The following is a 72,089-nucleotide window of genomic DNA, read 5'->3' as shown; positions in this document are numbered from 1 at the left end:
GCTGCTATCTAACATGCTGGGAAATTAGTTTTAGAGGGTGGGACTTGCTTTGTAAAAATTAGGTTCATGTCTGAATGGATGTTTAACCATCTTGTTACTGTAAGCCTTGAAGAATTGTTAAAACTAATACCATTAAAATACATATTTGTGTAAACATCGGAAATTGTGTTCAGCCATTCTTCAAATTTCCCCACTCTCATCACACAGCACAGCCTAATAAGCAGAAAAAAAGTTACACCCTAATATAGTATCACGCAATGTTACTAAGCTTCATGTAGGCATTTAAATTGTTGCTGCATATTCGTATGTGGTAAGTAAAGATAAATAGCAAACCTTTTCCTTTCATTTCTAAAGGCCCTTTCACACTTTTCTTTTTCTTGAGTCAACACGTGTCACATAGGTTGTGTTAAGGCAACTGATTAATTTTAAATGGCTGCCAACACATAAGTACAGACAGGAAAAGGTTCAGCATTGTCTCTAATGCAGTGAAACACAACTCTAGGTAGTGCGTTACCATGTGTTTTGGTGTTCTGCAATGTTCCCCTCTCTGCAACGCACTGTAGAGCAAAAGTGTATTTCAGTCCTTAGAGTTTAGATACAGGGACACCAAACTATTACTAAATTTCAGTGAAAACTTAGCATTGTCAATCTGGGCAAAATGGTGGTGCAACCAGGGAGAAGTTTGCAGACATTAGTAAGTAGTAGATAGAGAGGCACTGTGTTATTGCTCAATTGTTTCCTATTAAAAAATTTGTAAGAAATTAGTCAACTTCTAAGCCTTGTGATGAATCTTGTGGCCCTTCGTCCACATAATGTTTCAAACTGCTAATGGTTTATCCATCACCTTTTCTTCTGAATACAGCCTAGCTCCCCTTCCACTTCCTCTTCGCTTTGCCTTGTGGCATGGCTGGGCTGCAATACTACTTCTGATCCTCAAAACTCAGTATTGGCCCAGTGTCTTTGGGGACAGGTATGGCTAATGCATCAAATAAAATCCAGTAGATCCTAAATGGCTCTAAGGCAGGTGTGTCAAACTCTGGCCCCCAATGCCCTTTTTTTGGCCCCCAAAGGAATTCTAAACAGCCCCGCTGCTACAATTCCTGGCACCACTTGCGTCTATAGACCAGCGGGCTCTCTGCCTATGCCTGGCCCTGCATTGGACTGTTTTATAGACGCAAATAATGCCGGGAATTTTAGTAGCGGCGCTATTTCAATGAAGAGGGAGTTTCAGCAGCGGGCCACTCATAAGATTTAGCATCTGGCATTTCCAGCAATAGTCTTTTATAAAAATCCAACCATTCAAGTCCATGCCTTGGAGTAGCAAGGAAAAGTACAGCTGAGACGGAGCAGCTGTACTTTTCCTTGCTACTCCAAGGCATGGACATGAATGGTTGTATTTTTATAGAATATGGTTAATATTATTGTTAGCCTGTGCAAAAAGGTTACCATTGAAATTTAATTTAGGCATAGGATTTTTCCTTAATAAAATTAAAAAAAAAGTAAAACCTCTTTGTTTCCATAAGAAAAGAGTTTTATATCTAATGAGAAGGAAAAATTTCAAATTTTTTTCAATAAATTTTAAGGTTGGCCTGCGACTTTGTCTAAGTTTTAATTTTGACCCTCTGTGTATTTGAGTTTGACACCCCTGCTCTGAGTCTATTCATCTTTAGACAAGATTTAAAAATTTTAGGGCAAATACACGTTTTTCCAGTTTTCACTTCCTTTTCAGTTTTGTTGTTGTGATTAGATAGGAGTGATAGTAATATCAATCAAAAGTGCATGATTTGTTTTATGTGTGTATCCAGTTGGAATCCATTCCTAATTATGATCACTTTTTCATACAAGAAAAAGCAATTGGAAGGGCAGGATTTCGTACACATATGTGCAGTGTAATGGGACTTCAAATCAATAACTGGCCAAATTATTGATTAGATTGTGAGCATAATTTGCTTTCATCTTCTATACATATTATATTACATTAAACTTTGATAAATCAATCTTTAATCAATGAGAAGCAATAATCTTACTGACGAAGCTCTGTATATGGTACATGTTATCTAGCTGTATAACTTACGTGTCTCAACTTGCAACTCTTTACAGGTAAGAAAAATGTGTTAAAGTTTAAATGGGTAAATGTCAAGGTTTACACATATATTGCTATTTGCTGAACTGACAGTAAGCAATAGGTGTGAAGACTGTAACCTTGAGTTGTAAACCGGGCTGTTCCCATTTGAAGAATGTCTTATACAGAAGATTACTTCAGCTGAAAAGAAAAGATAACATGCAATGATGAGACAATGCTGCACAGGTCCAGGGGTACAGGGGTGCCTCCATGATTGTCACCTTTATTCTTTATATGTGTGCTACATAGAACATACTAAACAAATTTGAGATATAGTAAGCTGGGCTCTGTGCCAATCAATATTTACCAGGATGACAAAGAACCTGGCTCAGCTGGAGGCTACAACCAGGAGTGAGTGATATGGGGTTGCATGGGTATAAAATGGCTTGGTCTTATAAATGGAAAAAACAGTATGGTGACTACATAGCTAGACAGGTAATAATGGGACTCAAGTTCAACCTATAAAATAAACATTTCTAACCTGTTCTAATTTCTGTACCCAACTTTAACAAAAATGCAAGAGATACGCTGGCTTTTGATTGATGGCTAGCTACATTCAGCAGCAACAGATAAAAGAAGTGACAGGCAGAGTATGATAACCTTCTCTTAATTTAAACTCACAAATGTCTCAGACTGGACAATACTAAGCCTGCCCATTGCCTTATCTCAGGAAATCCATATCCAAGTACTGAAGTTCCATTTCAATGCAGCTGGCTGGTAATGAATAATTAGCCACAACACTATTGGCTAATCATCTGCAGTGTATCATTAGAAAAAATGTGATCTTTAAAATTTAATAGCCTGACAACTATTGTTCCTGGTCTGACAATATCATACTGTGATACAATTATTCCTTTTTAATGTCACATATTATTTTAACACTGGTCAATATTTCCAAACTAATTGTAAGAAAATGATTTAATGAGAGTACAGGAAAGCTACTGCTTAATGAGTAAGTAGTAAGTGTAAAATATCTGCTATTGTCAGTTTAGAATAACACTAACAATTGAATAAATATTAACATTTGACAAATATTTTAATACAATAAAAAAATTGTACACTCACAGGATTTTATAACAGCAATATGTACCACAAGCTTTGGCAAAGCAAGCTTGAACAGCTTTCTTAAAGGGTTTAAAGCAACTCCACCTTCCTCTGTATACATTTTATGTGAAGAGTCCTCTTCCTATGGTGATGGACAAGTCCTGCTTTGGGTATTAGGGGTTGGGTACTAACCCTTACCTTACTACTAAGTTAAGGGTTAGGTTAGGGTTTAAGGGTGATGGGAGAGTTAAATGTTAGGGGTGCTTTAGTGTTAGATAAATTTTTCATTAGGAACACTGGGGTAAAGTTTGACTTTTAATTTCATAGTCATATTTGTATGCTTTTGTTTATAAATTACTTGTGATATTGCATAATATTGCTTTAATATTTTGTAACTCCATATTTACCAAAATACCAAATATACCAATATACCAAAATACCATTGTTGTTAGGAGATGCTTATTTGCCTGGCGATCCTGTTCTGTGCACCATTACAGTTTGTCTTCTGTTCAGCGTTTTTAATTGCAGCAGCAAGGAGAACTAAGAAATAGCAGCACCCCCTGCTTCCCTTTAGCTCTGCAGCCTGAGATGTACTGTATAGGCATCCCTAGCACACTCTGAGGCTGTGCACAGCTGAAGGGGATTTTGGAGGCAGATTATTTCCTGACTTAGTCCTGCTTCCATTGACTGCCAGGGCTTTAAAGCCTTTCTGCTCCCAGTCACCAGTGCCTGTTGTGGCCTTAAGCTAGGCTGACCTGCTGCTGGAGTGTAAATTCAAAAGATTTACTGTTGCTGACCATGTGAGTGTATGCTGCCTCAACTGACCCGACTCTGCTTTCGACTTGCCTTTGTGTACTTTGTCTGGTGGACGGATTATCTGTTTATGACCCCTTGCTTTGTATTCTGGACTTGTCTCTGTTGAAATCTTGGTACTGCTTTATCTGGGGTCTCTTGGTCCTCTGTCAGCACTTCCCTAGACGCCATCCCTGGCGCACAGAAGTCCTGGGGGCAACCATGTGCTGGGATGGAGCATCTAACCTCCCGAGGCTGAGCGGGGGCTTGCTATAGACAAAGAGTGTGGCAGTAGATTGGGGGACTGGTGTCTGGTGAGTACTGTTGCTGGACCAGAGCCTTACAAAATACTAATTGGAGCTGCAGTCCTGCCGACAGCTCTTAATGCAATGCTGACAGGAGGAATTGATACAAAATGTGAGTTACTAGGTAAATATCCTCAGAGCCTTTTTCGACTTTAGTTTAGATTTAGTGACTACGGGATCACATTGTAAATATATTATAAGTCACATACAAAGTGTACTGTGTCCAGTCCAATTTAGCAAACTGATTACCTTGTACTGTGGGACAAGAGCAGAGAAAACAATCAATGTGCGGTACCGCTAGTTAGGAAATGCAGCCTTCATGTAATGAGCCAATATAGCTGACCTATGTACATGAGTATTGCAATCTATGCAAACAAAGCAATTATTATATTGACACTTTGATAAAATTATTAGTATACTAATATATTTGCATGCATAGTAAGAAAATAATCATACAAACTACTATAGATCCCTTTTACCAATTTTATAAATATAACAGAAGACAACAAGGGGAATACATGTTTTTCTATATTGCTAAGGGGGTTTTATAAAGTACAAATTCTCTGTTGGTTGTAGCATGCAGTAAGCACTTGGTGGCACTATTATTTCTTTGTTCCAATATCTGAACATGTTGAAGTACCTATGCTGGAGTCAGTATTTATTAGTGTGTGAAGCATGACAGTGATAGCGCAAAGCATACATAGTAAGGCTGAAAAAAAGACCAATGAGTTCGTATGGATCTCAAATTAAAAATATTTACCTTGTTTCATTATGAAAGACGTCTACATTGTGCAAGAATAGTTTGTGTACACAATATTAATAATAATAATAATAATAATATTGCTGTGAATTAATAGTTTAGGATCGGTTTGCATCTTGGGGTTGTTAGACCATAAACAGTATGATTACAGGGTGTTCTTAATATTAGATAATTTACTGCCTGTTTCTCACTAAACATTTTTGTAGCTTTAAATAGAATAGGCAAGAATTGCTGGCAGCTTTATTTGTACAATTTTTCCCAGGCTACTTCAGGTCCTGTTCTAGTGACCCTATGTGAAATTAACTTAAAGCTCCCCAAAAGGGTCAAAGACCGCAATAAAAACCCAGCAACATTTTAACTCTTCCTCTCAAATGTAAAGGTTTTTAACTGTAACTTGGTTTAAAAAATATTTTCCTTTTTTGGGTAAAGAGGGACAGGGTTTGAACCTAACCTGACCTGACAGAGTGGGAAAACTTCCATAAACCTACTTTTTTTTGCACTTTCCATAGGAATATTTGATAAGTTTTTGGCCAGTAATATTCTCAATTTTTAGCAGACAACCTCCAATGTTCCAGGAGATGGCCTTGGCCAATGAGTGTTTTTGTATATGACCTTGTAGCATCTTATTCACAAACATCTACAGTGCCTAATTCCCTATACAGAATTGATACGTATATAAATCTAGTTTGCCTAGGTGCTATCTGCTATCTGGTATCTGTAAAAACTTTTAGTAATATTTTAGGTAATAAAATGTTCTACACACAGAGCTAGTAACAGAATTAGGGGTCTATTTATACTCACTTAGACTCACTCTGGTGGAGAATCAATTACTTTCATTGAAGTCACATGGACCTGGAAGATTCCCCACTACAGAATGTTTAGTAAATGTCAGATTTATTGCTCTATAGACCCCTTAGTTGTAGTACATATGAATGGGCTCTGAATTTTCAGAATCATTTGTAAGATGTTAGACAAACAGCACAAGCACAGAGATAGCAAATAAATTGCATCATGTCCATAGGATTTCTGTCTGTTTAGCAGTTTGCATATATAAATACCTTTTACATACTTAATACTTGTCTCTTCATCAGTATACAGTATGAAAAGTCCATACAGATTTATGATGCAATGCTCAGCAGTTCCTAGCAGAATGCTCACTATGTTTCATATGGTAAACTAATTACGGACTATAGGGTAAGTTAGTTTTCATGTTGCAAAAATCATTCTCCCAAATACCTACTTCACGTAATCTAAAGGTTCAATAAAGCAGCCAGGAAAGTGTTATTTTCAAAAGACGATCAGCAATTGCAGCCCCATATTTAAAGGAAAGGATTTATTTGAAATAACCTTGTCAGTATTCAAAATATCCCAAAGGGCAACTCCCTACAATACAAAAGTTATCATCACTAACCTATCTGGTGTCCAACGATGGTTATAGATAAAATAGGGGCCACTGTGGCAAAGTGGGGGCCACAAATGTGTAGCATTCCAGCTCCTTGCACCCTTACAATTCTGTCAGTTTGGGCCCTGAAGAATGCCACTACTCTCTGCTTTAGTGGTTGGAGCTTGGAGCCGAAGCACTCAATAGAAGACAAAGGCAACATCTCTCCGGGAAGCTCCAAATGCTAAACAGTCAGCAGGAGGCTGCAGTGTTGAAATTAGTGAAAATATGAGGCTAATCCTTTTTTTTATTGCTGAAATGTAATTGGGCTTTTTGAGCCTTTATAGGTCCTAATTAGAAATATATTTTAAAGCAATATTTTAAAGCAAGAAATCAGCAAAACCAATTTCAAATCTAAAAAATCTATAGCCACAATTGCTTTTACAGATGGCATGTCCAATATACTGTATATGCATACATACAGTAGTCCCCCGTTTATTGCAGGGGTTACATTCCAAAACCACCCGGGATAAACGAAAATCCGCTATACACAGATGCCACCCTCAAATGCTTTTTGTTTATTGTTTAAGCCATTAATTACCCCCCCTCCCCCCATACTGTTTTTAAACACACACAGAAAAAAATTGCAAGCATATAGCAAGATGAAATTTGGGTAAATGCGTAGAAATATCACATTTATAGTGAGTAATGTATGTACTGTACAATACCTGTACCGAGAAAATCCACCAAAAAAATTAGTTATGTTTTAAATAAAAATCTGCGATATACGAGGACCGCAATATATGAACCGGGATTTAGAGGGTGATTACTGTATATATATAGTATATAATCATAATTATAGTATGACTGTTAATGCTAGGTAATGCTCTGTTGGGAATTACTGAAATAAACAGAAATATAGTGTGTTTAATGTGTAATGTTTGAAGCGTAAATGTGACTGAAAAAAAAAAATTCCAAGCTCGCTAAAGTTATCTTGAATGATTAAACTGTCACAAGGGCAGACAGCATAAACTGTAAACAGCACTATCAGCTAATGAACATTCTCAGTTATTTATTGTTTTACAGCAGTATAAAGAAACCATCAACAGAAAATAAATAGAGTTTAGGCTAAATTTATAGATAATGCTTAAAGGAGCTGCTTACCTATTGACAGAAGGGACCCTTTTGCCTTCATTATTTTGTAGAGAATGACACCCCAGCTATCTGGTGTAACATGCATTTTTGAAAATTGTATTTATTATGACAATAGAGGAAGTGCAAACTGATGACACCCAAATGCTGTCCCACCAATGCCATCACTTTCCATTATCCACACAAGCCTGGGATTAAAGAGTATTGCAGGAAGCTTGCTTCAACCAAGATTAGTAAATCATAACTGAACATGAATTAGAATTTAAAGTAATCCTGTAACCACTAAATCATATTTGCCTGATAGATAATCTGTAGAAGAAGTGTAAATATATAATTACCTTTCTAAGGAAATATGTATAACACAGGAGACAGGAAAACAGCCAGGCACTAGCGTTATCATCACTGACAGCCCCCTTACAATTCAACCATTTTACAAGACTACAGTATGCATCCTGTCTTCAGTTTACATTTTGTTCGGGTTATATGTAGGACTGATTGATATATAAGGCACAATAAATTCACTAATCTCTTTTTTTTAAATAAACTTAATAGTGTACTTTACAAAAATTAGAGCAAAGACACTGCATATGGACATGTGGGAAGCTGAGTTGAACTTGAAAAAATGCCAAGAGCTCATGTGCATTGAAGACATGTTGCTTCTCCACTCCACAGCCACTGCAAATAATATATAGTTTAAGGTGTGTAAAATATTTGTTCCTTCCTGGACTGCAGTGGTTCCTCCTGCCAACTTCTATGTTAAAACAGGACATTAAAGCCTGCAGGAGGAACCACAGCGAGCCTACTGGGGAAGTATTCTGTTCATCTAACTATCTAATACTTGCAGGTACACTACAGCAGGTATGATAATGCACAAGGCTAGTAAATTGTAGCTCCTGATCCAAGGATTATGTTTTATGTATTTTTTATAATGACTACAAGTTGATCAGATAAGCTACATCTGTTCATGCCCACTTCAACTTCCCCCATGTCCACCTATACACCATGTCTTTGCTCTACTTCTTGAAAAATACAAGTCTGAGGAAAACAATAAATATGTTTCCCTTTGTTCTCCTTTGCTTGAAATTGCTTCATTTGGTATACTGAGGTTTTATACCACGCTAAATAATTTGCATTATAGAGTATAATAAACAGGCATTGATATAAACAGAAAGCAGGATGAATACTGTAGTCAATCTAGAATGTAAAAATAACACTAGCATGCTAATCAGGAAACTCTACAACTAAAAAATAGGTGCCATTCATTCCTGCAAAATGATAAAAGGATAGATAAATGATAAAACTAGTTATTTCTAGAGCAAGAGAACACAGATGGGAGAATTTATGACAATTTCATAGCCCAGATAAAGGTTGTCCTGTGAGGTCATGCAAAATAACTGACCCCTATTTTTTGTTTAATGGCCTGAAAATTCATTGCAAAGTCAGAAAATGTACCTGTTTCTTTTTAAAAATCAGTGATTTAAAGTAAGAAAGAAGCAATAAGGTCAGCATGGCAGCCAGGCAACTAGCAATCCAGAAATGGAGGCCTCCATTAGTAGTTGCGGACAGGGTATATGTGTTACGATTCATCTATATGGAAGGTGTGCTTTAATGCAGCAAGCACAAACACAATTTGAGTTTTTTTTTGTTAAAAAAAGCCACATTATAACTTTTACTCAATCTCTAAAAAACACATCTCTATTTCTGCCTAATATTGAAATTTCAATAGCTCTTTATTTAAATGTTTAACCTCTATCTTATTATAGCAGTGAACTGTATATCTGGACATACTGGAGGAGACCTGACCCCCCACCAATTCGCCTGTGACTGAAAAGAGTTAATAAGATCCATCGCATGGAGGACATAACTGGTAGGAAATTCTTTAACATGTACTTCTATTAGTCTCAGTTTATGGATTCAATGGAATACAGGCACCACCAGCACTTTTCCTGATTGGATAAGTCTAACCATGTAGTCCCTTTCGTATAGATCTAAAAATCATATATTAACACAATACAAATTTACCCTATACCTTGCCCCTAAACTAAGTGGTATACCCAATGCTTTTTTAAGTTTCAGAACACCAGGGTCCCCCACATGTTTTTTTGTCGATTGTTATACCCTGGTATGTTAATACATATTGTTGCATATCACCTGTTATTTCCTGCTGTTTTTCCCTCTCACCCTACGAGGGGAAATACAAAGATAGATCAGCAAATTAAAGCATGACTTAATGTCATGCTTTAATTTGCTGATCTATCTTTGTATTTCCCCTCCCCTATTTTGTTGTACCCACAAAATGTAAGTTTCTAAATAAAGAATGTTTTACAAAAAAAGCGTGTGGCCTCTTTTTCTATTAGGGTAGTGCCCTTTGATAACTTCTGATACTTTAAAAAATATTTTTTACAGCAGTTTTGTGAGTACACGTACTTTTGTGGCTGCAAATAGTTAATTATTGGCAAAGCAATATTTTGGTTGCACAGATTTTTTAATGAGAAATGCAAGTCAACACAGAAGACAAGTGGTAAACGGAATCGATCCAGCCTTCCAAGGATGAAGTATATTGTGGTGAATCAGCAGTAACTGTTGATGGGGTGACCAATCAGACAATTCACTTCATCAAAAAGGAAATAAAACTTATGTTTGCAATTCAGAGTTTGGCTTCCATCCAAACTCATCTGTTTTGGGTCTTATTAATTAAGGAAAGTGAATCTAGGCAACAGAACTTTTAGTAGAAATGATTGAAAATTAGATTTGTCTTGATTAGTTGTGGGCGAGTTAGATAATGTGAAATATCTAGAACAAGCAGAAATTACATAGACAGATCTATTCTTGTCTTTAGTCTGGTCATTGACTTTATTTTGTAGTTATTTTCAGTTATTCTATTTAAAATTTAGCTTGTACTGTCTTTGAGGCTTACTATAAATCAGTGGTATCCAACATTTTGGACCTACAGGCCACTAAATGCATGGGCTCCGGACCGTGCATGAGTGGGCAGAGCTGTGTGTCACTTAAAGGGGAAGAAACTTCCCCCAGAGTGACATCATGATGCCAGAATCCACCCACTCTTCCATCACAGGTCTAAGCCTGCAACAGGAGAGTGGGCAGGTAGCGGCCCAGAGGCTGCTATTCATATGGCAGACATGGTCCGTTGCTCGTAAATGCTCAGCAGAGCTAGCTAGGGTGCTCGGCACTAGTGGAGACACGTTGCACGAAAACTGAGAGCTGTGTCTTAGCCAGCTAAGTACCCAGGGATGATTAAGAGGCTATTTCCTGATTGGCCAGCGGGATGGGCGAAACTTGGTAAACTTGGAAGAGCAGGCGCTCCCAGGGTCAGAACTAGTATAAGAAAGTATAGGGGAGGTACTGTATGCTCCAGATAAAAAAGTTTGTAGCTCCTTACTAGGGAAATGTAGATTATACCAAAAAAGTGAAAAAACAGGTATTTTGCTTAACTTGTCTGTGGCATTTGCCCAAAAAGAAATAATAAAGTGTTTTTAGAACACAGAGACAAAAATTGAAGCATGAATTAAGGGATGTGCAGGTTGCTTAGTTTACATTGACAACCCAGTATTCAGAACTTTGTTGCTGTATTTGTGAAGAAAAGGCTAGGACTTAAGAACTGTACACCATGCGTGATCTGAGTGGTCCATCTTACTTCTGGAGTCCCACCTTTAAATCAAAACTCTCCCTTTATATAAGAGTCTTTAATTCACATTAGTAGCCCCCTTTTCATCAGAGCCCCTGCTGTCCATCAGAATGCTGCATCTATAAATATTTCCCCAACCCTCTGTTAACCCTAGACTCTCAGAAGTTTACCCAGTAATTTACCCTCACCAGTCACCTACTAAAGCTGGCAAAGGAGATTTTCTACTACTTTCTTTGCAAGGCAAATTACATAATCTAATCAGACCCAGGAACGAGAAACCAATACCAGAAGATCTCCTCTTCCTCTTCTTCAACGGTCATGAGAAAAGCTGGTAAAAGCCCTCTGGAACGAGGGGCCTGGTCAAAACCTTTGCAACCTTTGTTTCACTGTTCAAGTTCCCTTCTCTACCCTGTACCAGAGTTGTACATTTCCCAAGTATCACATGGCTTGGAGGAAAAATAAACCTGCTCTGCCAGGTCCTCTTTAAGACTCAAAGTTTTTTCTAGTTTCTGGTTGAAAAAGGGGTCATGGGTTGTGTAGAGTGTGCCATCCTGAATATTTCATTTTATTTGAATGCTTGCTGAAAAGTGAGGATGGGTTAGAGCCTCCTGACACTGACAGGAGCTGTCTAAGATGGGGCTGGTTACATTGCTAGCTGGTTACGATCCCCATCACTGCATCATCTTAAGAAAGGATTCAACTTACCTTTTTCACAAAGTATTTCTTAGAGTCATCTATTTAATTCGCAAAACGACATTTTAATTCAAGCTCCTGTGCATTGCCTTCAAATCCCTCCTTACATTTCTGACTTGGTAAAAAGTCTCCGCTCCTCCAATGACCTACTAATGTCTTCCTCACTCATAACCTCATCACACGCATGGATACAAGACTTTTCTAGAGCTGCCCCAACTCTCTGGAATGGTCTTCCTCATCCTATTTGGCTTGCTCCTACTTTCTGCTCATTTAAAAGAGAAATCAAAACCCATTTTTTCAAATTTGTCTACCCATCTTCTTCAGTCTTTTGAAACCATCACTACTTCCCACCACTACATATATCTCTCCTCCTATTGTGTGTAATTTCCCCCTCCTACTGGATTGTAAACTCTTCGGGGCAGGGTCATCTCCTCCTGTATGTATTCATCCTGTATGTATGCTTGTATTCGTCTGTCATTTGCAACCCTAATTTTTCATCTTAGCAATTTAATTTAATTTACAGCGCTAGGTAATATGTTGGCGACATATAAATCCTGTTTATTATTATTATTATTAATATTATTAATAATAATAATAATGTTCACAGGTAATAATAAGCACATTGCCATATTAATTTAGTCTAATAGTAGCAGGCTTCCTGTAATACCTGCCACTGGTATATCTTAACAGGAGTACTGGCTGCAGCCCTGACCAGTGTTAAGCAGTCTTTAATATGTATTGACAAGCTTAGGAAGACTACTAGCCTGAAATCTTCAGGGATTTACTAAATAATTGAAGCTTCCTAAATGTCTGCCGAAAATTATGCCCTTCAGAGTAGCGATTACAAACAAAGCTTATTGCAGAAAACTTAAGTGCTTTAATCAATGTCTAACACTTACTACAAGGGAAGATTAAACAATTCCCATGTGTAGCCTTATGACAATGGAAAGGGCCATGTAAAATTGTTAATTAAATCACCTTGGCCCTATAAAGATCAATTGCAGACAACCAAGTGAAACCATTCAAGGAACTACTAATGCAATGTAGCAAACACTGCTGAAAATATAGCTCACATTAAAACTTACAGCGTTTTTAACATATTTTAGGGTACTCTCCAAAATGTTTTTGTTAGAAAAAGAAAAATAATGTTAAATATGAAAGACCTAATAAAAAAAAGGTTAATTTGCTTCCCCCCAAATTGACCTCAGACTGTGTTAATGACACATTACTATGGTGGAGACATTAGATTGTGAGCCCCTTTGGGGGGCAGTTAGTGACATGACTACAGACTTTGTAATGTTCTAAAAGGAAAATAGACACAATTTTACACAGTAAAAACAAACTGTAATAACTGAGACAACAATGTCATAAAATACTACTAGGTTTATAAAACTGATGAGCAGATAGCCTTTGAGCCAAACAAAATGTGCCATAAAGTAGAATGAAAACACTGTGCTATACAAGTTCACATTAACGATAATGACATGATATGCAGCATTTTGAGATAAGAGGTTTTTCACTTCATACTTACACATTAAGTTACAGCCACTCAACAAAATAGGACGGTATGGTTTAGTTATGGCTGAACATTGACTTGTAACAGGTAACAGATGCTAAAAGTACAGGGGTACATTTGATACCTAAAAACCTTGCACCACTTATCCCACATCTCTCCTATCTATTCTACCTAGGTGGTCACTTAAGACAATGAAAGAAAATATTCTTAGATTTACTTCTAATAGTTAAATGGCTTTGTTTATTTTCATTACACTACAATACTTTTTGTACTGTCCATTCCTTTTCTCTATTTATTTATTTATTTTATCTATTTATTATATTTATTTTTTCCCTTAAACCTGATATAATTGATCATGCTGAGGGAGAAATCAGATTTTTTTAAATGATCTATTAAGAACACAAATTTGGAAGCATTGATTGTAAAGAAGATGTGAAGTGATTATCAGCAGTTTCATGTAATGTGTTTTCAGGCATTGACTGTCTTTTGAAACATATTTCCAGTCCTCCAACAACTCCTACAGCATGCTAACAGTCCTTGGTCATCCTTTTTTAAATTATCTGCAGTCTCCGGCATCTCTTGCAGCATTTATGTGCTCTTTTCCCATCTCCTCCTCCATCTAACATGTTTTGATCCTCTGACAGCTTTATGTAGTATTACTAAATATTATATTAAACCCTTTGCTGATGTCCAGGGTTGCCCCTGAGCTGGCAAAGTAGAAAAAATTCCCTTGCAGTGCCCTTCCCACACTTTTCCTGCACTGCAAACATTACCAGCCAGATATGTTGGGAAATTAGATTGGACAAAAAGTCGGCATGTGCACTTGAATACAATTCTCTCCATATATGAAATTATTGGCAGATTACAGAAGAGAGACTTGGGATCATTTTTTTTTTGCAGTAAATCAAAAATAAAATAATCAGTGTTGCTTTTTGTGGCTGTTTTTTAACAAGGATAGACTCATTGCATACTCATTACTTACATACATACATTCATCTCATTATTTTTTATCATCTCCTTGCTTCTTTGAATAGCACGCCATTCAAAACAATGGGAGACGGCAAGGGTTACTGAATCACAGTCACAACCATTTTTGGAATGCAAGCTGTCACTAGGGAAAGCCTGGATAAAGGTCACTAAGCCATCATTGCCTGGCAGCTCTACCTCTTCCTGTGATCTGTAAATGCTGTTTGATCATATTCTAGAAAGTGCTGCCAGCCCCACTGCCAGCCCCACAGAAAGGGAGAGAAATTTCTAAATTAGCAGCAAACAAAACAAAGTCCAGAAGTGTTTGATCCCTGAACTCGAAAATGACAAATTTTCCATTAAGTGGTGAGGGTGAAATGAAAAGAAAGATATGTTTGATTCTTTTACAAAAATGAAGCTTTAATAATGCAGTAATATAAACATATTACTATAAATAATCTTAGATTATTTTCTTATTTATGTAGCAGACCAGCATATTCACATCATGGTACAGAAAAAAAATGTACTACAGGTTGACAATCGAAAATCCGGCCATCGATAATCCGACTCCTTCAGTTTTCAGGCATGAATTTCGGAGCGCATTTTCAATACATGTACTGCATTACACTGTTTGGCCACTTATGTTTTGATGGCGCTGTTCTCCTGAAACAGCTGTTAGGTCTTGCTTGCTACACTAAATACACCTTAAGACATCCCTGCTGCCTGCTCAGGTCCAGACGTTGCCAGATTTTTGAATGTCAACCTGTATTTACATCCCTCTTTCTTCCACTTCGACTTTTAGGAGCTTGCAGCTCAAAGTCATAGGCCTCTTGGTAGTATCTCAGTGGCACTAAAATACCCCAAGAATATATCTATATATTTTATTTATAAATGTAATTACTATAGTTCATCCGTTACATAGCTTAGTGTGCGTTGGAGATGTTAGTTATACCTGATTCAGTTAACAGGTAGTTTGTAGGTGAAGTCAGCCTTTTTTCATCTTAGCTATTCTGTTTTGTTTTTTTTTCTGAACCCTTTCTATTATATCTTTTACTTTGATTATTTTTTGTGTGTGTGTGTTTTTAGGCTGCAAAACAACAAAATGTAAATAGTTTGAAGGTGTGTAATTTTCCTCTATACCTACTATATGGAGTGCTTACATCTTCCAAAGCACTTTGCAGCCCATTTTGTAGTTTACAATGTTATGTCATTAACATTGTCTTAGGCTAATTTGTTGGAAAGGCAATAAACCTACTAGTATTATTTGATTGGTAGAGGAAACACTATAGTAAACACTATGCAGATTTTATCCTATTTAAAATCCAAAGAACCCTAGTGCTGGCTCTTTGGCTAATTGTGCAGGTATTGTACTGAGCAGGTCTAATTATCAGCTACACGGAACCTGTGTGTAATTTATTTGTGTTTAGTTTTAAGTGGATGAGGCTGCAACCAAGGAATAACATACTTGCTGACAATTTATGGGAATTTACCCTAAAACTTCAATATTGAAAAAAAAATTAAATACACACTAAGGCTACGTACACACGTGCATGCATGAATGAGTGTTGTACATACATCACTGTTCTGCTTTATGGAGAGAGGAGAGGGTAGAAAGATGGAGAGGCACCCCTCTGCGCGCTCTCCCTTTACTTTCACTACAATCGCTCCTCATCCGTCATCTGTTGATCCGCCATGATGGTCGTTCTTACGTCGAGTGGTGTACACACGCCATATTCTCATCCAATATCAACCATTTATCGAACGAGAACCATCTGATGTGTGTACATAGCCTAAGGCACTATGCTGACTTTTCAGATTTAAAATGTTTTGTTTTCATAGATACATCAGCCAATAATAAGAATGTTAGTATTACATTTAGGTACGCAATTTATACACATCCAACATGTACAGACACATCCACTGCATCTCTATTGCAATTCAGTTACCCAGGCTCTTATCTTACAATGGAACAGGATTTGTAGCTAAAATGTGGACTAATATATATTTATTTTATTTCTTGGAACAGAGTCTAATATTAATACTATGTACACCGGTATGTTTACAGACATTTGCAGTTTACAATGGACTTGATTCCCATAAACAGCTACATAAAGGTTTTGGACAGTGGAGGGAGCAGTAAAACCATAAGAAATAATTACTCATAGCTGGAGGGATGCCCACCTCACACTTGGCACTGAGAGCTATCAGGTGATCAATACTGTTTTGTCATTTAGTTTATGTTGCACGAGGATAAGATTGGAATTTTTGTTCTGTACTGGTAATTAGCCACCAGTATGGACACAGTGCAAGTGGAATTTTCCATCTCTTTTCACCTCTCACCCTTACCTTTAGACTAAACGGATCACTGGTGTGCCCTGTTTGATAATCTGAGGCACAGTGGTTTCAGTGGACAATCTTTGAGCCTTTATAGTAATGATTGGTATTCAGGTGCTAGGCGTCATTGTATTGGCTGTAGAAATATTAATAAATTAATACATTACATAACATGTCTTTGGAAAAAAACAAATTGAGGTCAATCTTCTCCAACTATGAAATATGGTAATGTTTTAACTTTAATTTTATGTGGGTAATATTGGAAGTTTTGAGAGACAGAAAGAGGTTTGTGGCTCAAAATTGTGAAAAGTTATTTATGTAATTATATGTTTTTGATACATACATAATTATTCAATACATTTCAGTAGGTAATATCCCCAGCTCTGTTAATCTTCAGAGAGATGGGATAATATGATCTATACATGGATATACTAGTAATTGTAAAGCTGAGTGACCATAATTATTGTATACATTCCGACCCGTTTCACCACGGTAGGGCTTCTTCAGGGGTGCAATATTGTATACGAATTGTTGTGTTCTGTGCACATAGAGCAATACATATAAAATGGGATATTACCTATTGGAATGTACTGAATATTTATGTATGTATCAAAAACATAATAATACATAATTTTAAGCCTCAAACCTTTCTTCCTCTTCAAAACTTCCATTATGTAGTATTTTTTAGGAGGTTGGTTCTCTCAATTTCTGGATAGAGAAGTATCACCCAATATGTACAGATAAACACACACACACACATATATACACACACACCCACACACACACACACACATATATATATATATAGTTACTAATAATCCAAGACTTGTTGGACACAGCAGACAGCAAAGTACCTATACAAAAAAAATCTATTTTTATATCCTACCTAGCTGATTACCCAGCGTTGCCCAGGTGTTTATTTATTTCAATCTTATATTATACAGGAAAAATAATCAAATAAAGCTATAGTGTTAAATCAAAGAATTGTTTTTTTACAGGTTTTAACTGTATAAGTACAATATACAAATAAAATACAATTAAATTAGATAAACCTAAATGAATGGCATATTTTCCACGGCTATTTTAAATATTTTTATAAGAACATTGTGCTCATGAAACATCCTTTGTAATTTTAGGACAATCTGAAATTTTTTTCCTGAGATGTAGGTGCACCTCTGGTCAGTTTCTTTTAGTTCGTTTTCAATAAAATATAGTTGTAGAACTTTTGGTAGTTGATCGGGCAGCAGAAGTAACGATCCCGCTTTATGGTAAATTTGCCCTTGCACCATGAATGTGGATGGAAATCCAATCTGTTGAACAACTGATGTGGTGCCGAATAATGTCCTTTGCAAACATGAGTTGACTATTTGAAGTATTTGCTGATGTGTAATTCCAAAGTTCTTGTGGTGGTGTTTCCAGTTGTCAGAGTTTGACTTTCCCTTTTTGTGCAGCAAATACTAGGAGACTCAGATTTAAACTTCTTGGCCTGACAGCTGCGAGTAGTCTATGTGGATCATAGTGGAATCCTTCAAATGCTAAGCTAAAATGTTGTGCAGTCCATGATCGTCTGGCTCTTTCCTCCATTTCGTGTACTCGGGTCTCACGCTGTTGTACTGTCCTTGAAGCTCTAGATGAAGTCGCTCTATCTCTGTTATCCTGTAGTGGGGTCTCACACTGTTATCCCTGTCCCTGAAGCAAATACCAGGAGACTCAGTTTTAAACTTCTTGGCTTGACAGTAACTACAAACCATTTCCATTTTTCCGATGGTAACACTTGCATGCTGCTAGTAGTCTTTATGTGGATCATAGTGGAATCCTCCAATGCTAAGCTAAAATGTTGTGCAGTCCGTGATCGACTGGCTCTTTCTCTCATTTCGTGTACTGTCTCTGAAGCTTTAGATGTAGTAGCTCTTTCTCTTATGTCCTGTGCTCAGTTGTCATGCTGTTGTACTGTCTCTGAAGCTCTAGATGTAGAAGCTCTATCTCTGTTATCCTGTAGTCAGGTCTCACGCTGTTGTACTGTCTCTGAAGCTCTAAATGTAGTAGCTCTCTTGCGCAGTGTGACAAGTCTTCTTTTCCTGCCCTCAGGATTTTCTTGTCTATGGTGTTGTTTCATTTTTTTTTGTCTTTGATTGCACTTGGCCAATTTGCCTTACGTTTTCTCAAAGCCATTATTACAGGCCAGAAATTTGTAAAAGAGTCCAAAAACAAAGTTTGTAAGCAAAAGACACACTGTCACTGAGCAATACATACACACATGCATGAAAATATACTTCTGACCACAGCGCTGTACAAAGGTCGTTCACATGAGTCATATGTCTAGCAGTTTGGTTGAAATGTCTCCATGCGTTTCCTAGTGATCACATACACACATCTATATATATAACACATACATCTAAATATAGCTCTGACATATAGCATAGCACTGTACAAAAATCAGCGGTGCACTCACATGAGTCTGAGTCATATGTCTAACAAGTTTGGTTTTAAGTTCTAATGCCTTTCCGAGTGATAGTGGAACATAGCAAGTTTGGTTGAAATGTCTCTATGCGTTTCCTAGTAATCACCAAATATAGCTCCGACATAAAGCATAGCGCTGCACAAAGATCAGCAGTGCACTCACATTAGTCATATGTCTAGCAAGTTTGGTTGAAATGTGTCGATGTGTTTCCTAGTGATGGTGGAACATAGCAAGTTTGGTTGAAATGTCTCCATGCATTTCCTAGTGATGACATAGACACATAAATACATCCGAATATAGCTCTGACTTCTAGCACAATGCTGTACAAAGATTACTGGTGCACTAACATGAGTCTCAGTCATATGTATGGAAAGTTTGGTTGAAATGTCTCCATGCATTTTCAAGTGATGGTGGAACATACACACATACATCCAGTTTATATATATATATATATATATATATATATATATATATATATACTAGCTGATTACCTGGCGTTGCCCAGGTATTTATTTATTGCAATCTTATATTATAGTCCAAAAAAAGTATGTAAAAATATAAGCAAAAGGCACACTATGCTGAGCAATACATATACACATACATACATAGATGCAAATATACCTCTGACATATATCACAGCGCTGTACAAAGATTAGGGGTGCACTCACATGAGTCTCAGTCATATGTCTAGCAAGTTTGGTTGAAATGTCTCCATGCGACATCCAATAATACAAAGACTTATGTCATATAACTGTACAGAATAAGAAATCATTATAGCCAGCCAATTAATATGACCTAAACCATCATATGGAACCCTGGTGTATGGTAATGAAGAGGGTTCATATGTTAGAAAGGAGACATATTTCAGTGCATGTGTGATCAGTAACAAACAAGGAACCATTGGATGCTTTCCAGAGATGTACATAAATATGTATACTGTGTACATGGAAGCCTGTTACAACAAACAATGTAGGCTGACATTTCATTTATAGTAACATTTGTGCTTACTGACAATGTAATTAAATTGTTACATTGTTAATTTTAATATTCTCATTAGCCAGTTGTAAAACTGTCACTGTTATCAGTAAAATAGGAGCAACTGTCATTGGTTCTTAGTGCTTACAGAGCAGGGCCTCAGGTGCTAATTACAGAGCGAGCTCTGAAGGATATCCTGAGTTATTAAAATCCTAAGGGTATAAAGTCAATGGTTCACAAGTGGTTAGGATTGCTTAAAAAACTGTCCAGTAATCGTTTCCCAAAAGGCTTTCAAATGCAGATCTTTACTGACTCCTTTGACTTTTACAGCTTAAGTCAACACAGAAAACAATAAATCTGCTGATCCACAGTGTGAACTATAGGATACCGAGATCCCTGTATAGCTTAAAACAGAATTTCTCAACCAGATTTTTTCCAGATGAGTTCTTTGAGCAATGAGCAATTTGTGCACCCCAGGTTGGACTAAGTGACACTAATGATCCCTTTTGCCTATCTATAAGTGTGACATTTTCCCCTCAGCCAGCAATGTCAAAGGTATTCATCTCACTGACCACCATGCTAATAAACTGTGAGCTATAGATATATAGTAATATCCATAGCAGGGTTCCCTAAAAAAAGCCAAGAAAGGCTGACGGAGTAAAGTATGAGTAAAGTATGAATACATTTTGTATCATTATATTATTTACAGAAAAAGGCAGAGATGGTGGTAACATCTTTAAAATGGACCTTTTACTACACCAATCACTTACAAATACAGCAACACTTTAGGGGTCTATTTATAAATGTTTCACCCAAGATTCCCCCAACTTTTTCTCAAATTTCACACTTTTTCACATTGGATTTAATGAGAAAATGTAAGAATTGTAGGAAGAAGGGAGAAAGGGGAGACACACCTTCAAACGGGGTCTTGCCACACCTCACTCACTAAAGCTATGTACACACCTTCAATAATTGTTGTTTGAAAACCAACGATCAACGCTTATTAACAATATCTGTGAACGATTATGTACATGCAGATAACGATACGATTGTTCAAAGATAATGTACATATGCTAGATGTGATTGTTTGAACGATACAGAACGTGACGTGCACCATGTTTTGTCAGGGGGCTGGCTCTAAAAATCCTGGAAAAGAAAAAGGACTTACAATAGCATACAGGAAAAGATAGTGGCACAGAACCAAATTAGAGGAAGCAAAAAATAGCACAAAATTAATAGGACAGCGTGTTTTAATGGGCAGAGCTACAAATTGCTACCCCTCATTACTAAAGCACCATAGACCACCCTAGAAATTTGGCACCCTGCTCACACCTCATTACCTAAGTGACATTCAGTGCAAGAAGAAGGACCATCCTCCACCAGCCGTAACACCCTTATTGTGTGATATCTTAAAAAGTAGAATGTTCACTCATTCCACTAATGTTTTGTTCACATAGAATATACCCAATCCCTTACATGGAACTGAGAAGTAATAGGAATCACCCAGTACATTATACAATTACAAATAATTACAGCAGCCTTTTTTTTTATCCTACATGCCAAGAAGAATTCTTAGACAAATTTCTCTGATTACTTGAAGTAGAACATTTTTTTAAAAAAGTACATAATGGCTACTCAGAGGGGTCTCTGTGTAAACTGAACATTTATTAACTGCAAATCAATTCTAAGTAAAATAAATAAAACAATACAGTGGTCAGAGAGCAAGTTAATATATATCTTACAGTATGTCAAGAAGGTTTATTTAGCTAATTAAGCTTATGGAACTTTTAAGATTAATGATTCATCCACTAATTAAAAATAAAACTGTCAGGCAGTGGGATATAGGTTTAACGACCCGGGTAACCACAAACTTCAGTTATCCAGAAATATTTGACAGCAGTAATTTTCCATAATGATCTTGGAGTAGAAAAAAAAATCAGCACATGCACACACAGAGCTTGCATTATTCCCAGATGAAAGAAATGTTATTTATCCACTATCTTTATTACACAGCTAACGCTCTCTGAGATAACTGCAACTCGGATCTCTTTGAAATTGTTATAAAAATACTACAAGTTAATAAGGAAATATAGAAGTCACGCCATGTGGATTGTTTTTCCCCATTTTATTACCTTCTGACTAACCAAAAAAATCAAAATAATAAAGCAATAAGATCAGTATGTTAGTCATTTGTAGAAAGAAGTCATTATTGACAGCCTACTTATTAAGCTGCTGGGAAATTATAACCATTTATTTGTGTTGTTTTGTTTTCTTTTTTTGATGCTTTAAAGATACTTTTTAATTAATATCTTAGTTTTTACATTTATTCAAAAATAAATACATGACATAGGGTTCCCAAAACATTATAAGTCAATTAAAAATACAGCACAACAAACATGGCTTTTGTATGTTATGAGTGACTTTCTCAAAGCTCCAAGACTTTTCTAGAGCTGCTTCGACTCTCTGGAATGGTCTTCCTCGTCCAATTCAGCTTACTTCTACTTTTTGTTTATTTAAAAGAGCACTCAAAACCTATCTTTTTAAACTTGCCTACCTGTCTTCTTCTGTCTCTTAAAACCCTCACTACTATCCACCATTCAATATCCCCCTTACTACTGTGTGATACTTCCCCAACCTCCTAGATTGTAAGCTCTTCAGGGCAGGGTCCTCTCCTCCTCCTATGTCACTGTCTGTATCTGTGTCATTTGCAACCCCTATTTATTGTACAGCGCTGTGTAAGATGTTGGCACTATGAAATTACTGTTTAATATTAAATAATAATAATAACAATGTAGCATTGTTTGACTCATAGAAACCTAAGGCCTTAAACCTCTATCATGTATAGGATATTTAAAACTGTATGATATGAACATTTTAATGTTTGCCTATAAAATAATTAAATAAAATAAATACTATTGTACAATAGATATAAAAGTACAAAAAACTTTAAAATTCATTATAAAATATTTTTATTTTTATTGTTCATTATTATAGCATTTAAATAAGATTCTAGGGCACATGAATTGGGTTTCTAGGTTTGTTTGATATTATGTTTGTTTAATGTGTATAATGTTTTTATTAGTTGCTTTTGTTGTATTGTTTTCCAATATACTCCAGTATCCCAAATTGGGAACTCCCAGCTGTATGCATAACGAGTTCTTCTTCGGAGTGACCATCTGATGGTCAGTGGAAGTTATTTGTCAAGCAGATACTCAGTGACACCAGCAGGAGAAGCAGAATATGGCAGAAACCATACTAGTTAATAACTATTGAGTTGTCACAGTCACAAAAAGTAAAGGACACAACTGTTGTTGTCCATTCTATATTTTAGATTTAACAATTAGGAGGAACACAGGAGTGAAAGGAAGGGACAGTTGATGTGAAGTGGGTAGACGAAGCCCCAAGGTCTTTACCTTCAATTGTGGTAACACCATGTGTTTTACAAGATGTGTCCACCTCAGACACTTGAACAGCCTTCTCATCTTCATCTTTCTACCCCTCTGCCTCCTCCTCCTACTCATTCTCCTTTTTTTCTGGAAATTATTCCTCGACATTGCTCCACAGAGCATACTGCCAGCCCAGTGAAAAGGTAATATGTGTCCAAACTACTTTGCCTAGACAACCACAGCCAAACAAAGGGTGCTACAGGCCCAAGCTGACATATGAAAAAGTGGCTCTGAAAAAGCTCCGGTCAGGCTAGGTTGTAAATGATAACCGGCCCAACCTTTTGACAGTGGCCTTTTTGTCTTCTCTACCTCCACTTCAAAACTTCTGCCTCTTCGATGAGATCTAACTAATGTTTTAGAAATACCCACTCCAAGGCTTTCTTCCTTTGTTGTTGGACTTAGGTAATGTTTTAGTAAAACCTGTTCATGGTCTTCTTTATCTGCTCTGTGAAACCTGTTTAATGTTTTGTTAGGAAGACCCCCTCCAAGGGCCCTTTATATGTCCATGCTGATGTCCAAATATTGTCCCACGAACTAGCAAAGCTTTACCCATGTAAACCATGTTACCCATGCCTCATATGAAATCAATGTATGCCTCTTGCTTAATAACCCTCTTCCAAGCCATAAATTACCCTTTGTGATTCCGTTACACTTTGAACAGGATTTAGGCACCCTGAAAATATGTGATTGAATGTATTTTCATGTTTCCTATGTTGCCTTCCAAGTTCCATAAAATGGCCCCCACCACCTCTGGTGAACATTTCCCTATTTTAATTTTCATTTACACCATGTTCCTCATTTGGTTTTCTTTCCATGCCATTTCAGTTCATTTCATTTTTTACTATCTCATTACTATTTTTTATTGTCAGACAAAATAAGGAAAAAATAAATTTCTTACTGATATAATACAGTAATTTCTTTTATGCATTACTCATTCATTGAGGAGCCATATTGATGGATTGATGAGTCTATGGTCGATAGCTCCAGAGAAAAGAGGAGACTAGTATAGCAACAGGTGTTGCATTTTATTTTTAAGAAGTTGTAGAGGATTTATTTAGTCAACTTTAGCTCAAGCTGGGCTTGAATTTAGGTATTTATTTCAAGACTAATAGGCTCCATAAAACATGTTTCTTCATCATATCAGTGAACACCTACAGTTGACATTCTAAAATCCGGCATCCTCGGGACCTGAGGAGTGCAGCATTTCCAAAACTTCTGGATTTTTGAAAGTTATACTTACCTCCACTCACAGGCCAGCCTTCCTCTCGCAGCACCTGCGGACATCTGGCACAGTTCCAGAGAGCAGGCAGCGGGGACGTCAATGTGTATTTAGTGTAGCAAGCAAAACCTAACGTTTGTTTCTGCACAACAGCGCCATCAAAACATCAGGGGCCAAACAGTGTACTGCAGTCCCTGTATTGAAAATGCGATCTGAAATTCATGCCTGAAAACTGAAGGAAATGGATTATCGATGGCCAGATTTTCGATTGTCAACTCTACTTGTTAGGTTTTCCACCTTGATGACAGATTATTTTAGAAGGTAAATGTATAATTACAGGAAATGTGTTGAAACCACTGTATTTCGTGTCTAAGTGGTTAAAAACTAGCAAATGAAGTCTCTGCAATCAAATTAATGGGGGTTTATGTAAAGTGGTTTGCAGACGGTTAGAGCATTATTCACTGTGTTTGGAAGCAGTTTTTAGTTAAGTGAAAATTATTGATGCACTTAGCTGGCCAAGTTTGTGTAAAGAATATATTGACTAAAGCTTATCAAGCAACTTGATGCTAAAAGTGCAAATGGGCTACAACCTACGGCAAGCAAATATTTGCTTTTATTATGGCAATACTCCAGTTTTACAAAAACATTTGCTGAATAGACAGAAAAGATTGGCTTAGCAAATGTAACACTATACAAAAAAATATTCTAGTTTCATACAGTTTGAATAGGACTTTTGCCTACAACCTATGGTTTTATATATGCAAAGGTGGACTTCTGTATGGCAAAATTAAATAGCGCACAGAAGGTTTAAAATTAAACTATACGTCTGAAAAGAAACTGTGTAAATTAAACACAAAATCACATTTTATTTGTGTTAAAATGTATATATTCATCACACAATCTTTAGTAATAAACATCATCTTTGCTTTTACTTGTCTTCCAGGAAAGACTTTGGGCCTGATTTGGCTCTTCAAAGTTGTAGAGATTACACTTTTCATCAGTGAAGCTGAATTTCTTCAAAGTCATTAGCTATTTGCAAGGAAATGTTTTGAATCTTGGACTAGATGCATTACAAGTTTGCTGGATCACCCAGCTTCTCTGATGAAAGTGTATCTTCTATTCACCTTGCAGAGCTTTAATAAATCAGGCCCTATATGTCTATGCTGATGCATATGAGAGCAAGTTGTTAGGTTTAACCTGAATGCTCTACGAGAAACTTAGAATTCTCTTACTGTCTGTGGGAGGGAAAACAATGCTTCACATGTGTGTACGAAATACTGGTGCACGTGAGAGAATAAGTTAAAATCCATTAATCAAGGAATTTTTTGCAATGACTTAATTTACTTTGCTTCAGGGTGCTCTTCTGCCCATGTGATTCAATAAAATACACATAGTAATTTATTTCCTTGTAACCTCTCATTTACAGCAGCTCTCAACCTGTTGGAACTCTGTGTTGTACCAGGACACTACACGTGAAATGCAGTTTCTATGTATTTATGGAACTTATCTGTGAAAACATGAATTGTTGGTTTTGTAATGAAATTGTAATGGATTCTAAACTTTCCCATGCTTTAAGGAGAACCTATTGGCCATTTTAGACTTTGTCGTTTTATAGAAGCATCACAAATGCCTACTTTTACTTCCATTAACCAGAAAATACTTTTTTGTGTACCTCTATGAAACTATTTTTAACTTTTCCTGACTTTAAGATGAAGGCCTGCCAAATGCTATTTCTTTATCCTGGAAGAATGCTGTAATTGGTCATTGATGTGCTCTTGACTTCTAAACATGGGCTGTATTTATAAAGCAGGGAATCTGACATTTCTTCAAACATTCCCTGGTGGGAATTTTCCAGGTCCATGTCTTTGAAAGTCAGTAATTAATTACCACCAGGGAAAGTCCCTGATATTTAAATAGAGCTCTAAGATAATCTTACCAATGACACGGGTCAACATGTCATTGTTATCAGATTTGATAACAATTTGATGTAGATTTCAAATCTGTGTTCAGTTTTTCTCTAGCACATCTAGTTTTTGTGATGCAGCTAATTATATATTGTGTGAAATTTGTTATAAATAGCCTTAACAAGTTACATTTAACAACAGTTTTCTTTTTTTAAGCACTAACTGTGATTGATTTCATTTGTCATCATGCCTGGAAATTGCCTTAATGATCCAGTTTCTGTTACGTGTGTGGTTCATTCACAACGAAAGCACTACGTCGCCAAATTACCAGAGAACTTAACTTAATATACAAATTACTGTATTATTCAGACCATAGGACACACTTTTTTCCCCCAAAAGTGTGTGGGAAATGGGGGTGCGTCTTATGGTTCGAATACCCTCCTGCGCTTCCAAGGGGGGCCCCAGCAGGGGGCTGCAGTTCCATCTAGCCTGGCATCCCCCCTGCAGCATGGCCCCTCTGTTCTGCAGCCTCGCCTGCCCGGATTACAAAAAACATAAAGCTGTCCCTATCCTATCGATCGCAGAGCCCTGCCCTCCCCCTCCCTGTGTTTATCAGCAACTCAAGTCTATAGGGATCCTGGGGATGTGTTTTGGTGTGAGAAGGCTCCGTGTAACAGTGGGGAGGGAGGTAGAGAGAGCAGGAGGAGGGCAGTGTGATGTGAGCAGTGCTGGTTAGCAGTTTTTTTTCTTGTGCAGCATGTCTCCTATGACAGTGGAACGGTAGCTTTCCTGTCACTATAGTCTTGTAGTGCAATATCTGTGCTATGTGCTATTTGCAATGTGTCTGTGCAATGTGCAAGCTCTCTCCCGTTAAATATTATTCTGCTATATTTTAGTAAATATTTCTTCATTCAATTTGGTTCAGAATATTTTTATTTCCTGTTTACCGCCTCTAAAACCTGGGTGCGTCTTATGGTCCGAAAAATACGATATATTTTGGCTGTCCACTTGGTGACCAGGATAAATCTTGGGCTCCACATGACATCTGTACCAGTTGTTCCGACAGACTGCATGACTGGCTAAATCGTCGTAAAGCAGCAATGCCATTTGCAATCCTGATGGTGTAGAGAGAACCGTGAGACCATCTAATGGCCGATGGATTCTCAGGTAAAACTAAACAACTAAACAAAATTGTATATCCCAGCCTTAATTCTGCAATAAGGCCTGTTCCCTATGATGATTCATTGCCGGTTCTGATACCGGCACATGATGGACTTGCTTCTGTAGAAGGTGATGAGGAATGCGCTGGAGTTGCAGCCAGTTACAACCCTGAATCATCTGATCTTGACTACTGTCTGATCCTGGCGGATGAAGATTCAGAACCTTTACATCAGAGACCTTTACACAAGCAGAGCTCGTTCATGACCTAAATCTCTCCAAAGACAAAGCAGAACTTTTTGCTTCAAGGCTTGAATGGAAACACTTGCTTGCAAAGGGTGTAACTGTAACTCACTGCGGAAAACGAAATCAAACCTTGACAACGTTCCTACTGTCATGATATATTATGCGCTCTTTAACAGTTTGTCACAAGAGCATGCTCCATCTGAATGGCGTATCTTCATTGATTCTTCTAAAAGAAGCGTGAAAGCAGTCCTACTGCATAATGGTAATTCCAAACCAAGTTTACTGATTACCCATTCTGTTAAACTAAAGGTAGTCGTATGACAACATGAAGTTACTACTTGAAGCAATCCAGTATAAAACACACCAGTGGAAAATCTGTGGGGATCTAAAGGTCATTGGCTTGCTGATGGAAATGCAAGGAGGAGTCACAAAATAATGCTGTTTCCTATGCCTGTGGGAGAGCCGATCTACAGGAGACCATTATGTCAAGCGTGATTGGCTACCAGGAGATACCTAAGCCCAGAACAAGCAGTGCCGAGTTTCTGCCTCTGGTTGATCCGCATAAAATATTTCTTCCACCTCTCCATATCAAGTTAGACTTGATGAATGAACAACCTTGTAAAGGCCATGGGTAAATCAAACTCCATGGGGTTTCAGTACCTTGTTGAGAAGTTTCCAAACATAAGCACTGCAAAATGAAGGAAGGGATATTTATAGGGCCACAGATCAAGTCTGTTTTGCAGGATGATGTTTTTAAACAATCTCTTTCAGCAGCTGAGCCAGAAGCTTGGGATGCATTTAAGTGGCTGTGTGAAAATTTCCTGGGCAACCATAAGTCTCCTGCATACAAGGAAGACGTTCACAATCTGCTTGATTCATACCAGAAACTGGGTTGTCGTATGTCAGTAAAAATACATTTCTTACACTCACATCTAGAATTCTTCCCAAGAAATTTTGGTATGGTGAGTGACAAACAAGGAGAACATTTTCACCAGTACATTCAGGTAATGGAGGTATTAGTAAACCTAATAAGGTTTCTGGAATGAAAGTATGATGGCTGACTATTGCTGGATGTTGTACCGCGATATTCCAGACAAAGAGTACACAAGAAAATCATACTCTAAGCATTTCTGAAGAAACAATGGTACCTGACTGACCCTGTTCAGTAGATCTATACCACAGTGTGCTTTATTTTACTTCATACTGAAGATGTATTAACATTCACTTCAATGGTGCTTACGTTTTAGTACAAAATACATGCACGTACAATGATAACTATAACAGTACTTATAACTCAGGAACTGTACGTGTTAGGGAAAAACTGAAAACAGATCTGAAATCTGCTCGAAAAACTGACATGTGTGATTAGATAGTCAGGGTTCCAGTACAGGTTTAGGGGGATACAAATCTTCTGCAGAAAATGACAAATATAATTTTGAGGCAATGACTAATGCTACTATGATCAATAACTATCAAACCAGATAGACAAGAGAGGTAATAACCACTTATTTATATTTAGTTCATTTTTGCTATGGATAACACAGTGAGTGGGTCCCGAGTTCAGTGTACAAATCTTCATTTGAATATGATCCCTGTGTTTATATGGGGTTCCTTCTCTAGTACCACTAGAACATACTACTATATTAATTCACCTTTTACAAAGATGACCATGGGGTTTTTCAGGAGCTCCCAATATTTTTATGAATACAACTTTCCCACATCCCTTTGGACTTCCCAAAATATGCCAATACCCCCACTAGATTATCAAAACAATCAACCTTGCAAGTCCTATTGGGTAACTTTATGACTTAATATATGTCAATAGATTGGTTTTACTGTATGTATGTAGTGGGCTGTGGACCAAGGGTTGGGTACCCATGATTTAACAGATGAAGGTAATTTCCTCATTTTGATTGAATGTTTAAATAAATGTGGAGAATCCTCATTCATTTTGCAGGAGTGGGGAGATGGCTCAGAAATTGGTCACTGAACTTGTCATGTTCTAATACTTTTTCCATCTTCATACCAAAAAGAACATTTTTTGTGTTTCAAGCATTTTTTGTTCCTTTTTTAAAAATGACTGAAATTAACTTTCTTGGTGTTTACACTTTCTTCCCAGAATTTTTTAATGTTTATGTTGCCCAATATGTACCCTACCCTTCAAGTTTATTTATGTTGTGATCCACCTCACCCTCTCCCCTCTAGCCCACCTATAGACATGTTCTACCTAAAAACACAAAACATAATTATAATATAACAACTATTTTGGCCTGTATTTCATGAAATGTCATACAGACTATAAATGTTATGGCTAAAAACAACCAAGTTCTTTACTGGGATTACACTCACACCTGAAATTTTTATTTTCTTTCTTTTCTTCTTTAACATTATATGCTTATCAGGTAACAAGAAATAATGAACAGTGTATGCACAGCTTACAAACTCTCTAAAGGCATCAATTGTCAAAGAAAAGCTGTATAAGCTGCATTGGAATTTGTAGTCTATATACCTACATAATAAAGGATTGGCGCCAGGTGCTATATCACCCTCATACTTGTAGGATATGAATTAGTATAGGAGTTGATGGAGGAAAAAATAAAACTTTTAACAGTTGTCTAAAATGTTTAAAGGTGGTCAATAGTGGACAAAGAAACAACACATGATGCACTAACTAAAGAACATAATTTATGATGACTGGGGGCACCTGCTAAAATACAGGGATGCAGTTTACACTGTTTTAACATACATTATGTTTTTTAATATTTTTTCAGGAAATACAAAATATGGTCAAAGGTTTGTGGACACCTAAATAGGCTGGGTGGACATTCCATTTTCAAACAATGGGCATTAATATGGAGTGCACCTCACTTTCTCAAAAGAGCATTTGAGAGGTCCAACTAATGTTGGACAAAGGAGCTGTTGAAATTCATTGTAAAAGTGTTCTAAAAGCTTGTGATCAGGACAACCAGTGTTCTTCCACATAAGACCATGTTTATATGATACACGCCTTGTACATCTGAATTGTAATTTAGAGAGGGTCCTCATATATTTTGGCCATGTATTGTATATGCTACCTATGGGCATCCTTACACTTTAACTTCAACCTAAAAGTAATTTGACCTTACAATAATATGAAAAGTATACACTGTAGCAAAACAACTAATCTGTGTCTAGCCTATACAAACTATGGTATGGCTACATTGCTTTTCAGCAAATGCATACCAAGAGAAATAATCCTACACAAAAACCACCACTAACAAGGCTTACATCACAACCCATTTTAACAATTGGTAAAAGAAGATACATACAGCAATGAGGATCAGCTGAAAGGAATAATTCAGATTTTCTTTCTAAACACTGCCTGAATACCTCCTTCTGCTCCAGTAAGATGAAATGAAGAATCATATACACAAATTCCTGTCATCAGACACAGACAAACAACTTTATTTTAAAAATAGTGTAAAAAATAACAAGTGCAAAATAGATATATTAATAATTCCATCTTCAATACAAAAATATAAAATATGCCAAAATTATGTAGTATATTTTAAGTGTGTTTCACATTTAAATATAAACATATACATAAAAAGACATTAAAACAGATTTGGCCTCAAAGTTTAAAGTAAATTCAGAAAAGGTTTGAGACATTGATCGCAATCAATCTTTTCGAATGCTCCAGTTTTTTGTTAAAAAATATATTAATCCAAGTATGAAAATCTAGGTTTAGGGAAAAATGCGGCTGTTACACAGCTAGGTTTACAGAATTGTCTATAAACGCATCTATAAACGCTTGTGCAGGTGTTTAGAGGCATAGGTGTTTTTTTGTGAGCAATTTTCTGGTATTTGAACATAAACGGCATGGACTGCCCATAAACACCTGCTGCAAACACCAACAAACACTTGTGCCTAAAGCCTGCAAATACCAGCACAAAAACAGATCAATTTGTTTTCATTTTAATTATTTTTAAAAGGTGATTTTAAGTGTTTACAGGCTGTAAAAACACCAACAAAAGCCTGAAATAAAAACAGGTTTGAACATACAGTACCCTTAGAATTCAAGTAAAATTATATTAAATTTAACATTTAGAAATGCAGATATAGCAATGTATATGGAATGCCACTTTTCAAAATAGATACACTCCATGAGCTCAATGTTAGGTAAACTAATTAATAACAGGTGACTATAGCTTGTAGTCTGCATCTTATAATATTACGCAATATAACATGCATCTATTGAGCTTCAGGTACAATGCAATTACTAATTAGACTTTTGTACTAATACAATTTTAGTATTTTAAAAATTGACTGGGTGTATTCAAATACATACTTCTTGTAAAAATAATACCAACATTGCACTGAAATTCATTACTTGATGTGTACATATCAATACATACATTAAAATATAGATTTTTCAATAAAATCTTTTTTTTTTATACTTTTGAAACTGTAAATGTTTCATTTTTTTAGTAGCTTATATGTGTCATTGCATTACTGATCCACAGTACGAAGTCAACAGCAGTAAAAGTCTTCTCTTAAGGTGGAATTATTTGCATTTGGCTTGGACATTCAGCTTTTGCCCTATTACACACTGAAATGTCTTCTTCAGTGATATGGCTGAGAAGTGATACAGTTATTAGTATTACAAAATAACACAATTATTATTTTTAGGGAGGTCTCTTCTGAGATTTCAACACAGAGCTGGAAACAGCTAAAGCTCCTCCTTGGACAAAGCGTACAAAATAGTCACCAGCAAGAGGTCCAACTGCATACAGGCCTTTCTCCTGTAAACACTCATAAGTAAATGGATCAATGTCTATTGGGTTCCTTTTTGAGCTGACTGGCTTCTCTGTGTCCAGAGCCAAATGCTTTCCATTTTGTGGAAGAAAAGACAAGTTAGGGTTGGACCCAATTAGAATTAAGGTCATGGAGACATTGAATGCCTTGTGTTGTCCATGCTTGTCTTTGAATATACATTTCTTGTTGTCATTGAAGCAAATTGCATGGTGCTCAGGAAGGCTCATATAACCCTCATAGGGTCCACCCATGAAGACAGACTGTTCTTTCATCATTTGGTACACCTTATGGTACTCTGGGTACATGACCTGCGGTAACTGGTTGAAGATGAGAGCTGGGTCATTAACCCGTCTTCTAAAAGCATGAATTACAGGGATGTTGTAGTGATGCGCTAACAGAATGGCATCTGCAGCTGTCAGCCCTGCACCTACAATCAATACAGGATCTGAGTCTTGGTGAACTTTTTTTGCCTTCACGGCCTCCTCAAGAGCAGAGATCTGGTGGTGCACAAATGGAAGGTCTTCTCCTTGAATACCCAATTTCAAAGGGCTATCATATGTTCCTGTGGCCAGAATCACGTTTTTTGAATAGATACAGAAATTCTGTTTGATTCCTGAATTGTTCTTGATGAAGCCACTCACTTGGAAGATGTTCCGGTCTTCTGATCTATTCGTTTTATGTTCAGAGCTTTCCAAAAGGCTGTCCTTTTCTTGTGCAATTTCATCACTTCTATTTAATTTTATTACAGAATTGACAACAGCTCCTGACACAAAGTTGTCCTGAAGTCTTTTATTTTTTACATAGAACTGATAATAATTCAAGATGTCACCTGCAGTGGATCTATCATTTCTGATGTTCCTAAAATAAAAAAATAAGAAGTTGGTTAGTTAAATAATTACAGTGTATTCCTCTTTTTCAACATTTATATATATTTTTGGTATAGGTGATGACGACAGCAGCTTTGGTACAGCAGATGACGACATGGGCTTTGCTCCAAACAATAGTAAGGTATCCATAGGTTTACATTAAGTATCCAAAGAGTTTTTACATTTTTTCTTTTTTTTTTTTTTTTATGCGGAGCTGCTTTGTTGTTATGGATAACTAGCAACCTTGGCTTTCATTATGGGTGCCAGGACTGCAGGGTCATCAAAAAAAAAAAAAAAATCAAAATTCTTAAGCAATTTTACCAATCAGGATCTGTAATCTTTCAAAATCTAGCTATGTATTTATATACTGCTGGCTGCAGTCCTGGAGGTTTAGAAAGTAAACATTTCAATATAGTGAAGAACTTTAATATACTTCACTAGAGGCAAATCCCAGTTTGACTCTCGGGCAAAGACATAATTCATATTGTTAAGAGCCTAATTTAAAAGATGTTCTGTAAGATCAGCAGGTAGCTTTCTCTTATAATCACTCCTTTTATTCACTTTAAAGTGAACCTTATTTTTACCCAAGCATGGAGGAAGTGCAGGTTGCATCATTGTAAAAGCTGCAATTACAACTTAAAATAAGTGCAGAAAAAACTTTTGACAGTAGCACCATTAACATGAGATAAGATTATTATACTTTTCAGAATGCCATAGGTAGTTGTATTTGACATTCATTTATCCATGTTCAGAATGCAAGCTATGTGCAGCATGAGAGAAATAAATAAAGATTAGCCAGTCTGCAGGCGGTGTGGCAATCCTGGTAGTTATCGGCTTTATTCTGTGTTCTTGTATTGTGAATTGAAACGTTCTGTAATGTTCTTATCAGGTGACCCCTGAGCAGGCCCTTTCCTCCAACTACTTTCAAGATTTCCATGTACAAACATAGTACATAATAGGAATAATCTACATATTTTACATCAACTGAACAGGGTCAGGACCTAGGTAATGCTATCTAATAAGAGGACATTTAGGTTATACAGATGTAGTCTGTGTAAAGGAAACGTCATTTAAAGTTTTAGGTATGGAAGGAATAGCTAATATCAGAATAATGAATCTCCGTTTATAAATGCCTGCTGGGATCTACACTTTGAATGTGCAGTTTCAGCTGGAAGGACACTATGATTATCATTTGAAAATAAAAGATATTTAATTAAACACAGACAGATGACTTTCTATTGTCTTCCCCAAAACAGGCATATTTTACTGATTAGAGCAAGTTTATTTCATTGTTTTTGTTATAGAACATTTGTACATAAAAGGGAGCACCCAGCGGCTCATCAGTGCATATGTGGTGCAGGACTTACAATTTTCCTTTTTTCCTCAGCAAAGTCGGACAAATACCTCTTGTTCCTGCCAGTGAATGCATGCAGCTTTCTTTAACAAGGTGACAACTTTACTGATTTTCTCCAGACTTTACAAACCCCAATGTTGACTGTGCCTGCTTGCACTCCAGATGTAAAGATGTTGGGATGGGATGTAAAGATGTTGCAGGCGGCATTGTCACTGCTGATTCACAAGCCTGTAGCTTATAGATCAGCACCTGGCCACTGCTTTTAGGAATGACAGCACTGCCTCTGCTGTGGAACCCCTTACACTGTGAGCTGTAGTGCCAAATAAAAGATGATTTCGCTTTGTTAGGATGTGAAGGTTTGTGTTTGTTAGGATGTGAAAATTAGATTTTATTTACTTAGAACATAGTAACTAGACCTGGGACCTGTTTAGGTTATCATATAGAAGCCCTTGGATGTACTTTAACAATTGTGTACCACTGCAAAGCAAGACTGCATATAGATGAATAGGACTCCCCAAGTACTAAATAATACATATAAATATATGTAAATGTTTAAAAACATTGGTTCTAAGATTTTTTTTTTACATCTGTTATGTGTAAATGTTTACTTAAAACCACTGAAAACATTTGCATTTCTTTTAAACAGTCTCAGTCTTGATTTGCAAGTTTGGATTCTTACTTTCTTTTCATCCTCATCCAGTCTTTAAAGGATAAGTCAGGCAGGCCCATCCAGTCCCCACGGCTAAGAGTAATCATGGATCCTTCAATGGCCTAAAATAGAAAATACCTATGGTCAGATGGTAGCAAAACAAAAATGGTATTTTCCTTATAAACATTATTTAAATTATAGTTTAATTTTTATGCTTACAGAATCTGAAATATTATTGTAAAATTGCAGCCATTTTTAACTCAGGGTGCCCAGAGCAGAAGCAAAACATTTGAGCTCTAATATAGTTTATTTTCCATCCCAGCATGACAGTTAACAAATCTGTATGTTAAAATCTCAGTATAAATAATGGCTAGAAATGTAGGTAATCAATTCCATTAAAAGCAAAAGGAATAAATTATGTACAGACACAGATATTATGTCCTATAAAGGAAGGAGGACGGATGGGAGGCTCCCCGCTGCGTTCTCTATAAAAGTAAATGGCTGTTTGTTTAATGGCCTGGACAATCACTGAGTTTGGAGACAATGGTACTAATGCTAGTTTTTCAGCTGAGATGATCATGATTGAGCGCCTGAAATGATAACAAAAATCTAGTGTTTGTGCAATGCTTTAGTGTACTTTAAATGTACGCAGAAGTCAAGTGTATAACTGTAACTCATTCTTCCATTCTACAAATAAGAGTAACTATAGCAGTTGACTTCTCATTATGGGTTCTCTAGCTGTTTTTTTTGCCATTAATTTGTTAGGATTATAAATGTTTGAAACACTCACATTCCAAGCACCCCCTGGAGGTCCTCTTCCCAGCACCAAGTGAGGAATGGCTCTCTCTGGTTCTAGAGTCCATCTTAGAACAGATTCTACATCCCCATGAAAATCAGTGTCAGGTCTGAGCAGCGTATCGAACAGAAGAGCAGCTGGGCTGTTGGAGCGTCCTTCCAAACCCTCAGACAAGTATTCCAGATCCTGGGAAAACAAAAAAAATATGTTTTTCATTTAATACTTGCAATATTAATAATATAATAAAAAATCAACTCCCATTACCAAGCACAGCTGGGAATTTAGTTGAAAGGATTTACTTCCATGTTGAAATATAGAGAGCAAAAAGGCGATTCAGCCTACTGCTATCTACTGTACATGTGGATTTAGTGCACACATCTGTATTGTCGGAATAAAGAAGTGGTCCAGGTGTGGAATAAAATTACAATGACAATTAGGCTGATTTACCAACACAATGACCTAGAACTATCATGCAGTGTGGCATTCAGTGTCAGCTAATAATTAGGAAACCAGTATATCAACACTAAAGTTCCCTCACAATGGGATTAGAGTGATAACTAAGTCATGGCAGGAAGGGGTACCCATTAGCACCTCCCTATGAAATAATGCTACAAAAATGCATTTTGTATAAAAACACAAAAAAAACAAAAAACAAAACAAAAGCCAAGAATGATATTCCCAGAATGGTTTTTTTACGTTTAAGCTCCTAAATTGTGCTGCATTTTATGTGGTCTGGAGCATAGTGACCTTTCCACAGCTGGTTGTCAAAAGTCCTCAAAAAATAAAGTTTTACCAGATTTTTCTTAATTGTTGTTTTTTGGGTTTTGTTTTACTTTGACAAAATATTAGGAGCATATAAATGGGAGCATAGCTCAGATATCAGATCTCTTTAAAAGAAATGTCCTAGTCACAGCTGTTCCTTATGGCTTCTCTGGGATCCATTTACTGGAGCCTCAGCCCTATTGCTTCTATGTTTAGCTTCCAAGAAGACATAGTAGTCAGTTCTAACCTCTGTAACAATGCAATAATATCCACATTGCAAATAGGAAACAATCATATGACTACATGCTTCCACATATACTGTAAGTGTATACAAACCTGTTCTGTGATCGGAATATGACTGAATGATTCCAGTTTCCTTTGTAGTAGTGGATTGGGATGTACAGCTCCCTCTTTTACATATGGAGTATATCCAGACAACAAATATGACAAACAAATCCCTGATGGACCGTTACCTAAAAACAAACAAAGCAGCTCATGAAACAAGCACACATTTGTAGATACACTCTACACACATGACTGACCCAATGATCAATGCTAAATATGACAACCACAAATGCATGGGTTCCAGGGGTAGGAACAATATATATGGTTACACTGTGCTCTTTTACATCTTGGGATATCAGCTCTAAAGCAGTATATTGTCCTCAGTGCACTTTTTGAGCCAAAAGATAGCAATGTAATGACAGTAAGTGAAGAATCAAGTGAAGAACCAAGTTCCTATCACTCAATTACATGCATGCTGGCATATACATTACACAACACATACAATGGGATCCACGGTCATTGTTGGTGTTTACAATTACATGGGCCTAAGTTATGCCAACTACTAAAATCACAGCATGGATGGGGACACTTACATGAATCTACTGGCAGACAGAGACCTGGATTTTCCCTAATATGAGTGAGTTCCTTAGGTAGGTAATGTAAGGTTAATAAGTTTTACTCCATTGCACATAACTGTCAATCCAACACGGGAAGCTTGCTTATGGAAGAGAAGTGTGAATTATCATTGCAGGCTGGGGGTAAGTCGGTTATCCAGGTATATTGTCTATTTTTAGGTTTTGAGTGGATGGGCCTCTTCTTTAACCATCAAAGTCAATAGGAATACAAGAGAAACTAGCAGCTTGTTGACACAAACGTAAACAGTGATCAATTGCAGGTCAGTAAGAGGTTAACTGCACTTGACCCCAGAAACATTCAAACTGATTCTAAATCTTTAAGCAGGTTAGGGACTAATATTTATAACTGTGAACCCCATGTTTCCCTGATGTTTAGCTTTGGGGCAGAGCATTTTGATTAATCTTGGCGGTACATTATTCTATTTCCCATACAATACGTGTTTTCCCTTTTCTGAATGAATATTCAAAAGAGGAATACAAGTCTCTGCAGTTTTTGGATGGTCAGAGAGATATGATTACATTTGAAACAATAATGTATTGCTTCCCTACAGAGAACCTGCTGGGCCACTTCCAGTGCTGGCTGGCAGAGACATCAATGGGTATGGGCACGGTGTATGTACGTAATGCAGGACATGTTGCAGCTGGTCCTTGTGTGCCTGTACACTGAAGGTGATGCTAATTGGGATACAATGTACATTTCTGCCAAAAAGGATTAGGTTAAGTTGAAGACACATCATCCAACCTAAACGAATATGAAAATTTGCCAGGCATGTCAGTTTATACAGTTTCTTGTTTTATCTTGTATCTTAGCTTTATTGTCCCTTACTCTAAATAACTCCTAATTATACTACTAAAGCTGTAGATGGTTTTTATCTGCATAATGCAGTGGTGCACTACCATCCAAATTACATTAAAATGCAAGTAGTAACAGGTAAAGGTTCCTAATAAGCGATACAAAGTAAAAAAGTAATAGAGTTAGGAATTTTTTTATTGCCACACAAAAGAACCAGTGTTGCCAAGCCAGTCAGCCCTGGTATGCTATTAGCAGTACAGTATGACTACCTGCGGGCTAATCAGAATTCTGCACTGAAGGGTATGTAGGTAGTTTGTTGTATGAAGTTATTTAGTCAAAACTGGAATACAGCAACTGGCTTATTCAATAAAATGGAGACACCGTGCATACCCAGAGAAATATGTATCTTGTACTGGTCTCCCTTCATTTACTGCAGATTCAATTGGTTACTGGGATTAGTGTTCCATAAAATGTTTAAGGTTGGTGGGCTAAAATACTTCAAAACAACATTGTCAAAAAAACACGGCAGAAACAAAAGAACTGAGCGAACACATCTCTCTTTAGGAGAGGTTAATGCATTCCCACTGGTTTAGCCGTCTATAGACAAAGAAAGGTTATTGCTAAGAGGAAATGGTCTAAGTGTAAATCTTCCGTAAAACTTCTGTTTTAGTTTTAGGAGTATTATGCAATGCTGACTAAGCAATATGGAAAGTGAGCTTGCAAATACTTACCAATAATAACCACGGGAAGAGGCGACCTTTCGCTTGTTTGGTAGTCTGCTAATTCCATAGACATTTTGGCCTCTTGGGAAAACAGAGTATCTGCAATTAAAAAATATGGATTTCAATTATTTATGTTTGGTAGATGATTGAATGAAACAAACAGTTACTGCTGTATAGTATATTTTGGAAGTAAAAGTTTGTAATATATAATTATATAAAATATAACTGCTGTCCAAGGTATCCCAAAGTTCCCAACTATTTCCTACCTCAAAGTACCCTTCAGCGTTGAAACTGTATGCTTAGCCAAAACCCTCTTTCTATTTTGAAATAGATTAGGGAAGGATTAAAATCTCTTTATAATTTAAGTCAGATTCTTTTTCTGCCATCAGTGTACTGTTAGGGACGTTTTCACTAAATAAGTGTCAGAGATGCAGCAGGAGGTAGGAGTGAACCTCATAAAAACATAGACTGGATACACACAATAATTATCGTTGGAAAGGATCTTTCACAATCCTTTCCAATGACAAACAGCTGCACAATGCATGAATGAGTGCTGTACAAACAGCCCCTTTCTGCTCTATGAAGAGGGGAGGAACAATGGGGTGACCCCCGCCCCCCCAGCTGCGCTCTTTCCCCTTTACTCTCATTACGATTGTTTCTCGTCCCTCGTCGTTAGGACGATTTATTAAAGTTGGAGAAGATAAAATATTATGAGAGAAACTGGAATGAATCCTGTCCAGGATTAAAAACATTTGCCATCTAATAGCAAAGAAGTTTAAAGAAATCCATTCCAGGTTTGCTGGATCACCTATGTTATCTCATGATAGTCTATCTTCTCCAATCTGTGAGAGCTTTAATAAATGAAATGTTATGTTTTTGTTTCCAAAAATACCAATAGTATTAGAAAACCAAAAACGTTATATTACATTAAACATTAGTATTCAGTGGTCTAGATCTCCAGATACATAACTGTTTACGGTTTATTAGCGGTCTTTTAAGCAAAAAGGGAGGCTTAGAAGTGACAGTGGAATTCTTTTATGGAATACTTTACATGAGTTCAGCAGTAAACAGAAAATTATTTTTCCACACTGTGACACTGCAACTAATAGAATCCATACAAATGAATGCATGGTTTTTAATATATGACGTTCTATGGGAGAAAATACATACAACTTTGTTTTATTTTTCAAAAGTGAATTATTTCTTTAGGTAGTAAAACAAGATAGGAGGAGGCCAGCTTCAAATGATGTTCCTGCCTGTATTTGTAGGGATATTCCTTGCCTTTTGTATCACCAACCAACCCAGAATAATCAAATCAAAAGTTTGAAAGTGAATGAAAGTGAAAACTTCAAAACTCTGGGTTATTTCTTTCCAGCATCAGACTTTCTGTATATATATCCCAGTATGGAGCCAGTAGTTATAACCAATGGAGGATTTCAGATCACTAGATTAATAACAAAAGGCAGTAGGATGGTCCAGTATAATATACTTATTGCTGGATAAATTGCAGCTATATAGAACAATACTGAGCAGGCTAAGCAGTGCTCCTAATGTGAACAATTAAAGTAATGTTCCGTTGAATAAAATGTAACTTTAAATATGTAAATGTTTTATAACCTAACCACATATAAAGGGTTGGGAACATGCTGTGAAGATATTTCACAGAAAGTAACCTGCAATTGATTGTTCAATGGTACTTTAAGCACAGGCAAGTACAAACCTTTCAGTATTTTTTAACTAAATCTATAATAATAATCTTATAATTTTATGGTATATAATCTTCCTGGTATTCAGGCTGAAGGTTTGCAGTCACAAAATGAAAGATGAAGCAATCTTCTCAGCACCCGCAGATGTTCTCTGTCTTGTCTGTATAATGAATCTATGGAAAAAGCTTGGCTCTGGATGTACCGCTGGCAGCCAGGGAAAGGATTCTGTGCCCTCGGATGTGGGTGCGATCTGATCATTGTGTCACTCAAACCTGTTTCACCTGTCAATATCCTGGCTTGTTCCTCTGCTGGCGGTTTACCTCGAATCAACTGTGATAAGTCGGATTGTAAAGTTGCTACTGTGTCAGTGCCCTTCACAAAATCAATCATTGCTTCTGCCTAACCTGTTCGGTTCCAAACCTCTACAAAAGACTGGTCTGCAAATAGCAGTTATTATACACAGTTGTTATACACAGGCCAGAAGCTCAAGAACTGAACCAATTTAGGCTACACATGTTGGGCTTTATGTACATACATGTCTGGGGCAAGAGCTGCTTTTTTTTGCCCTTAGCACTCAGATTGTTCCTTATGCACACATAGTGCAGTATTTGAACCTGAAAGTCAATAATTTGATTTTAGAACATAATTATGAGAGCAGCTGATTTGTTTTTAAAGGTGCATACTCCAGAGCTGTCATAATTGTATTTGTATTAGTTATTGGGTCTTTGACCCAGAACTTGTATACAATCAGTTAATATGTTAGGACATTTGGTTCCTATTTCCTGGTCATTGACAAGCTATGTACAAGTAGTGCAGCAGGTAAAATAATGGCAACCCTTGAGCTGGTACATATTTTGCCTTGACAGGTTCCCACAATTCATTATAATGTAACCATTGAGTATTCTGGTAAACAGACAGATGAATGGGAGCGCACAGATAAGCAGTGCAGTTACCCCTCCCAGCTGCAGTTTTGTTTCTAAAAGTCACCTAAGGTGCCCGTGCATCAGTATACTACGGTATATTCCAAAAACTCTGCTGGCCTGTTGATTCATAAACTACAAGAATAATTTGTCAGAATATGTTTGGGAACACAGCTGTCAGTTGTCATCCAGGAAAATGCACCCTTCTTTATTTACTTCATGTTAAGCTACACATCGTGAAAGATCCTTTCCAACGACTACAATTGCATGTGTGTATGCGGCTTAAGGCTTTTGTCGTTAGGATTGGGGACACAAACAGAGCCAAGGGCAACCTGAACAGCAAAAATTAGGCAGGTCATGCTGAGTACTGAAAACACTTTCTTGTGTGGGAGTTGTTTAGTAAATCATTATTTCCAATAAGTAGTTCAGTTACATGGTAGTTAATTAGTAAGATATAGTATTTGTGATAAGATCAAGTCTGTGTGCAATAAAGATAAAATACATTTTATGTCATAAAGCTTGTCTTCTCAATCAATATAAAAGTAACAAATTAATGTTTGACAAAAATACTGTACCTAAAGCTAGTGACCGTACTGTTTCACAATGAACTTTGGCTGCACAAGTTCCATATTACACAATAGTGTCTGCTAGGAATTAACATAACATTCCAAAACTAATGCAGTCATCTGGTATCGTTCTGGAATATTCCTAACTTTTATCTTGTCTTCTGTATGCTATTATATAGTCAAGAGGCTCTGTTTTCTACGTAGAATATTCTAGGCTACCTTTTGTTCCACATTAATAGGCACAGAGGAATATAAATAGCACTGCAATAAAATATTCCAGCTTGCCCCTTTTCCGAGGGTCTCTTTGATCTAAAATAGAGCCCTATTAAATGTAGCCATATGCATTCATTCTTTACTGACACTTTAATTTCTGTCCCATAAAAATACTGGAGAGCTCACATACCCAGAGGCTGGACAGGCCGCTTTTATAGTGACAAAGAAATCCATTATTGATTCATATAATTCCATCTGATGTTCTGTAGATTTGTAGTTTTTGCTAACTCTCTTCTTTGTGTTCCATCAACTGTACCTGTCACATATACACTATAATAATCTGTTCTGAACTAAATCTCATTGGTAACTATGAAATTATGAATGATATACTTTTTTTGTCTTAATTAAATTCATCCATAATTGTACCTGAATTTCCCCTGCAATCGTTCATAACTGAACTTCATGGGATCTTCCAAAAGAGCTTAGCCAGGACTGTAGTCTTAGCTCATTTAACATTGCTGTTGCTTGGTGTGCTTTCACATGCAGAGAGTCCCATGCTCTTCCATATAAGCATGTACTTAGTATTTCAAAAAATCATGGCTGTGCCTCTATGGACACTTTAATATTGCCATAGGAATGACAAAGTCACTAGAGATCTGCAAGTCTAAATAATCGGACCGCCCCTGCCAACTATTTATCTGTAAACTTCCTGCAGTGTTTAGACTCGTGACCCTAACTGAACTCAATATTACCCAGCAATTCAATGTGCAAGCAAAAATTAGTCATGTCAGTTATCCAGAACTTTTCCTTTCAACACAGCTAATGAAAAGGCTCCTGGACATTATTCACTCTTTTTTCCCTTAAACTTAATAAACTATGTGTTGACCAGTCTGCAGAAGATAAATGCTTGGAAATGCGAGCTTATATGTAGGATTCTCTAAGTGGACCAACATATTCTGAGGGGGAACAATGAGCATCCAAAAGCCCCAACACCTTCTAGCCCGGTGCACTACCATGTTGTTTTGGATGGTTACTGAACAATGCTCCTACAGCTTCCTCCCACCCAATGTAAAAAAGTTTCTGGGGAGATACTGCATTCAGCATTTTTTGTCAATCCCAAAACTTTCACAATTTGCCAGACACCATTAAATAATCTAACCACAAAGATATTGTACTCACCTATCTTGTACACAGATGTAGCTGTATGTCTAAACTTTTTTTTAAGCTGTAGACATGAGGAAGTCTGCAACTGCCTAGAATATTCATTACCAACCTTTGATTCTTCCTCATATGCAAAGTGGGTGAACAATGAGCCAATACAGATATGAAAAACTAACATTTCCTAGCTTACAAATGGCCCTCAATTTTTATCCTCATTGTTCTGTGCCTCTTTTTCGAACTACCAATTTGTGGTGAGCAGTTTAGTTTTTGCTTATCAAAATAGTATCCAATACTAAATTTCACATATAATCTTATTAACTAAAACAAAAAAATAACTGAGAGATCATCATTATAAAACCTGCGTGTCTTTTTCTAGTACATTACAATCTACTCTTTAGTGGATTATTCCACTTTTATTCTGTCATTCCAACTGTTCATGCCAATCTAATGTCTGGGTACCATAAATAAAAGAATACACTTATCACTTAGTCTAAGCCCAGACATAGGGGGCTTCAGCCAGAGCCCGAAGAATATCACTTACAGATGGGAAATAACAAAAAGAAATTTTTCATTCATTGATCTTGCCTGAAAATGGCCATGGAATGAAAGCAAAGGCATAATATCATTTGTCACAATATCCAAATAGTTCCCTTCTCTACTCCTTGCTAATACTGCTCCCTGCATACATTTAACATTTTTATTAAAAATTGTAAAGATTCTAATAAGTCTTGAAAAGTGAAATCCTCGTTTTTACCATCTGAGTGGCTACAATGGTCAATCACACAGATGCATATAAAATAAGTTTTTATTTTTTTTAGATACTTTTTAGGACCATCTATTGCTTATCAACATTGTTCCTTATATTAGTCTGACCAGCTCCTGTGAGCTGTTAATCATTAGGCTGCACACAAAGATGGACAGTCACACCCAATCACATGAGCCGCACGTGTTCCACATTGTACACTACAAAACAGGGTTTGTAAACACAGCGTACGTGCAGGTAGTGTAGATTTGCACATGCATCTCAGCTTTGAAGGTACGAATCCAAATTCTGCATATTAAAGTATAAAACAAATTTAGGCAGTGACGATCTGAACAGAACAAGGGAACATTTGCTGTGCACCTTTAAAAAAAATATAATACAATGTGCCTCAAAGATATGATGTCATGTTTTCATAACTATACTTCTACTTTTTATTGTTGCAAGTGAATCAACATCATTCGGTATGAGTAATCATGTTAGAACACCATTATACTGATTACATTTGTCACTGAGTTACAGAGCCACAACTACTCCAATAAACCACAAGACGTATACTCATACATATATTATAATATTATATGATAACATATTACCATTCACGTTGATTGGCCCTTGATTAAACACAGTTTGGCTATACTCTTACCATTGGACACATCTGACTATAGGTCATAGGTGGTTTATGAGTAATGGAGGATTGCTAATCTCATGAATTCAAAGGCTCCTGAGTGTATAGCCTACCTAATATAAAAAGCATAAAACAACAATGAATCTTGCTTGATGTTATTCCAGACTCACATTTCTGTAGTCTAGCACTTTAATTTGGATATTAAACACTGACCAAGAAACTCTTTAATTTTATTCTATTTTTCCAAGAAACTGGATTTTTAACCTAAATTTAGTCCAAGCACCTAAATATTAGTCAGGTTTGACTATCACTGCTGATGGCTAAGAAGCCTCAAACACAACTAAATAATATATTAGGATAACTTAATATATTAAGATAAAGAATGATCTATACAAGTGTTTCTCAACCTTTGTAACATGAGAAAATAACTTTTAGGTCTTCAGGGAACCCCTGCTATAATAACTTTATCCACAGCCTAAACAACATTAGTGTGTTTTTTAGTGGGAAGAATGCTTCTTACATTTTTGGCAAGTGGAAAGAATGTCACCCGTACTGACAGGCAAAAAGATCATTGGTATCAGGTAAAGGAGAGGCACAAACTGCTCACTGCTCAAGGAACCCCTAGCAACTTCTAGAGGAACTCTGTTCAAAAACACTGATCCATACAGAATGTTTACTGTCCCTTCCTAAGAGCCTTGTGAGGGATCAATATACTATGAATATCTACGTCAATCCAACTAATTGCAAAGTAACAGATGTGGCATTGTACATATAGGCAGCCAGTGGGCACTGCGGCAGGGTTTATCCCTATGCGTGACACTTAAGCTGCCTTAACAATTGCTTCCTATTGTTACCTAGGCCAGCGGTCGCCAACTGGTCCGTGGCTCTTGTCCCCCTATGGACACAACCCGCCCACCTCTCCCATCACAGGCTCAGACCTGCTTGGTAAACATCCTGGGGACACAGTAGAACAGAGGCGGGGACACAACTTTTGTTGCGTCCACAGCCCTGCATTACTGTCTCCCCCGGAATTTAGCAAGCAGGTCTGAGCCTGCAATGGGAGAAGTGGGCAGGTTCTGGCATCATGACGCCACTCTGGGGGAAGTTCCTTCCTCTTTGAGTCACACACGGCTCCCCGCGCATGCACGGTCTAAGTTTGCTGAATTTAGTGGTCTGTGGGTCAGAAAGGTTGAGACCACTGATCTAGGCAATACCCCCATTGAAGATTGCAGTACAACAATGGGTAGACTGCTGCTTGGGGAGTCCCAATATTGGACTGGGCTGCTTCTATCTGTTTGTAAATGTAACTTCAAGGAAAGTTTGACAACTTTCGTATTGGAACCTATAGTGAGATGATAATTATGATATTAAGATATGATCCCCACTATGCATCTGACTTTTATTACTCTATACCAATATACAAACCATACAACTAAAAGTAGCATCCTAACTGTATGAAATTACATTCCAATTCATTTCCAGCAAGCATTTATTCATTTTTTAAAAAGAATGCTCAGGTTCCTGACTGCAGCTATCACAATCCACCATGGACAGTTTAACAACACCGCGCCTGACTGTGATGTTAACGCCACAGCACCGTGACACAGCAAAATGATAATTAATGTACGTCAGTGACCTATGACCAGTGCCAGATATTCCCTCGTCACTGCTTGTTTGTAAATACACATTATACACAACTGAAAACTACACTGTCATTTTAATTAGAATAAATGGGCCAAGGCAGTATTTATTTTCACACCCTCTTGTCTTCATTAATCATAATCCTTTCTCTAAATAATCCTGTATAATATACCAGTATGAGAAGTGTGTGAAAAGTGAACTTTTAGTTCAAATTAGCTAAAAATTTGTTTTAGTTTATTTGGTTAAAAAGCAATCACATTCTGCAAAGAACTGCTTGTCCCCTCTCAATATGTGGTAGAGAAAGACATTTGCCGTCTGTATAAAAGCAGCAGTCTCTCTGCAGAGGTCTCACACACCCTCTGAGGGTTAGAGCTAAAGCTTTTCAATCAGTAGGGAACATCTGCTTTTAAAGATGTACAGTAGTTTATAGAATCAAATTTCACTTCAGTCAAAAAAGTAGAAAAAAAGAAATTATTTCTTATTGGTTGCTGTGTTTTTTAGAGGATTTTAAACAGTACTTGGCACCGAACAGAATTAGGAATTACAGAATTAGGTTATTAGAACCTAGGAAACTATATAGATTCCCCCTCAGATCACAAAATCTAGACAATAGTCAGTTTTAGAGAAGAATGAACTGGGTCATTGCGCCATGCTCCCACCTTCTCTAGGACTCCAATATAGACAGGGTGTATAGGGAGCTGCAATGCCATGTATTTAGGGCTCTGAATTTATATTTGCCCGGGGCCTCGTTTTTGTCTAAAACAGTCCCTGAAGATAGATGTCAGATCTTCTCTATAGTCTAAATACTGTATTTTTCCCATGTACTCTTACTCACCCAACAATACAGCCAAGGTTCCCTAACACAATGATTACACTGCATAGGTATGTGTAAAGCACGCACATGTCTGGATTAGAACTATCAGCGGGCAAACCTCCCCACACTCATCAGAGTTAATTTTGGAGCTTACATTCCCTAACATGACAAGTGAAGAGGAGGGGATTTTAGATTGCATCATCATACTACTTATCAGTCAATGGTATATCTTCCCTTGATAAGTTCCTGATATGATCTATTATATATTCTATTATATATTTCTGATAAGGTCTATTATATATTCTATGAGGTATGTCTGATATGATCCAATTCTGATATGATCCATTATATATTCTATATTTCTGATATGACCTATTATATATTATATGATATATTTCTAATATGATCTATTACTGTATATATTCTATGATATATTTCTGATATATTCTATATCAGAAATGTGAAAGAACTATAAATCAATGGGGCGGGCGTATGAACCCAAAGTCTAACTGTATATTTTAAATAAAATGAAATTTAATCGGTAAAGGGATACTCTAGTTCTTCCTTTGAAGTCAGTATCTTTTATTTACTGTGCAAAAGGTTACTGGTTTATTATGCGTCTGTTAAGTCTGATTGTTTTATCATGTCTCTGACATACTGTGGCACAGTTTTTCCTGAAGCTGTAGGAAGGTAACAGGCAACTAATTCAGCAATATTACCAGGGGTGTTCATAAATTAATGATGACCAATCAAAAGACAGCATTCAGCAGCCATAGGCGCAGGCTAATAAAAGCTCATTTTTGATTAGCTGTGAGGCATTACTGCACATCACTGCTTTTGTGGTCCCTTTTTTCTGTCTTATTAACTTTTTCACCTATAATGTAAGTGTTATTTCTGTAAAAAAATGAATCAACTTTTTGCTCTTGGCTCTACAGACTCGCACAAAAGACTAGAGAAATATGACGGCAAATGGAATCCAGAAGTAACAGAAAAGTCACAGCATTGCTAATAATAGGATCTCTAGTGTCTGCTCTAAGCAAAAATCAAGCTATTACCAACAGTCTGGATGTGGAACTTCCTCCCATGCTTTTCATATTAGAAGTCTAAAGCAGGCTATACACTTTACAAAAACATTAAAGTGGAACTAAACAAAAACATAACAGGCAGGTTTTTTATTGAAAAAGTGACAGGTGATGTTCTCTTCTGCAATAAAACAAACGTATCTCCCTGGTACAATCTTCTGTGTAATGTATGATCCCGGATAACCAACATAGCCAGCTGCCAGGAATGAATGAACTCCCATGCACTTGCGGAGGAGTTATCCATCGCTGGCCTGGCCAATCAAGATGGCCCAAGATCATAAACCCACAAGAAGACCAGATTGAAGCAATAAAGGAGGAGAGGTGAGTTTAGGTAAATAGTTTGTGAACAAGCAGGAAAGTTTACTTTATTGCAGAGTAGAATTCACCTGTCCCTTCTTCAAAAAAGAACCTGCCTGCTCACAATTATAACTTTTCAGTAGTCTCGAAAAATCGATCAAACGTTGATCACCCATGCCTGTTCTTTTGATCAGTTGTGAGGGAGAGCAATGTGTGACCGACAGACATATACGATTATATTTATTAAACACCAAAGCTAAAAGATAGTGACATTCTATCTATATTGGATAAAATTTCAGAAAACTGATCAATAATGTTTGGCACAGCAGATACATTGATTGTGTACCTTAGTTGTAGCTCGCAGCACTTTCCAACATGTATTTGTCGGTTTTGATAAAACTTTATAAAAATATTGTTGTTCAGCCAGTCAGGTGTTAGCATTATTCACCTGTGATAGAAAACTGGACCTGATTGGTTGATACAGATATTCTTATCACCGCTTTGTGCCAAAACCTAGCAACACAGCGGCAGCAATTGAATCAGCCAAGCCACAAGCAACTTGTGTTATCTAAAGAAAAAGCTAAGTATCCAGAGAATTCCTCACCTCACAGACATTTAATAATTTGGTCCAATTTGATCAAATCTTTCATCAGGACCAATATTACAATTTGCAGAGCTGGAATTTGTGTTCAATTATTTTGCAGATCTATTTTTGTCATAAATTCAAAAATAATGAATAGAACTGCTCTTACAGAACCAGTAATCCTCATTACACAGTTCTATATTAGGAAAAGTATTGAGTTATCTTGTTATTTTCTCATTTCTGAACTGTTTGCAATGAATGGAATACTACAGACTATAGTATTAGGTAATACTGTGTGAGCTGCTGCTGGTTACATGACTGGATTATATGACAGCTCTGCTGACACCAGACAGTTATACCGAGCACATGGAAGAAGGGTGAGGGAGGAGACAGCAAGAAAGAAGCTTGTATCTGAGCTCAGACATCTTTATATTAATGTTCTTACCAATACAGTGAGGATTCGGTCGGTGGGATTGAATGAGCCGGCTCTATACTTCCCCTACAACACTTCACCCATGTGAGGCTCAGCAGGCATCACGGGTATTTATAGTGGCAGGTAGCCTCTCTGAGGGGCGGGGCGAGGAGAAAGGGGCGGGCCCGCTGCTTTCCCTGATAAGCATGAGTCAGCAGGGCTCGAGTATCCGCGGCTTATGAATGGGCTGAGCTGTGACAGAAGCTGCATGACAGGGACGAGGCTGCCAGAGGGCGGAGGAAGGCGGGAGAACAGTCTGGAAAAAGGGAGAGGGAAGCTGAGAGGAATTTTTTAGCTGGAAAATGAGGGAAAGATTCGGTCATGAGAAGTTTATATTTCACCACAGAAATCTCATTCATTTTATATGTTCATACTATATATACTATGATATAAGCAGGGAATGGAGCGAGCGTTCAGTCAGGCTTCTCATAAATTCCTATATTCTGAATTAATTTTTACCTTTATATTGCACTAAATTCACGAACTGTACTAGAGACGGAAGAACAATGGAGGCGCAGCGTGACGTCACTACTTTCCACCACTACATATCTCCCCTCCTATTGTGTGTTACTTCCCCCACCTCCTAGATTGTAAGCTCTTCGGGGCAGGGTCCTCTCCTCCTCCTGTGTTACTGTCTGTATCCGTCTATCATTTGCAACCCCTATTTATTGTACAACGCTGCGTAATATGTTGGCGCTATATAAATCTAAATATAAAATGTTTAATAGTAACCGTTACCAAGCCGTACGCTTCAGTATTGTTTCCACCATTACAACAGTCACCCCGCTCCGCCAATACCAATTCTCATTTGATTGTTTTATTTGTTTATTTCTCAGATTCTCTTTTAGGTAAGTATGACCTTAGCTGTGTATTTTCTTTACCTGTTATATTTAATGGCATCAAATAGTTTGACTTTGACAACTATCATTTCTTGTTTGGTCTTAGATTGGAATGAAATAAACCCATAATGAGTGAGAAAAAGCAAACAAATATTTTATATTTCTTTAGTAATACCAAAGATAATACAACTAATGATAATAGTAACAATAGTAATACTTCACTTAACCGAGAGCTGATCAATGAATCAGAACCTACACAGTCCACAGGCACCGTTAGGAAGATCATTATTTTACAAATGTATTTATCTTTTTTAAAAAAATCATATTAACGGTGCGCGTAATTACTGATGAATTTAGTGGCCCGTGAGTTCCAAAAGGTTGGAGACCGCTGGTTTAGGAGGTGAAGAACTGCAGATTTCTACTGTAAGGCTAAGTCTACATGGATGGTTTTAAAAACACATATAAAAGTTCCTACTACGTTTATATGCGTTTTTATGCACATTTACAAGAGTAAATTGACTTTAAATTGCTAAAAAAAACTTTTGTAAACGCCTATGACGCAGTTTACTGCGAATTGCCGCAATTTTACATAAGCGTTTATCAAAGATTTTCTTTTAACCCTTTCAGGGAATGAGTACAGGGGTACATAAAACCCCTTACTCATTCCCTAAAGGGGTTAAAATATATGTAAAAAATTGGACGAGGCTTTAATGTTAAAATATTTTATTAAATGTGTGTGTTCGTGTAACTAAACATTTTATTTTTTTTTACAGGTTATCCCAGTGACAGGATGATTTCCATGGCTGTAATCATGACATGAGCACAGCCATGGGACTCCTTCTGACAGTGAGGGATCTCGGGCACTAGGGGTTAAATGAGGACAAGGCTCTCCATTTACCTCTAGTGCTCTGTGATTGGCTGAGGTTTTCTTTTTTTCAGCCATTCAGCACTGGACTTGAATAGGGAGACTTGTCCCCATTCATCTCTAGTGCTCTGTGATTGGCTGAGAAATAGGAAACACTGATGACAGCTCAAGCATCATCAGGATTTCCCTTTCCTCAGCCAATCAGGGAGCAGAGCAATCAGCAGTAAAAATGAAATAAAAATGAAAAAATAATACCTACTAATCCTCAGACTAATCAACTGGAGATGGCTTTGACTGGGTCCTGCGCCCTTCTGCTATCCGTCTTTGTCCCAGTGAGAAGGCAGTGCTGGGCTCCACTATCTTCGACCTTCTTCCAACTTTTGGCTAGGTCACCTGATCTCACACAGCGCAGGTGCGAGTGACGTAGTCTGCTGTATAGGGGGGTGGGGGGAGTAATATTCTTACTGTACATGCGTTTTCCCATTAATGAACACAGCGGTTTCCAACCTCGCGGACCACTATATTCATAATTTTAAATCCCACGGACCATTAATATGAATTTTAATATGAAGATAATAAAAATGATAAAATAATCAACTTCCTAATGGTGCCTGACAAGGACTGTGGAGGTTCTGATTCATTGATCAGCTCACGGTTAAGGTAGTTACTACTATTAGTTACTACTATTAGTTACTACTATTAGTGAAGTATTACTATTACTTTTGTTGCCTCATACAACATGGGACTACACTGACGTCATGCTGCGCCTTCTTTTTCTGTCTCAAGTACAGGTCGTAAATTTAGTGCAATATAAAGGCAAAATATTTAAAAGTTAAAAATGTATTAGAATAATTTTTTTGTTTTATTATTAATAAAACATAAAAATTGCAAATAATGTCCAAATGTTTCCATGTGGACCATCAAAATTTTCTCATGGAGCAGCCAGGAGCCTTCTGGGGTGCGTGACATACTGTAGGTATTCCAGGAGGCTCTGTGCTGTACATAGAGAACAAAGCTGTGGCTGGTACTAAACGGGCCGATCCTGTACAGGCCTGATAAGGAAACTACAAAGGTGCAGATACAAGACCAATCACCCTGGAGAGAAAAGCAGCAGTGAATGATCTTGATTAGGAAACTCTTGTGTACATGTTTTGCACTGGATTACTGAACAGATCTGAAAAACGAAATAATACGAATATACATACATCTTGTAGTTGGACAATATATGCTTATTCCAGAATTTAGCTTTATTCCCTAACATCTCACATTTCTTGGAGTTCTTCTTTAATCTGAACACTGGTAGACATCACTATATGTTGATCTGCCTACAGCATGTTTAATGATTTTGTTGTTACACTGTAGCAGCAATCTGGTAAACTTACATAAAACACATTGTTTTGTCTAAGAAGTGAGTTGCTGTATATTCAAGGTTGTTTTGTGAGAGATAAACAGGTTCTCTTTAACTAAGAAAGCAATGCAGACTTTACGAGAGCATACATTTTTTAAGAACTGAAGTGTTACCAAAGTTCACTGTGCTGATAAACAAACACGTGTTACCGTAGGAAGTGATACTTTATTAACACATTTATGCAAGGCTATTCAGCGTAGGAAAGATTGGAATTTTATTTTTCATATCCCCTTAAAGTAGAACTCTTTAATATTGAATAGGGTGGGTCGAAATATCAGGAGAGTTACTAAATGCCTACAGTGATCCTTTAACAGGTAGGAACCATAATTCCTCACACTAAAGCTCTTTTACTTGATCTCTTTTGGTTTGGTCTGAAATCTTTTCATTATATCTATTTAAATACTACAAAACCAGTTGAACTTGAAAAAACTTGAAACTTGTCAGAAATTCCCCCGAATGCAGTAATTGATTGTCATATTTGAAAGCACTGCACACAACCCATTCATTTCCATTGGAACAGTGTACAATACTTATAAAAAATGGAGATCGCTACAAAGTTAATATAAAATATTTCCTTTGGAGATCATCAATATCAAAGAACATATCTCCATAGGCCCCTACTAAAAATGATATCAATTTTGTGCTGATCTAACAGACCATCATTTTGGGAATGATCACAATCACACTGGGAATGAATACAAAATTTCTGCATATGCAGCCTGTCCAGTATTTCCTATGAAAGGTAGACTTATCTGCTGTAAGAAACCAGAATATAAAGGTTCAATCAGACAAGTGAACAAATCCTATTTTATGGTTGTGGATTGCATGTTGGCAATATCTAAGGCTAAGTACACAAGTGCAATAATTGTCATTGGAAAGGATCTTTCATGATCCTTATTAAAAACAAAGACTGCACAATGCACGAATGAATGCTGTAGATATAGCACCGTTCTGCACTATGGCGAGGGGGAGAACCACAGAACGGCACCCTGCTACGCTCTCTTCCCCTTCACTTGCTTTACGATCGTTTGTCGTCCATGGATCTGCCAGGACGGTCAGGCTATGTGTACGTAGCCTAACTGTATGTAGTTAAGACTTACCTCTGTCAGCGACCAAAAAAAAAAAAACAATGATTTAAAATGATTTCACTTAGTTTGACCAATTTCAGGCACCCCCTTAGCTGTGCACACCACCAAGATGTCCCAGACATGCTATAAACCAATCTTGTGTGAGAAACAAAGATAATCCAATGTAGATGCCTGTCTGTGCCTCTGTGATAAGCATACATTCTAGGGCTGTAGAAGAATATATGCCTATGTAAATATCTTTAAAAAGAAATAACTCTGTGAATTCAGATAGTGCTTCCATTGCTGAGGGCCCAGTGATGTATGGGCGGATATGGGAATAGTTTGTTTTTGTAACAATATCACGCATGTATAAATAGCACAAAGTGATCCTATTGTTCAAATAGCAAACTCATTTTCGATTGGCATATTGGATGCTGTTTGCATAATTAACTGTAATCAAGTCCGCAAGCCTTTTTTTTTCAAGTAAATATTTAGATAGATATTGTATTTTAGGTTTGCATGTGTGTGTGTGTGTGTGTGTGTGTGTGTGTGTAAACCTGCTTTTCACCACCCCTAAGAATCAAATGTGGTTCATCCAACCAGCTGGGTAGTGGGATTTGAGATTCTACCTTTCCTTTCATTGTAGTTTTTATTAACCTAGATTAGCTACCAGGTTTGTATTCAATGCTGATAAATTTCGGGAAATAATCATAATTATAATACAATGGCAATACAAGTTGTTGGTTAGAGGTGAGCGGAACGGAAAGATTCTGAGTCAGGTTGAATCTGGTCAGATTGGTTAAGAAATCCAGCTTGATTTTAATTTTTCCAAGTCAGAATTTGTATTTTTTAAAGAGTTGTGCTAAATTTTTTAATGACTGCTCAATAGTCTACATAAAAAAATATATATTTTAGATCAGAACTCAGCCTGATCCAAGTCCTGATCCAAAGTATGAATAGCTGGATTTGGAAGATCTGTGCTAGAATTGATATTTTTTAATGAGTTGTACTAAGTCTGTCAAACGGAGTTTGTCAGACTGTAAAACAAAAACTTGTCTTTGTTGGATTGGAACTTGGATTGCTTCAACTCCAAGTTCCAATCCAAGGTAGAAATACTGATTGTAATCAGAGTTGACTCCTATCAAAATCATCCAGCTAGCAGTATTGGTGGTGTGGGGGGAGGAAGGGATTAACGTAGTTGAAACTCGGCACTCATATTTCCTCTTAGCCAATAGACAAAAGGATTCTTTATAGATTTTACCTTCTTTTATGAAAAGATGGGAGAAGTGTTAACAAAATGAAAGGGGTCTTTTCAACTTTCCCAAACTTGTTTTATCCCTGAAATCTATTAATGCCTTCCTCTTTTGCTAGTATTCCAACACTATGTTCCCACACATGCTATATTATGCATGATTCATGAAGTTTACTATTGAAAAAATGTTAGTCCATGATAAGTGATAATTGAACCAAAAAGCTTAAGCTAAATGTGAATTTAGCAAGTAAAAATCCTAAAATGAATGATAAGCACCTGTGTTTGGTGCATTTCCTGCTGTATAATTATCTGTTAAAGGACTGGTACTGAAAGGCGTTTTTAATGTGTATAAATAAAAGTATTTATTTCATTGAGATAGATGTGTGACTATGATGTGATTACAAAATTTAAATTTAAACACTGTAGTTATAAGATAATGTGTCCATCTGGAACAATCGTTCAGCAAGGTTCTGTTACAATTCCCACCCTGGCTACCGACTATATCAGTGTAATTATACAACATTTCACTCAGGACCCAACTGGAATATCTGTAAAATGTTATTTTGCCACCCTAATATATCACCTGCCCCCTCTTCTGTTTTTCCAATTTTATGCAATGCCTTATCCTCTGATATATAAAAAAATACACTTCTGAATACTGCTATTGCCCAATATCTGCATTGTACAAAACTTTTTAACTGCAGTTTATGGCCATGGCCTCACAGACATTGAAACTTTGTGTTTAGAAGTGGGTAACATTAGGCATGTTCTGTCAGCAAAGCTTGCGATCCTAACTATTCCCATGGGGAAATCAGTCTCTTCTTTTTTTCATTTCTGGGAGCGAGAGTTGGGCGAGCCCTCCTCACAGAGTCAAAGAGCTTCTCAGGTTAGCCCATAAAAACCCAGTAAGCAGTATATACCAAGAAATGGGGTCAAAAAATTATGACAACATCGAAGCAGTTTCACCACCTTTTCTCTGGAATCTGAGCCCTGTTGTTGATGCCATGCTATCATGGACTCTATGCTGGAAACTTTCTGGTTGTGCCCAGTCCCAAAGGGATTTTTGGAGGGGAATGCAACTTTTCTTTGAAATCCCACAGAAACTCTGTACATATACATTTGATAAATCAGTCTTGTATACCTCATCTATGAAAACAGTCCATACCACCAACTATTGATATGTAGTTGAAAAAACGGAATGACATTTTTTGTTTGGAAGATCTTCATAATATTGTACATAGTATTGGGAGAAATGCTTGAATATGTGATTTTGCTGGCTCCATTTTTTGTACTCTCTAGATTTTGGGTGCAACCTCTGACCTTTTGAGAATCTGTTTCCTCCTTCTATGATAGTTTCAGGTCTGAAGGGGACCATTTGGGCTTGGATTTGAGTATTTGGATTTACTACATGTGTAACTTCTGTATAACCTGCATGCTAATGTTTATGGCCTGCTGTAAAGCTGTTATTGCCTACCCTTATTTGTTTCTGTTTTGATGTTGCTGCTGTTTGATGTACACTTAGTGATGTTGCCACTTTTACTTTTACTTTTGCCTAATTATGCCATAAACAATGTTAAAAAATAGGATAATGTGGCACTAATAGAGCACAGAGGGAACCCCTTCTCAGGGTATTAATAATGTTTTTTTGCCAGTTAGCACAACTTAAATTTCCAGCCAAGAGTGACCCCATGCAAGCATTACAAGCTTTATACATTATGCTATAAAGAAAGAAGGATTATGTGCCACTTGCAGATGGATTTTCCTACTTGGTATTAGCAATCATCTATTGCCAATGAAGGCACTGAAGAATGCCTTTTACCCCAGCCCTTGAAACTATTTTCAGGTCCCAGGGAATGCCTACTAAAATCAATGTATACATTGTCCATGAGGAAAGAAGTCTTTGAACTTATTATCCCTTGGAAAAATGTCCCCTACTGTGGTGGCTAAAATAGCACCTTTTATGGACACCTAAAACATATTTAGAGTCATGCAGCTAGTCGTACCAACTGCTGTTAATCCCAGAACTGTACCGGTATCATAAAATTGTATTTCTATCAGACCCCAGTTCAAGGAACCCATAGTAACCTATGGAGGAACCCTGGTTGAAAATGATAGTTGCATTCCTGCACTCCCACCAGGAGAAGGTGTTCATTCTTTGTACTCTTAGTCTATTTATAAAGCAGTGAATCTAAAGTTCACCACAACATTCCCAGGTTGAGAATAAATTACTGCTATTGGAACAAATTAACCTAGAAGATCCTCCACCAGAGAATGTCATATTCACTGCTTTAGGATTACCAAGTAGGAAAATTAACTTGGAAGTGGCACATAATCCTTCTTTATTTATACCATAATGTATAAAGCTTTTATTTCTTGCATGCGGTCACTACTGGCTGGAAATTTTTAGTCATGCTAACTGGCAAATCTAGAATGGATTTCTTAAAAGTATTTGTTAGAAAATGTTTTCAATCCTGGACCAGGCCCATTCTAGGTTTGCTGGATCAACCAGCTTCACTGATGAAAGTGTATCTTTTCCAGCCTTGGAGAGCTTTTATAAACTAGGATCCATTGTGTGTGATAAATTCTTTTTTAGGTTGTATTTAAGAAGATCCAGCAGTGTGTGTGAAACTGAGATACTAGTTTACTCTGCCAAGGCCCAAAGAGCTAAAATTAGATTGTACCCCTCCCTGCTTCGAATGGCTATGTGTTAAAGCAGTCATAATCCAGAGCCATCATTCTCTAGATTCCATGTAAGGAATAGATAGAGAATGGTTGCATATTGTATATATGTATTATAGTAATGTAGTGGATGAGACAAAAAACAAAAATCATTTATTCCTTCAACAGTACTATGTAGATGAATTGAATTTACTAGAGGTGAAGTTCGAGGTATCCTCAGCATTTCCCTTGATCAGCTTAAGTGAGGTTTTCCTCTTCTTTATAAGGATGTGATGGATTGTTTTTGTTTCTTTTACAATACTGAATCATCGTGACCACAGCAGGCAATCCTACTAATCATTTGCTTAAAAAATGCAATGGTCTGCCCTATTATCCACATAACAAAAACAGGTAACAGTCTGCAAAGATGTTTGCTAAAATCATTGACATATAGATAATTGATCTGGAGATTTTATTTTTTTCAATAAACAAAAAAGTGGAAAAATACACACTCAACCTTCACCTACGTGTACGCTCTGTCCTTGGCCTTGATTGGTAAGGGGCTATGTGATGAACTTTGCTCATGAGCCAATTTGCCCAATTTTTTGCCCAATGCCATTTTGCCATCATATAGCCATGTTAAAGTATACTTGAAAAGTGTATTATATAACTTCCTCTCCCTTTGCTTCATGCATCACTTTCTTCACTTTCTTACTTCCTGCACCTAGGTGCTTCAAAAAGGATGGCGGTCTCCCTGCTCTTTGAATAATACAAGTCCGCAAAAGGACGGAGCTGCTAAAATGCCCTGCTAAAACTCTGTGAGGGATTAAGGACTAACATTTGAGATTTAATAGTATTGTGGAGAATACATATGGCATGCCGCCTTCTCTCTGTGTGTCGTGGTTTTAATCCCACTTTCTGCCTGCCTCCATACCAAGTGACAAAGTGTACCTGCAGTTTTGATAACCCTTTGTGCTGATACAGTTACTGTCTGTACCAATTACATCCCTGATGAAGCGGACATAGTGTGTGAAACGCTTCGGATGTTCTCAACAAATGTAAAGTGTGCAATGTGTTCAGCCTATTTATTTCACAATGTTATCTAAAACTCTTGGCATATGGGAAGATGCATGGATGATTTTAAAATGTTTTTTTAGAATGAAGTAAATAAAATGTAACGTTTTATAATATCAACTGCCGTTAAAGTCCCATAATTTGAATTTCACGTATGAGCAGTTCTAGACCACGGGGCACTAAAAATTGGGTGGCATACATAGGAAAGTGTAATGGGACTGTTGGCTGAGAGTAGTAGTACTTACGGTACTGGGAGTCGTACAACAGAATCTTGCTAGACTTTAGTTATAGCAATGGGTTAGTTGTCATTTTCACTATATATGTTGCAGGATGATTCTGATTATTTTCTTTTTACTTTTTGATTTATGATTTTTTTTCAGATATCTTTCAGATAAAGTTCAGACGTTACTGGGACAATACAAGTTTGGTACGAAAGATTAGAAATTTAGTATTGTTGGGGGCAATTGAAAGCTTAGGTTGATAGTCTTGACTCCTGAAGAATTGGTGTAATTTGTTTGTGGGAGAGGTTACATATTTAAACTTCAAATTGAACTTCAGAATGTGTGGTGTTATTAGGATTGTGACAGGAGAACAGGATGGGATTATATACAAGGCAAGGAGCTCAGTGCAAAATGAATGTTCTAAGAACTTTGGACATTTTTTTTAAGAACTGCAAATATGTACCTAAAACATATCTTGGAATTGTTTCCAATCTTGTATCCAAGGTGCACAGAATGTACAGGTTGAATGTATAATGTAAGAAAGGATATGTGGAGGTGCCCTAGACCAGTGGTCACCAACCTTTTGGAGCTCACGGACCACTAAATTTACGGACTCTGGACCGCACACGCGCGGGGAGCCGTGTGTCAAAGAAACGTCCTCCAGAGTGACGTCATGATGACAAAACCCGACCCAAAGTGTTCAGAGACACAACTCGCTCACCACCCTGAGCCTGCGATACATACGGGGTACATGGTCAGCGGATCTGGCTGGTGCGCACCCCAGCAGGGACCTTCTCCTGACCCCGATGAGGGGCACAGTGGCCAGAGCTGCGGACCACCAACATTTTCTCGCGGACCACTTTAGGATTAAATTAATATGAAGTGAAGGGAGAAGTGAAGAAGTGCAAAGAAACTGCAACAATTTTCTTAATTCAGGCCTACCTCATCTAAAAGAAATAGTCAGAGTGTTTCCCAATCTGTGGCAGTATTGTCTATATTTCTCCACGGACAGCCGAGTTCCATCAGACTGGGAGGCATAGAGAGACTACATCCAGCTCCCTAGTAAAGTCAAGACCTGCTAAGTGAGGATGCACCTGGCTGCAAAATACTTGATGTGTGTGCCAAGTTCTGTAAGTCTGCCACATTGCAAAAAGTAGATCTGAGATTGTGCCAAACCACAAGTTTTAAACTTCTATATGCTAGCTGTGTAGATGTTACCCCAAGCATGCTTAAAGGACATCTAGTTTTGGTCCCTGCATGTGTACCCAATGTCCCACACATTTACTAGAAGCTCTCTGGGTAAAAATGCAGAGCTGCAAAAAATAACCATTTATATTGTCTTTAAACATCATTTAAGTTTCTTATTTAGGTGTAGACTCACAAATGGAAAGTGTAATTTTTTGGATGTTTGCTTTGAGCAATATGCACAATTTTCCCTTGCTTATTTCCCCATGCAGTCTTATGTGCATGAGAACTTAGAATTTCTTTGAAATAAAAAGGAGTTTGCAAACCTGGTTTTATCCTTATAAACTAAAAAATGGGGGTGTAACCACATAGTAAGAATAGTTAACTATTGATAACTAAGAATCTTTAGTTTTACCATGCAGTCACATACATATATTTATATAACGTTGTTATATTACTTGTCAGTGACCAGCCCCGGTTGGTCATATTGACAATGTAGATTATTTGAGGAAGAATTCCCTGCTTCCATACAAAACTATTCTAGCAGTGTTTAGCAGAGGGCTAAGGGTTAATTGAGAATTATCTTTTGGTTAGATGCTAAGTTTAACTTGGGCAGCAATTTGAAAATGGTCTGAACTGTATCATAAGCAGACCTTCTCACGCAGATATGTTATAACCTGCGTACAATGCTGTGAATTCGCATTTGAATAATTATTGAAGTAATGATACTGGGGTAAAGCCAAGCATCTTGGCTTTACTTCCATCCCACATTATCCCTTCTCATATTCTCTAGGTGTGTATGTGTAGAGGATTTAGGCTATTATTTCTTGATTACTCAAAGATGGCATGTGCTATTGCATAAGTTCCAAGAATAATATTAGGCTTTACTGTTAAATCTTGTGAAATAAAACTGTGTACAGGTTCTGGCCACCTATGTATTATTGTGTTACATAACTTTCCATGAGTAAACATTTGTGAATTGGACAAGAATGAACAGTCTCCCTTTACCACCTAAATTAAAATCTCTTGCAAATCTACCACTCAAGACATTGAAAAATGCCTAATTAGCTTCATGTGCAGGAAGATACTATTGTACATAAATGCACAGGCTATGTCACTGCTCATATAGGTATCCTACTTATCAGAAGGTTTTATGTATCGTGTGCCATACAAAGACCAAAGTATCCCCTCTAAAGGGGGCTAATTGCCTTTATAACCCACATTGTTATACCATTGTACCAATATCCAGCTGTATGCCCAGTCATTCAATACTACATCTGTAAGAATAGATATATAGAAATATTTTGAAATATGTTCATTTCAATGTCTATTTGCTGCTGTCTGGTATTAAAGCTGAACAACAATAAATTTAAAATAGATATACAGGCATTTGAAGTAGGCATATTGCTTTATTTACAGAGTTCCAATGACCATACCTATTTTTCAGCTATTCAATAATCAAAATTGATCTGCAGCTTGAACTACTAAGCGAATATTTGATTGTCATATTAGGTGTGAAACAGCTTTATTTATAACAGCAATAATTTTTAAAGTGGCACCTGGTATGCAATAAGGACCTTTGCTTAGAATAGCTCCTCTCAAGATAAGTTTGTCTGTCATAAGTGATTGTGAGTTTGACTCCAAACATTTCCCCCTTCTATGCACCTGTTCCTAAATATCACCAGTTTAGTTATCTTTGCCAGGAACTCTAGCTGTTGTTATGCCTTAATATGAACTGCCATCTGCCATCAGCCTGGATGAGTTCATGTGCAGTCGAAAGCAGTGTGGATGGCATCTCCTTTTCACATAAGTCTATTTGCATGTAAATTCACATATGTTAGGCACACATTCCCATAGTTTAATCATTTAGTGGTAATGCCAAAAGTTTAGCTTAGGTTCTTGATACATTCACTATAAGTGATTACAACATATCTATAAATTAATTATTCAAACTCAAGCAACTAAATAATGATTTGGAACGAAGCGGCAGGGATTTGCTTACGGGGGTTGAGTTAAGGAAGAGGATTTGATTCAAGATTAAGGTTTAGGTAAATCTTAGATTTTAATATTGTTAGGTGAAAAGGGTAGATCCTTGGTAGATAAAAAGACTTGTATTGATACAGATCTGCAATGTCAGTGCATGTAAGTGACTAAGAGAGGTGAGAGCTTGGCTTACTGTTTTTGGTTAGAGGTCAAATAGATGTCTGTAAAATCCAGCGGAGCTCAGGAACACACTCACAGGTGGACAATGACCAGTGTTAAACACACCAGCAAGTGTCCCAGGAAAATGGATGAGAGTGCATTATTAGCATGTGTAAGGTCCTAATGTTTGTTTTTTTTTTTTTATAGAAAGCTAGAAAAGTTTGTCTCCTGCCAGCAGCTGCAGAATGGGACTAATGCTCTCTATGGCAGTGTTTCCGTGTTTCCCAACAAGGGTTCCTCCAGAGGTTGTTAGGGGTTCCTTGAGCAATGAGCAATTTGTGCTTTTGTGATCTTTTTGGCAATGTGTAGAGGTGACATTTGGTCACATACGGGTCAGTAATGTTATAGGCATTCTTCTTAGTGACCCCATGCTGGGAATTTAGTATTTATTAAACGGGTTCCCTGAAGACTTTATTATTTCATGTGTTCCCCCAGCGTAAAAAGGTTGAGAAAGGCTACTCTATGGAAAGGCAATGATCTCTTTTGGAGATGTCTGATCTGCCTCCTATTGAATCAGAGCCAGACTTCTCCAATCAGTGGGAGGCCTGAGCTTTACTAATTGCAAAACTACAGGTCTGACAAAGAGGGGCATGGTTGGTGCTCTGCAGTTAGGTAACTGTTTTCCTACAGCAAGCAATTGTCCCACTCTGCACTTGCATTTCCGCTAGGATATGTAGTGAAAATGGTTGGGCCATGTTAACGTGAAATATGACATACTAATGTGCCTTTAGAAATGCAATGCAATCTCTCAAATGAGTCAAATGAGATATGTACTGATTTATAAGGGTCAGACTGTTTAATAAAATATAGGTTAAAAGTAAATGGAAACCAATATGGAGTTTCTACCCATGGTGACCAAATATATTTCAACCTTCGAGCTAGGTCTACACTAATGTTCTATTTAAAGGCTTGCAAACACCTTTACATGTTTATGCCCAAGTAAACAAGCATTTAAAGGCATTTTAAAGAAGGCATTTAATGCTTGTAAACACCCCCTGAGTTTTATTGGAACCATTTATATGTGTTTAAAACATTTAAATCCTGCAAGGTGTGTTTTCTTACTTATAATACATTTAAAAGTTTTGTCTTCCAGCAACTTGGAAACAAGCAGTCACATTCAGTTATTCACTAGTTGACTCATAATAACTTCCACCGTGCTCTCTCGATAACATGAGCTTGTCAAAAATATGTAATATTGTGTAATGAAGTCATAATAAAATGCTGTGAATACACATTCAGTCTGAGCTCAGAAAGAATAGAAATTGCTTTGACTGAGCTGTATGAGATGTCACTGAAGTATTTTAGGAATTTCAGTGAATATATAAACAGTATTATGTTGTCACAAAGCCTCTGCTTTTAAGAATCATATCGCCTAAAACGTGTCAAGTCTTCTCATGTAACCAGTTTATACAAGATCAGGCCAAAGCTGAATTTTAGCTGAATTCTTCAAAATCTCTGCAATACCAACTTAGCAAAATTTGCTGAGCCAACAGGCTTATTCAATATGACAGCATAGCAGTACATTATTTTCATTGTAGTCATTTTTGGCATTGGCTTTGTTGCCATAAACTAATGAAAATCAGCAGTGTGAATAATGTCTGAACTGGTCATTCTCAACCAGGGTTCCTCCAGAAGTTGCTAGGGGGTCATTGACCTGTGGCTGATTGACCCCCCATTTGATACTACCTGCCTTAGTCCAGGGCCATTGCCATTTGATAGGGCCAGCTCCAGCACACTAAGCATTGTTTTAGCTGTCTGATACAGTGAAAAGGGTTTAGCAGGGGTTGCCTGAAACCAATTTTTAGGAGTTCATTTGAGGTATAAAGATTTAAAAAGCTAAAAAAAATTGAGAAAAGGTTGAACATGTTTAATTTTGGGCTCAATGGGAAAGATTTGAATCTCTGTCAGGTTTGTATTGTTGACTGAGAACTCTTGGAAAACATTTACTTCAGTCATGTAATAATGGCAACAATGTCAGCGGGATAGGAAGTTATAGGAAACCCCCTCCATAGAGGCACAACAGCAATAAAACTATTTTTGTGATAGTTTGAAGGTTATTCAGGTTCACTGTTGTCATGGGTTTTACGTGAATCGGTTCAATTGTGTGCATGGCCTCAACTGAATCACATGAGTCAATAATCTGCAGAAATGTATAATAATAACCCATCTTCAGTAAAAAGAGTGTCAGTGTATGTTTTTTTATAGGGAGATCACAATCCTGTGTTCAGAGAGATATCATGCGCCAATTGTGCTTTTAACTTTGGTATCGTATTGGTAACAACAGTTTGTGAACTTTACAAAACTGTTTGCAAACATCACCTGAATGGTTACAAAGAAAGCAACAAAAAAGCAAACATTGGCATCAAAAAGACATATCCAAAAGGCACTGGGACTTCATTGTTTTTTAATTACAGGGAAATCATCATAAATCATCAAACTTACTAGCTGTGTCGAAGCTGCCCTGTGAAGGTTCCCCTAGGTGGATTTGTCTAAACATCAAAAAACTAAATTTTATTAGTTGTAAATTTCATTTTTTTGTGATGTTTTGAAAAATTCTTTTCCCTTATTGTTTTACACACATTTTTTTTTCTGGTAACTTTATCTACAGTCCAATCAAGCTTGTGTGCTCCCTATTGTCAGTACAATTCCCTACCCCCTTCATTTGTCCTAAAAATGTAATATGAGTAAAAAGAAAACAAAATCCCCCATTTCACAGGACAATAGTGCTGGTCGCAGCCTTTATGGATTGTTAGTTTATATCCTGATCAAAGAGAGAGCAAAAAATAATTTTACTTACTGTCAGTTCATCTGTCAGGATGTGCATTATGATCTTCATTTGTTCTCTTTTTATTTTTCCAGATTTTATTTGTCAGATTGATTGGGATATTCTTGCATATCAGTAAGTTCCAGCAATGGATGTCATACGAAGTTTTCATTGTAAACTTTCTATGCGTATCATATACATACTACATGATATGGTAAATATCATGTGACATATTGTCACACATTGTAAAAACATGAGTATATGACATTTCCGGTTTTCTAGAATATAGCTAGTTGGTGATGATTGTGTTATGTATACATTTTCCTACTTTTTTCAGCACTAATGAGAGTGTATTGGTGTCAAAAGTGTGTTGACTGTCATATTTGATCTTAGTATAAACCATTAAATTTATTTGGATTCTAATATCATTTGGTTTGCCACTTCTTTTGCAGTCTTGCATATTAAACACTGGCATCAGACACTAACCAAACACAAGGCACTATAATGATAATGTGCCACAATAAGCACTATATTAGAAATATTAGAATATTTTAGAGTTTGATTTGATAATTATGAACAAAAAAAAAATTGCTCTTAATAAAGAGCAAATAAATCTGCACTTCTGCTAAGAAACCCATCTGCCCCTAACCAGGCTTTGAATGGAGCCGTCTCCCACGCATATGCTGAATCATGGGATAGCCCACACATGTGTATTGGATGTGACCATGGAATTCAGAGGAGTATACAGCTGGGGTGGGGGAAGGTGGGTTGATTTCCACAACTAGAAACTAGACAAATCTCAAGTTTTAAAACCCTCCCCATCTGGTTACTTTTAAAATTTAAAATATTTCCTTCTCCCAATGAGTATAAGAAGAAGAAGGCACAATAATGTGTTCAAAGCTCAGTAAACCATAGCAAGCAGATAACCATGAACACTGAATTAAATAACCACAATACCTTGAAATCTAATCTGTTGCTTTGAATGCCATTGATTTGAGTAGACTTGATTGAGTAACAGTAGTTTACACATCAGAAATGTGAGTTAGGAAGAGTGTTGCTTTAACCTGATTTTAATGAAAACATATGGCCAGTAGAAATACAATTCCTTTTAAATGGACTTGTATATTGTAAATTGTTGTATATTGCTGCACTTCTATCTCTTGGAGGGACGGCCTAGTGATAAATAAAATGTACTTCAATTAATTTGTGAATAAACCAATATCTCTCGTGAGACGAGAACTTGAGAACCTAAAGTAAAATAAGTACATCTTTCTAATGCCATTATAAGCAAAATGTCCGAACAAAACCACTTAGAGGATTATACAAAGCTATAATTGAAGGATCACATTTAGGTGTCATATTAGCTGTTTGGTAATTCTATAATCGCCAATTATTTACCAGTATGAATAATTGTTTCTAGATTTGAAAAATAAAGGTCACTTAGCACAACAAACCACTTATTCACTTTTTATTCCCTTGGTACCTGATTTAATTTTTATTATATAGAAGAGAACTGCATGTTATGATGCAGGGATTTATCTGGGGATTTATCAGACCAGACCATTTTTTCATTAATGTATTTACTTATTTAATTAAACGGACATAACTATGGTCACAGAAGCGTCCAAAAGTGGGGGGCTCAAGTATTCCCTAAAAGGAGTTTGTTAGGGGACTAGTGAAGGTCAAAATTAGGTTCTAAAAACTGTCTGGGGAAGATTACAGGTAAAGCAGTAGATTCTGAAATGCTAACTCTTAGGCCAGAGGCTTTATAGAAAGCATTGAGTCGAGTTAGTAATTGCTTGGGATATAAACATAAGAATGTCATCATCAAACATGCTAAGTTTGTACTTCCTTCCTTTTCTCAGTTATCCTTAGTAAAAATGGCCAAGGACTTCATTATTGCTTTTATTGTCTAGTGCAGAGACAAGCAGCCCTGCCTGCTTCTACTCCACACAGGTAGATATATATATTTTGGTTCTTGATAAAGCGCCAAAAACACACAAAGGTCTAGGCAAAATTTCCAAAGGAAAGCAAAAATAGTTAAAGTAAAGAAGGCCATATTATGCAGTGCAAATTAGCACCCTGAATGGTGATGATATTGTCTGAAAATGTATTTGAGCAGGTACATTTATTTGGTCTATTGGACAGAAACTTACTAAAAAGCTTAATGTCGTTGCTTATGACTGATTTAGAAGAGATAGTTCTGTGGAAGACTGTGATAGTTGACAGGTCTTCCTAATGAAACATTCTGAAAACTATATACTAGTTTGGGAATTATGATGAGGTCAACTTTCCTGTTATAAATTGTAGTGCACTCCTCCAGGCCAGGGGCTGTAGTATTATAGGGAATTTAAGTCTGATAAAACTGATGAAAAGTTTAAAATATTAGGTGCTGTGGGTTTATGGGCCTGCAGAATAAATGAGCTGGTTTGTTAAAGTGACCAAATTTAGTAGTATTGCTATGAAGCAGGAATCGCATTTTACTGTCCTGCATTTTGTTACACACATACCCCTGTAAGGTCTGTTCTAGATCAAGTGCAGAGAAACAGGATTATTAAGTTGTTTATTGTAAAACCCAGGGAGAGTCCCGATTCACAGAAACAGACAGGCTTGTGTTATTTCTGGTCATAATTGGTATATTCTGTGAGATTGCATGCTTGTCAATTTTTACTTCCTTTTTTTTCAAAAAAAATGTCATGTCATGTTTTTGTGTTGCTGATTCAATTCCATGAGAGAAATACAGTTTTTTTTTTTTTTTACATGAGATGTTTACGTTCGGTAAGAAAATACTTTTTAAGCTTTCAGCATACTAGAAAAGTAGATTGACCCAAGGTAACCAAAGATATTTCTTTTGACTTTTTTGCTTTCCAGAACTATAAAGGTACTTTTCAGACAAGTTGAGAAAACATCCTCTGAGAAAATGTTTATTGAATCAGGGAGCATGGTTTTTTTTTTAAGCTTACACTTAGCACTAATCTCTCAATTTAGTCTAAATTAGCAATTAGCTTAAATACTGGTATAGAATCTCTACATCAACCCTTCCTTGCTATGTACATGTGCCCTTTTTTTGGCACAAGATTAGGTCCAGTATATCTGCAAGGCAATTTCAATCCCGTTGCTGATTGTTTTTCCAAACATATAGGTAAAACAAAATTGAACATTTTTGCTCATGACTACCAGTTATACCATTTTTAAGTTTTACACATTTTTTTACGGAGTAGGAATCTCCTACAAAAATGTCAGCTCACTCCAAACTTTAGGTATTTTTATGTTGCTGTCATTCAGAACAGATGTTCAGGGTTCCTCAAAGTAAATCTTGGCTATAGGATCAGGCTGGCAGGACCCTTAATGCTACACTCTTTTAACAACTGAATGGTAGTCACTAGGGTCAGCACAACAGCAATAGCTGCGCAGAAATGATAAACACTAACCACTAACCACTATCGAACACACTAACCACTATTTGCTGATATCCACCTATAGAACCTAAGCAAGAGTACTGTTTCATATTAGGAAGATGACTCCACAGAATATGTTTCTAAAGGCTTATTACTATTATGTAGAAAATGTCCACAGTTGTGGACTCCTTTAGCCATGTTATGGATGCATTCCTGCCTTTTACCCTAATAAATGATTACTTTTAAAGCTCTGTAAGGTTACTATGAAAATATGCATATCAATTCATTACTTATCTGGTGGCTCAGTCTTGAAAAATTAATTTGGTAGACTAAGCCCCAAAAAGGCAGCATGTTCTTTGTTGTCTATTTGTCAAAACCAGACAACAGTTTTGAAACTGGGATGGGACCCTTTGTATTGTTTTATATATCGCCCTGCACATCTGTATGTGTGTTTATTAAACTGATCTGAGCAGCTGATGTTGTTGCTTTTTTGTATTTGGTGCAGATACACACTGTGAGGTTTCACCAGTCCTACAACGGTAATATCTGGGTTTCCAGCATGTTGTTGTTGCTTTAAAGCAGATCTTAAATAAAATGTTTACTTTTCATAAAAGGGCAGAAGAAGGAAAAAGATAGAGCAAGATGGCGGCGCCCAGCTCTTCCTCCAGGGAATTCCAGGACGGTGCTGGACCTGATTGAGAACATCTCCAGCGTGATCAAGGGATCTGGGGAATTAAAGGTGAGTTTTTATTTATTTTCATTTTGGTTCCACTTTAAGAAGGAGCAGCTGCCCCCAGATGAGTTTGCTCTTAGGGCCTGATTTATGAAAGCTCTCCAAGGCTGGAGAGGATACGCTTTCATCAGTGAAGCTGGATGATCGAGCAAACCAGGAATGGATTCCTAAACATCATTTGCTATTTGTTAGCAAATGTTTTCAATTCTGGACCAGATACATTCCAGGTTTGCTGGATCACCCAACTTCACTGATGAAAATGTATCCTCTTCAGCCTTGGAGAGCCTTTTTTAAATCAGGTCCGTAGTTTGTGCATTGCTATATATGCACTGCAGTTGGTGATATTTTATGTTTGGAACTAAACTTTAAGTACTACAGCAAGTGCCGCTTTAGTATACTGTATATATCTATATATACTATAAATATATATATATATATATATATATATATATATATTTATTTATGCAGCAGAAACAGTAAGGTCAGCGATTAGGGGACACTTCCCCACTGGCCAGGAGACAGAAAGCACACACCACTGACCAAAGTTTTGCCCTTTGCACTGAAGCCTATAATTTGTAGCTGTGTCACTGCATGTAGCGTGTAATGATCAAAGAACACTGAAAAAAATTACAACATAGAAAAACAAAAATATGAACATGTACAAAATCACAAGCATGAAAAAAAACTATTAAACAAAACTATTTTTCTTCAGGCTTGTTTCACAAACTTTCAAACTTTTTCCATGTATAATTGAGCCTTCTGGCTTTACTATCCATATTACAAGTGTCTCCTTGTCTAGTCTTGGCACTTCCTTGTTTCAAAGATTTAGAGTACTGACTGAGTAATAATAAAATAATAAAGGAATAAATTAAATATTACAAAAATCATCATTGTCTTTAATAATTCACATTATCTTTCCATCAAATTATTATATATTCAATAATATATCTAAATGAACATTTTATATCATATACATATATATTGAAGTTGTTAGAGGCAAGCCAGCCAAGTAAACCTGAAGAAATGTGAACACTTTGTGCCTATATAACGTTCCACAAGACTCTAGCTGTTATCATAATATATCTTCATTTTTGTCAGGACACATTTTAGTAGCATGGCGAAGAGTTTGAACTTTTGACAGTGTTTTTATTGCTGTCCGTTCTGTCTGTTCCAGTAAAAATTGGTCCATTAATTTCATGTATGGAGGTTGGACTCACTTGGACAGGAATTAAAGTAACAACTTGTAAAAGGTCAGGTCATAAAAAAACCTGATGGAGATTTTATCTGTTCCTCCAAAATGAACAAAAATAATGGCAGCAGTTAGGTTAAAAAGTTCTTGAAAAGTGCAGTTCAAGACCAGAGCTTCAATATTATCTTCTATGCAGTGTCTTCTGTTGCTAAAATCTGTTTTTCGCATCAAAATAAAAGCAGAATTTAGTGATGGACTGTGAATCTTAGATCACTTGAGAAATGCAAAGTAAATGTGTGATTGATGGATTTAATTTATAAACTTTGTTTTTTTCTATTAGTTGTTCTGTCTAGCAGATCAGAACACAATTCTAGAATGAGGATGTGATGTCATTTGACTTCCATTGTTACATGCTGGGAAAATGTGAGCTGCCTGCTTCTCAAAGATTTCACACAGATGACTCTGATTCTTACTAAAGAAAGTAGAAGTTTCAGGGGCTGCACAGAACACATTTTTAGAAGAAGGGATTGCAAATTTATTGCAAGTTTATTACATACTTTCAGTAGTTTTTTGTAAACTCTAGAACACCCAACACTGCAGTATTTTGCCAAAGTC

The 72,089-nt window shown here is 36.9% G+C and overlaps 1 protein-coding gene across 1 annotated transcript; it reads right to left on the bottom strand.

Moving 5' to 3' along the window:
• Window positions 1–31,534: 31,534 nt before the first annotated feature.
• OSGIN1 (oxidative stress induced growth inhibitor 1) lies at window positions 31,535–50,660 on the bottom strand. The gene is made up of 6 exons (XM_072422881.1): window positions 50,593–50,660; window positions 39,786–39,875; window positions 37,678–37,814; window positions 36,574–36,765; window positions 35,814–35,905; window positions 31,535–33,772 (listed from the first exon to the last, which is right to left on the bottom strand). The coding sequence occupies exons 2-6, from the start codon at window positions 39,847–39,849 to the stop codon at window positions 32,785–32,787; spliced, it is 1,473 nt and encodes a 490-aa protein (XP_072278982.1). The 5' UTR covers window positions 39,850–39,875; window positions 50,593–50,660; the 3' UTR covers window positions 31,535–32,784.
• Between the last annotated feature and the right edge of the window lie 21,429 nt (window positions 50,661–72,089).

The sequence above is a fragment of the Pyxicephalus adspersus genome, chromosome 9 (assembly GCF_032062135.1).
Source record: "Pyxicephalus adspersus chromosome 9, UCB_Pads_2.0, whole genome shotgun sequence".
NCBI lineage: Eukaryota > Metazoa > Chordata > Amphibia > Anura > Pyxicephalidae > Pyxicephalus > Pyxicephalus adspersus.
The sequence above is the reverse complement of the archived record's forward strand: the minus strand, read 5'-3'. Positions and strand labels throughout refer to the sequence as shown.

Coding starts and splice junctions, on each gene's coding strand:
- OSGIN1 (XM_072422881.1), bottom strand. CDS start 39,849: ATGTCTATGGAATTAGCAGACTACCAAACAAGCGAAAGGTCGCCTCTT. Junction 37,815..39,785: donor TCTTCCCGTGGTTATTATTG/GTAAGTATTTGC, acceptor GTTTGTTTTTAG/GTAACGGTCCATCAGGGATT. Junction 35,906..36,573: donor CTCCAGGGGGTGCTTGGAAT/GTGAGTGTTTCA, acceptor TTTCTATTTTAG/GCCATTGAAGGATCCATGAT.